The sequence below is a fragment of the Diuraphis noxia genome, unplaced genomic scaffold (genome assembly GCF_037042655.1).
Source record: "Diuraphis noxia isolate RWA-SAM2 unplaced genomic scaffold, SU_Dnox_SAM2 contig0001, whole genome shotgun sequence".
Taxonomy (NCBI): Eukaryota; Metazoa; Arthropoda; class Insecta; order Hemiptera; family Aphididae; genus Diuraphis; species Diuraphis noxia.
In genome coordinates, this window is record NW_028301711.1 from 42,840,242 (window position 1) to 42,912,330 (window position 72,089).

The following is a 72,089-nucleotide window of genomic DNA, read 5'->3' on the forward strand; positions in this document are numbered from 1 at the left end:
TGACTCAATTATCTAAATTTAATTTTCAATATTATGGAATATTATTAGTTATCATTTATTACACATAATTTTTAATAAGTATGGTTATGTGGGACCTTTTTTTTTTTTTTTTTAAATAATTGGCTTTATTTGAAAAATTACAATCTATAAAGTACCTATGTACAATAAGTAATATTAATAATTTACAAACAGTTGACAATGTATATTCACATTAGCAGGAAATCACACATTGCTGACACCTCTTACATTTATAAGTTTTAACTTAAGTTATCAAATCACGACACCATTTCCTCTTGAGGCGTCTGGTTGGGTTATGTTACCTGGAAGTATTAGTGAAGCTAACTCATTGATTAGTTGGTTAAGAATATCTTGAAGTTTGGCGTGTTAGCGTTTGCAGTAGATAGCAGCTGTTTTGTTGATGGAAGGTAATTTGAGGTCGGAGTTTAAGGTCTCGTTCAAAACGAACCCGGGTGCACCAGTGATTATGCGAAGAGTGATGTTTTGGAAAGCTTGTATAGTTCTCTTGTTCGAGTTCATAGTGGAACCCCAGATTACTATACCGTATGTCCATATTGGTTGAAGAAGAATTTTATAGAGAATGATTTTTATGGGTAAGGTAAGGTTCGAATGAAGCAGTGGCATTAACAGATATGGAACTTTAGAATTAATCTTAATATTTTGAAATGTTCACGATATGTTATATATCTATAGAAAATGATAATTAAAATAAAATTGATGGATAATAAAATTATGAATAATTTAACTTTCATCTTTTTTTTCATAGAACTTTTTTTATTATTCATGTACTATTACCATGTACAAAATATAATATAAGTTATTCAAAACTTTCAAACTTCACAATTTATTTTAAAAATTAAAATTAAATAGTTAAATCTAGGACTACTAACTACACTTTCACAATATATTTGGATTGTAACTTTTTTTTGCGTTAGAAATTCAAATTGTTGTCAAAATTGGACATTCAAATATAAAAAAACAATACCCTTAAGCGATTTTGTCAATTATTTGTGATTCAAAATCAAGTTATTATTTATTATTTTTTGACATTTTTATGTTATTTTTAAGTCATTTTTAAATAGGAATTAATAAAATTCGATAAAAATGTAGATTAACATTCGTCCTAAAAAATAAAAATGAATGTATATCATATTTACCGTCAGTAAATTAAACTTAGACTCCAGACGAAATTATTATTGACACGTGTAGACACACGTTAATACAAGTTACAACATATTATATGTATACATATGCAATTAGGTAAAAGGTAAAGATAAGCTATTTATCTAAATTGTAAATTTGTTTTGCACTGTTAAGTTAAATTAATGTGTTTTATATAGGCGTTAAGTTCATATTGTGTTTTTATTGAATTTATAAACAATTTTAAAGTTTTTTAGTGAATTTTGTTGATACTGAAGTATTTTTTTAAGGCATTAAGTTGTACATTTTTAGTACATTTTTCTTATTTATTATGGCATTAAAATCTGTTTTCCATTAATAAATAATAGTCTCTACACTATAATAGACTCTATAATCGGTAGTTGCCTAGGTTCAGTCGTACATATCACGTTCTGACGGTACTGTACTACAAGAGGGGTGGACATACTTAAGAACATATAAATTGTACACCACTTAAAAAAATATTTTATCTTTCATAAATCGAAAAGAACTTAAAAGTGGAATATGTTAAATAGCACAATAATGCCAAAATATTTTGAAAATTATATCATGCCTATAAAATATGTTGTTATAAACATTTGGTTAAAATGTAATTGTCTACAAATATTTGCTTATGAATTTTTGAATATAGTTGAATAACAAGAAAGTCGAGTTTGTCAAAAACTGCAGGTTTTTAGTAGAACTACCATTTTTACAAACATTTTTATTATTTTTACATTTATTGCGATTTAAATCTATTGTAAAATTAAAACGTTTACATAATATCGGATTTCCAGACATTTCACTGTCATAAGTTTTTTCAAAATATTTTAAGAACGGTGTACATATTAAAGTAAAATGGTATAATTGTATAGTTGTCGTTGTATATCAATAAATCATTCCATCAATTATTTAATTGTGTAATTGTGTATGGAAAAAAATATTATAAATGTGTATTAATTCTGCCTAAGCAACATGATATTGTATGTATTACAATATCATATATTTATATTACTATAAAAGTTTAGATTTTTGAGACGTAGATTAATAGTATAGATGAAAATAAATACCCTTTATATTTTTTACTTTACTAAGCACTGAAATACGTAGTTTTTTGCATTCACGACACTACGACAGTAATATATAATAATAGCATAGTTATAGTGTGTTCGACGTTTGTGATGATTTTCTTCAGTTAAGTGGTCGGTGATGTGTCTTAAAATATTATTATTATTTTCATAAAATTATATAGGAAGTACGTGATTTTTCGATTCAATATTTTTTTTTTATTTTGCTTAAAAATATAGATAGGCATATTATGTGGTATTTATCTAAAATACTTTAGAAAAATTCCAAAATACGCTCAAGGTTACAATATCTATATTATCGGCAACTAAAATATTGTTTTAACATTAATAATTTTCATAAAAAGTATAGTACTATTGTAATAATAATAATAATAAAAATAGTATCAGTCAACGGCCTTATTTCACAAAATTTTAATATGTTGGTGTTAAAATAAAATTTAATATACATGGATAACATATATAAGTACCATATATGCAATCTCTGAGATGTAACACTGTGATTTGTGATCCAATGAGATCCCATTATATGTATTGAGTTATGAGAGTTTTTCAACTTACGAAGTCACTGCATGCCTGCATATATATGATATCACAAAATAATGATTAATATTATGTCACACATTGAAGCATCCATATCTATATGCAAGCATGTTGTGCTACATGGGACTTTCCATTTTTGTTGCACAGAATTTTCATGAAGTACACATGCAAAGTTATTGTCTAGGAAAAAAAATTATAAGTTAAGTTATCGTGTATACTATCAGCTACGGATTTTGACTTGCTACCTCTCAAAATAAAGCTCTAACTCAGATAAACCTACGCCCAACTACTGAAACACACTATTAAGATATCTTACGACCAATATAGACAATATAGTATATTTAGACTAGTGTTATAGGTAATCACTAATCGTGTATTAAGTACAATTTAATTTTATAGAATGGTTGAAAAAGAACTTTTTAAACAACTTTTATGAGCATCTGAGGCTCTATTTTCGATCTATTCGTGGTCTTTGTTTGTCTTGACATATACCTATTAATCTGTAACTTATTGACAGTATATAATTAAGTATAGGTGCTTTAATTACAATAATTAACTAGAACCAGTTTAATTTTACTCAATGTTTAAGACCTGATTGGATATCGATTTTTATATTTATATTTATTTATGTTTTTATACTTAGAGGATTTATGTTAGTTGATTAATATGTGTTAAGTGATAAGTTATGATAATCAATCGATCATAAAATATAATATTTACGTTTAATGATGGATGATGTCTTACGTGTTTGTAAAATTATGGTTAATATATAGGTAGTCTGTATCACTGTTATAATGAAGTATAGCGGATAAATATTGTTTAATATTTTACAATAAATTATATTGTGTTAATACACGCATGATTCATCAAATGCATTTTTACACATAATAAACTGCAGGTAAACTAGGGTGGTTTTAGGGTTAAAACATACAGTACAAAACCGGAAACTCAACAGTTTCCGTTTTTTCCATACCCTTTGAATTTTGAATCATCGAGAATCAATTTAATATACAGAGTGTTTGGTGAGAATATACCCATTAGGGCATTAGCCGTAAAGGGGGACTCGCTGCCCGGATAAAAACCAGTTTTTGCCGTTTAATCGATAAACTAAAAAATTATTAAAAATCGTGAAATTAATGAGAATAAAATGCTGATACGTCAAAATTTTTAGAAAAATAAACTTTATTAAATAGGTATCTTTATTTTTTAACTTTTTTACCAAAAAATTTAATTAAAAAATAAAATACATGTAGTCCTTGTCTATGTGAGTCTAATAAAAAAAAAAAAAAACATACATTTTAGTATTTTACAACTATTTACAGTAGGTATCAATGGTATTCAATGTTCATACTTCGTATTGTGTCATACTAATATAACATAGTCGTTGTTACTCAACTCGTGTTGCGGTATAGCACCAACGTGATACATATACCTAATATATAAAATATGATAACGATAGACATTTGAAATTTTCCGGTTTTTTAGTTTTTATTCTATAAATGTCGATAAAATTGTATCCATTGCCCCATTGGGTCAAAACATTTGAACATTTAATATAGGGTTCGCTATAAGTCTATATAATGGCAATTATTAGAAAGTATTAAAAATACAAAGGCACGTTTTTTTTAAAATATATATAACCATTTGAATTCAAATTTTGATAAAATGTATTTAATTGAAAATTTAAATCAAGACTCCGCGTAAGTAGTTAATTCTGCTGAAAAAAATCTAAAACTATTCAAACACAGTTTTTTAAATATTTATTTTAAGTTCAAATTTGGATGAAATTACATATTAAATAATAAATAATCAATAATAATAATTTTTATTATATTTTTGGAATTTAAAAATATTATTTGAGGGTACCGGTACTTGACTATAATAAATTAGGGAATACGTTTATTATATACCTACACAATTTGGTAACTATATATATTATATATATATATAATATATGCAAATAATAAATCGGCAATAGCGATATCTAAGTAACATGGTTTTAGTTTCTTATAAAGGGTGATATATTATAGCGTACACATTCACGTAGTATGTCTGTTGTCTCCTAACTATTATTATTAATATAAATTATTAGTTAGGTATCTATCTGTTTTCCCTTGTATTTTTCGATCACTCCATCACTGGATTCTCTTCACCGTTGTCGTTGTTTCCGGTATTAATTTTGACCCCTCACCCTGGCAGGTGGTATATTGTACGGATATACTCTACGACCACTAAAAAACCACTGTGACACTGCGGTTGTGTATAGCTATATATATACATATCATGTAAGTATATACTCACTGATGATATTCGTCATCGGTTGTGTATCATGATTTATTGTACTGAATCATATAACCATCATTATTCAGAATAATTATCTTAATGTGTTTGAATTATATCATAGGGACATTATATTATAGTAGTAAACAGTACCTAATGCATATTTACTTGAACGAAACTACATAAAAGTTAGGTATTTCTTCAAGTGCATTAGAACCTGTACAATTCGTAGTTAACACATTTTATTAATACATACTAACCTATTTACAATTAGACAATTTTTAGATACAATTTTCAATCATTTATTAATGTTAAAAAATTTGTTGAATTACACTGAACAAATATTTCAAGTCTACAAAATTACTTTTTAGAACAACATTGAGTAATACTGGTGAGCTTAACTTTCCACAATTTAATCCTACTGTTGAATCCTTGGAACTCACTAAAGAAGTATATAACGCTGATAAATTTTGAAAAGATTCTAGTTCTTCTTTTGATATTGAGGAATTAATAGAAAATCCCCTAGGAAATATGACCCTACAGACCCCACAATACCATCTGTAATTAATACTTTATCGGTGGAGACATAGATTTGAGTGGATGAGCGATGAATATGTACGAGTATAATAAAATTTACAATCAGATTATGACAAAATCATCTTCTTATTTCGTTGTAAAGTCTTGATCCTCTTTATAAAAATTATTTGGTTCTTTTTTTTGTTATTTATTATGTAACATTTGTTATTTTTTTTAACTGAAATTTAAATTAATGAATATTACGAAAAGTCATTACACATTTTATGAGTGATTGAATTCCAAATTTTGATGCGTTCATGCGTTTGAAATTAACATTTTCGAAATTATACAAATCATTTTTTATTTAAAAATAAAAATTCATTTAATTTAAACCTTAATTTATAAAAATTATATATTATGCGAAATTAGTTTTATAGAGTGTCTATAATATAGACATTTCATCGTGTTTTAATTTTGACTTGACATTATATTACGTATAGTATATTATTATTATAATATTTGTTATTTGTTTTCAATCAATTTAATTATTACTTATATGAAAATAAGTTACAAATAGCAATATAAAATAAAATATCATTAGAAATATAGACGTCAAGTATTTACTATCCATTCGCTCTAAATTATGTATAAACGTATACTGCATATTATATAAGTACCTATAAGATATTATTATAGCAGAACTACTGATATAATAATATAATCTATATTATAACAGCAGAACTGATTAGTTTCAGTTATGTGCTATAACATTGTGAAGTAATCAAAGTTTTATTAAAATTTTACAAGCCAGTAATGTGTTTGTAAGTGCCTGCTATAAAACATTTATTTTGATGTGAATTAGGAATTTAAAATAAATTATAAACATTAAGAACATTTCTATAATAATAGATACCTATATTTTCTATTTTTTTGTTGACAACTACAACCGAACTCGACCAGTTTTCACTAATTAAAACATATTTTGTATATTATGTTTGTTTCTATTTATCAAAGGAGTTTCTTTGTGTTATAGGTATATGAAGTTATAATATATGTGTTTATTTTGAAAATATAATGTAATACAATCAGCAGTAGCTTCATCCATCAGTTATCAGTTTATTAATTTGCATTAATAGCAGAAAATATAATTTCACAATTGTATGTTGATTTAAATGTAAGTTAGGTATCTTTTTATAATGATTAATGAGCCACTTATTTCAAATCAAAAATAATGTTTGGAAGTGGGGGTTTCAAACTTTTAAAAGTTTATAGTTAGCATATACTGTATAACTATATATTTAGAAATAATAAATATTTTTTTTCATTATTATTTTTCATTAATAAATGCAATATTTGAAGAAAAAATAAACTTCATGTGCCGTTAAAGTTTTGCCCACCTTTAGTATGCGTTCCATTAGTTTGCACCCTTGGTAAATAATATATTGATGTAAAAATATATATTACTTTATAGCAACGACGACAATACTTCCGTCATCGTAGGTATTCACCGGCGTCATTAAAAACTTGGACTTAATTTTGATGGTCGTGTTGGTAATTATATTTTATTGCCCTACATTTTTAGAATTAATGTATAATAGGTATACCGGTACGAGGTACCACTATTAGCGTTATATATAGCTGATATTCAATATCAATTAGGAGGACACTAGTAACGAGTTATTAATTTGTTTTCTTTGATATTGTGCCACGACAATGGCCAATTTTTTTCTGGTACACTGATATACATATTTTTAGTTTTACAAGAAAGACGAAAGTATTATTTGTAATAAAAACGATGATATAAATTATGGTTTTCTTTTAATATTCACTCAATTGAAATATTTCTGTATTTTAGTTTCTGAGCTAGCGAGATATATCGTAATTGATGATTGCATAAATTTTTAACGTGAAGTATAAACTTTAGGGATAGTATTTTCTTTATAAAAAATTTTCAACCTACCTTTCAATACTGCCTATGTATTTTTTATCTATTTATAATTGAAAAATAATTTTTATATTTTCCTTATTTTGATAAATTTCGTAAAAATTTGAATTTTTAACACTTATATATAAAAAAAATCTGACAGTATTTTTAAGTGTTGTACACAAATAGCTTAATTTATACAATTTAACTATGATAAATTATGAGCAACCATGTATGTGATAAATTTGTAAACTTAAAAAAAATTGATTTTGTCAAAAAAGTTGGTGTGTTATGTATAAATATTCTTGTTTTAACTCCAAAATAAATTATTGCAAACGTGTGCTTGTTAGGCTTGTCTCGATTCATTATTAATTAAGTTGATATTTAGTTATACGTAATGTATTTTTATTTTTTTTTGCTCGTTTTCATTAATAGATAATAATATTATAATTCTACCTTAATGCTAAATATACAACTTTAATAATAAAATTAACCGATTCACCTGCAAGCGATAAATATAAATAAATATACCTACATAATATTAAAATGAACAATGATGATGTGTGTATGCTTTTGTGACCTTTCACACTGTTGATGACAATAACAATGAGAAGTGGTTTCTGGTAGAAAATCGGATCTAATTCATAATTCTCAGTAAATTCATACAAAATTATAAAATTAAATTATGAAAAACTGGAATATTTACACAATTGAAAACATATTATAGTTTTGTTGTTGTTTTAATTTGAAACAGTTTGACTTAAAAATTCAACTATTTGAAATTCCGAACACAATTAATGCATATAATTTCAGTTTTATGAACAGTATTAGCATATTTAAGCAGTTTATCTAACTGGTATAGAATAATATTGATAAAATAAATTTATTAACACTAATATAAAACACAAGTATGTAACATATATAGTTAGATTTGGATTATTCAATGTTATTCATTGATTTATGATATGAATTATAATCAATCATTAAAAATAAAATGAATTATTCAATGGATTTTTTTTCAAAAATATTTTATTGTTATTTATAAATGATGTAATATATAGGTACATACTTAATACGAAAAAATCTAATATTAAAAAGCTATATGACGTGATTGTCGTGATTATTTTCTTCTCTATTTTATAAAAAGTGCGTTGATCCACATGGGTGCATATAAAAAGAAAGCGGTAGTTCGGTTGATGCATTATTTTTTAATTTAGTTTTTAATGTATTAATTCTTAAAGATATTTCCTCCATCACCCCACCAGTCGTCCAAATGCCAATGCTTCGCGGGCTTATTTTGAGAGCTCATAAAGGACACATTATTTACTGAAAATGAGTCAATGAGTAAGGAATTATATTAATTATTAAAAATATAGCTTCTTGATTAAAAGTGATAGTACTTAGCTATGTATAAGAGTATTTCATTTAAATCTATTTAAGAAAAGTCCTTAATAATTTTAACCCTATAGTGAATGTAAAATAATATTTTAAATTGAATTCAATGTAAAATTTGTAGGCTATAATATGACTTAAGCAGTTGGAATTTTTATTCCTAAAAAAATCTTGTTCCTGTCCTAAGTGTATAATATGAAGAAATTGGCTGAAGGAGGCTAAAACATGCAAATACAACAACTTCTGTGCCCAAAATTAATGTGTGCGTAAAACGTTTCGTGCGATTTATCATATATATATAAAAAAAAAATGATATTATGTGTAGATATCTAATTACAATATTATTATATTTATAATATCATTTATTGAATTGCATCATATATCATCGTACTATATTATGATTCGTGCATAAAATCGCAACAATAACGACTCACGCGCGTGTGTAATATATATCGTGACGCTCCCATACATACAGACTGCGATTGACCGTTAGATTTTGAAAAAAAAAAATCATCATGTGTTCCAATACATACCCTTTGCGTCGCACAGCCGTACCAAAAAACGGTGCACCGGTCGCAGTGCAGCACACGCACTCGTCGGGCATCAATCCGTTGGCGATGCGGGGGGGCAGAAGGATTGCCGGTATACAAAAGGAGACAGCTGATGGGATTTTTTTTTCCACTCGTTTAGCCCCCTCCCCACCCCCGTCATAGTAACTCGTCGAATCTAGTCGCTCGCGCCCCTCTGCGGTTCTGCCCACGCCGTTAAAAATATAAAATAATCGCGTTTGCGGACGTCGTCGTCGCTGCGCACAACAATAATGTGTATATATATATGTTATGTGTACTTATGCATACACATATATGTATAATTTTATGTGCGTACGGTATTTTTTCGCCGCCACTAACAGCTGCAGCTGCACGCACCCTACGGCGTGTTCGCATACACATATACACACTGCAGTAACGCGTCGTATATATAATACGCGCACGGCGTACATCTATATATTATATATATACAGCACCGTACAGTTAGAGTATTGTAGTTGTACGACTATTGTACAGGGTGATTAAATAATAGTTTCATCAAATCTGAAAAAAATTAAATTTAAAGAAATAAATCAATAGGTACACGCTCTGCTGCAGGGAAATCAACCAACGTAAGGACTAAGGATATAATATATAGTTTAATGCCGCTGTAACAGAGTTATATTCTCAGCAGAAGACATGCGTCACGTTCGCTGCTGCAGATGTCATTCTTGAGACATTCGATGACGAGTGACGTCGACCCAAGAATAATAATATATGATGACTTATGAGCAATCATCGCCGTCGTCTTGTATCATAAATAATATTATAATGTAACATCGAACGTACAAGCCAGAGGACATATCCCGGCAAAAAGGATCTCGACGCGGCACGCTCCTTAGTGGTGTGTGTATGTTTGAGTGGGGGGGGGGACATCAGCTCTCAAAAACCGCTTGTAAGTAGAACTTCGTGGAAAGTCGACGATGACTGCAGACGTGACCATTAGCTCTCTAGCTGTTTCTTCTACGCAAAGATCTCGATTTTCAAATACAATGTATATACAGTGCAGGAGGCATTATTTTTCAAATCACCCTGTATGTATGTATGTATTATTATTATTATTAATTTTGCGAGTGCGGCGGCGGCGGAGCGATATGGGCACGCGACCGGTATATTATAATATATTGTCTACACCCCACCACACCCGCCCATCCTACAACTACTGTACGCGGGCGAATAGATGACGACGACGACGACGACGACTATGTGTGATGTGTCATAACAGTAGTCGGGCGCGGGTGGGTAGGGTGGACGTGTGTGCACCTGGCCCTGGTGGTGTCGGCGCGCGCGTGACGGGGGCACCCCTGCAGCGTGTAGTAGTAGTAGTACGTAGTAATAATAGTAATAGTAGTAGTAGTAGTAGTAGTAGTAGTAGTAGTAGTAGTAGTAGTGATAGTAATTGTAATTGTAGTAGTGGTGGTAGTATAGTTATACACGGTAAACATTATTAGGGTGCCGACGGTATGTGTAAGTGTGTGTGTGTGTGTGTGTGTGTGTGTGTGTACGTACATTTCTGCAGCGGGAGGAACAAACACCCGGCTCGCTTATATGTGCACGCTGACTTGTACTGCACCACCCGCCGGGCGTTGTACGCGTAGGTTAGGTACACTTCTACAGCGTTCAGCCGTTGACGGTCGCGCGTGCGTAAAAACACACCCGGCCGCCACCGGTTAACCGATAAAAATGAAAAAAAAAAAATTGAATAATAATAATATATTATATACGTCCGAGCCGGTTTTGTCGTATGAAACTTTAATGATAAAATACATTGCATTACCATAATGTATTATAATACCTAGTACCTACTCGTATACCTATTTTAATAATAATAATAACGTTATAACTAGTTATAAGTCATAGCGATATCGTCGATCAGTTCGACATTAAATAACCGTCTACGTCGAGGGCCACTGAGCAGCTAATAGTTGTTAATACATTTTATTTAGTGTGCTTATGCCTACATGGGTGTTGTATTTTAAATATTTAAATTGTTACATGTCTACACGTCACATTAGGTTATTGTGTAACGTTGCAGCATAAATTGACAAATTTTTGTTCTCGTGTCGAAAATTTATGACCGCATGCTACGTAAATAATATAATCATTTTTGCAGACAGCAAATAAGAAATAGGTGCCGTTTGATAACCATTTAAGTTATATGATATATTGATATTTAAACATTTTACTAACCTATATTGGTAACTCATCAATGTATTACGTGTGTTGAAATAATTTAATTTATGCGCAGCATGGCTATGTAGGTAGTTAGGTACCTAAGGGCTAAGACTAACAAACGACACATAAAAATTTAAAATTAACTTATAGTACTATTATAAAATAGCACCTTTCAAGTTATATGTTTCGTTGACATGGATGCAAATTAATTATTGTTTTTGATGCCAAAATATATTACATTTATTATTATAAGCATTTTTAATTAAAGACATTGTAGACATACATTAAAAAAAAAAAAATATTTATATAAAAATCGTAGTCTGTAACCCATTCGAAACCTATTCGAGAAATTGGACTTGTTGCAAAATACAAATAACTGCAATCAGAAATTTTCTATAGGCTCTTTGTTTTAGAGACTAATGGACTTTTAGAAATTCTTTTTTAAAATTGAAAAATTATGAAATGCACTTTTTAAGATAAGATTTTATTTTATTACGTGTTATTATAATACATCATGTATAGTTATATCTTTAAGTAATACTATTATAATAACAATACTAAATAACATTTAACTTATTGTTATTAGTCGTTTTCCGCCATGACATCTTTAGACTCGAATTACAAAGAACATTATTTTTAAAGGTATCAATGTACTAGTAATACAGTATAATTTGTTAATTATAAATTATAATAGTAGAATATCTAATTTTTCATAATTTTAAAAAAGTTTCTCATTATTCTTTCTAAGGGGCCTATAACTGATGTTGATTTCTAAACAAAGAGCCCAAAAAATTGCAGGTTAGTTAATAGGTAATTTGAAACGGCCTAACACTTTGCAAATAGAGCCTAGGGGTTTTGCGAAAAGTCCGATTTCTCGAATGGCCTACAGTCAATGCTTGAAAACAATTATGGACACCAATATTAAGTACTGATTATAATCGTTAAAAACCAAAATGTATATCTCGAAATTAGAAGTGGAATCTAAAAACGTCAATATCGGTAATTAAAGCCGAAGTTTAAATAGGAAAAAATAAATACATGTATAATAAAATAAATAATTAAAGTTATCGACTTATATCGTGAAAAAAATGGTAATAGTAAATAAAATATTGTTAATTTTTATTAATTATGTTGTATCATGCATAATATATAATACAATTAGAACTATTAACTAGGTTAAGTAAACAATCATATTATGTAACTGGTAAAATACCAAAACAATTAATTAATAGCGTAATACAATAACAATTAGTATAATTTTAAGCTTAGTCAGTATGTATAATGTAACTAGGTTAAACTCAATATCAATATTAACGATAGTGTTTCGATTGTACAATTTATATTTAAAGAATATGTGAAGACAGAAAAGGGGTCAGTTGGCGGTAGTCGTGTGACTCGATCGCCACTGGACGTCAAAGTGTTCAATAAAAGTGTTTATAATTAATTTGTTCGTTTATTTTTGTGTACGTCAGTGATCGGCGTATACGACAATTATTATAACATTATTATTTTTTAGGATTTACATCTTGACCGCAGGCTAACTTGAGTAACCAATATAGGTACCTATACCAAAAGACTTACCTTAAATAACCGCTCTGGCCAACTACGTTATATCTATTCATATCACAACACGTCAACTTAAAAAAAAAAAATGTTTCTTTTATAAACTCATTCTATTCAAACCGATCTGGTCGAATGGTATTTTTAACTATGGGATGCAGCCAAACCATCCAACAATGAACAAAATCCAAATCTTCGAATCGAAATGTTTCCGCCAAATAACCAAAGTCCCATACACTATGTATCTAACGATAATCTATACATATAGAGACCTATATAGCCATCCCAACTGTCCAAATCGTTGCAAAAACCTTCTACAAACGCTTTCACTCAGAATTTTACAACCATCATCTTATTCATCGCAATCCCTTGATTTCCGATCTATCCACGTTTATACCGGGAGTTGACTTAAACGTACCTTGTGTCGTGATCTGTTAAGTTAGAACGATTGTACTTCCCTCCCTCTTCTTCGTCTTCAATATCATAATTTTATAAAAACAAACTAATAATTATTAATATCGCATCTTACTGCAGTGATGTGTAATATGTGTATTTCATGATTTTTCCTAATTTAAAAAAAAAGTATACCTATTTAAAGGGCTTATAGATATAAATACATTTATTTATATACAGAGTGTAACAGAAATATCTGACAAATAAAAAAATAAATATTCTAATTAAGCGTATGACAAAAATTGTTAATACTATATGATGAGTAAATAATTTAAGAAATATAACCATTTCAGTATTAAAAATAAACATAAAAAAATGTATTATATATGTAGCGCTAGGGTCACTTAATGAAAAAAATGAAAATGAATAAATATTTGTTTGAACAAGTTATTCCAAAACTCAGTTCTATCTGTTACGCCTTGTATATATCTATTAATAGCCCTTATTGGGGTTAAATCTTTATGATCTTCAAAATTTGAAAAATGCATGCAAGTATGTCAGAAAAATATCAAAATATGTTCTTAAATCAATTAAATATGATATTAATAAATCAGTTAACTTATTAAATTTTTTCATACAAATGTGAAAATAATAGGGATTTAGGTGTTCTACCAGTTATGTTCCTCTATAAAAAAATAGCAATCATGTTTATTTTCAAACAATTAATAAAGGTGAAAAATAACACATTTTCTGAAAATAAAAGAGAAAATATGGTTTATAATATTCCTGTTAAATATCCCAAAAAATCTTTCGGTCAATCATTTGTGGACTACTTGGGGCCTACGTACTTCAACTTAATGCCATATGAGTATAAAAAAAAACATCCATCAGCATCAAAGTAGTTTTAAACAATGTGTTTATAAGTATTTATTCTTGGAGTTAGTTTAATTATTATTTGTTTTTATGAATATATTAATAGTTAGTTATATTCAAGTAATTTAACTTGACTTTGATTATGTCAAAATAATATTCTGTTATTTTTGGTATTACCTTATTATTATTATGAATCTTAATTCTAAATTTTTAATGTGTTTAAAACAAGTATATTGTTTTCTATTGTAATTATTGATTTTTCTAATCTAAATAACTGGTGAAATTTTCAAGTATCTACGACTTATACTTTTTGAATAATAACAAATATTTAAAATCGTTTCAGGATAAATCGTTATCGTTTCGTTATTTCGTAAAAATTTAAAATTCAAACGCACTTAAAATTTTTCCTATTATGATGCTTCGAGTTTTCTCTATAAGCTACTTGAAGGAAAACTTATGGAAAACTACTTAGTGTTGTATTTTTAATCCTTAGTTATAAACTCAAAAAATGTTATGATTTTTCAACTTCAAAATTACTTGCAAATTTTCGCATTTTCGACAGTTTCGTAAAAATTTTAAATATAAACGCTTATAAAAAAAAATTGTGCATATGTATTCTTATAATTTTTTAATCACTATAAGAATAACTTATGAGGAATTTTGTATTAAATTTTCAAGTATTTTAATAGGGCCAAAAAATTTTTATCGGCACTTTAAAAATAAATTTTCAGATAAATTGAAAATTTCAGTCGTCTATAAACATCTCAAAAAAAGTAAAAAATTTTTGAAAATTAAACTGTATATAGATAACACTAACATAAACATTTGGTGAAAATTTCAAGTATTTACAGTGATTATTTTTTGAATTATAACCATATAGAAAAATCGATTTGGTCGAAAACTGATTTTGCGTAAAAATTCCCGTTTTTCTGTCATTTTTTTTTTTGTTTTTCTCAATTATTTTGAAAACTGTTGGAAAATGTTTACTTTTGACCTCTATAATGCACCAAGGATCTTCAATTTTACATCGGAAACCACTCCCAAAGTTTGTAATCGAAGCATTATTTCAACTAGTTATGCTGTACACAGATACAAAAAAAAAAAACACACATCATTGTAAAATCAATACATTCATCACTTCGTTCAGAATCTAAAATAAAATCCAAAAATGTAGCGTAAGTGTCTATGAATTATAAATAAAAGAAATTTTTAAAAAATATTGATTAGAACAAAAGTTATTTTATTTGTCAGATCTCCGTGGGACACCCTAACCCTATATTATATAGTATAATATATAATATATATATATATATATAATTTGGTTTATAATGTGTGCGAGTCAAAGAAAAAAATATGAGAAAATCATAAACACCCTAACCCTAGTTATTATTGTTGTACAAATAGTACCACCTGCACGCTATATACTGTTCGCATCTTTGGTATAGTGTGCGAGTTTCTTACTATGCCGAGGTAACCCTGAAGGTCGAACGAAGAAGTCCTTACCCGTAGACGGTGACTCCGCTCACACTTAGCACATTCACCCCCCCCACCATTCATTCATTCATACATTCATTCATTCATTCTTAATATATTCATTCTTATTATATTCATTCTTATATTATATTCATTCATATATTCCTTCATTCATATTCTAAAACAATAGTAATGCCAACGTCTCAAAGACATATTTTCCCCCGGAATGCACGTAAGAAGGTTCAAGAATTTTTTTTACCTTTCAGTTTTCCCCAATAATTATATAAACTATATATTTAATAAATTATATTCATTCAAATTAAAAATTGAATTTATAATTCCAATAGAAAAATGCTTATGCTCCAAATTTTGTATAATGCTGCATTGTGTTCGACTTATGATTCAACTCAAGTGTATTTCTTTAATGCTAACAAAAACATTGAAATATATATGCTGATATATTTTACTTTGATCAGGTTGTACTACATTGCACCTACCTTGTTAGTGCAGTGTTATTGTCTAGCAATATTTATGTTAATCATAAATAATGATAGACAAAATTATATTATAATCAATCAATCAATGGTTGTAGCTATACCTACCATTGTGCTCTGTGTATAATTATTTAATTTTTTTGAAGAATTTTAGTGTAGGAATGTTAAAAGAATAAAAGATTCCATGTATATTATTTAATATTTAACATATTATGTAGGTATATTGTAGTTTTTACCTACTACATATACCATACTATTCAATATATACATTTACGCTGTAAATATTATTTTAAGATTCAAAAATACTAGAATTTTTTAAAAGAGACCCGCGAGATATATTGAAATTTCTTTTATAATTTTTACAAAAAAAAAAAATGTTTAATTATATATTGTAGATTATAGCACACATATCCAATACTTATTTAATCAAAACATCAAAATTATTATGTTGGTTGATAATTTATTAAATAGGTATTTAATTCAATTTAATTAAGATCAAGATAGTTTTTGGTTTCTTCTAAAAAAGTAATTGAAAAAATAAAAAAGGCAAGTTACCTTTTAGATTTAATGAAAACCAATATTCGCTTATTTAATTATTTAAGCATCATAAATATTAAAACATAATATTATATTATAGTATAAATAATACATTTTATAGTAATGTTGTTCGTGTAACTGTTATGTAAGAATACCTATACCTATACTTAATATCAATAATATAAATATATACTTGATTATAATTATTTTATGATTATGTTTCTAGAACCTACATCATTAACATTACCTATTCAGTATATGCATTTTTATGTAGTATCTACCTATCTAATATTTTTAAAATTAAAACTCAAAATATCTATCAAAAATCTGTGTTTATACATATTTAGATTTTTTGATATAGTATTAACTATTTTACGAGAAACCTCGTTTTAAATTATCAATCCTTGGTTATACAAATTAAAAATCTTATACGTTTTTAATTTCAAAATAATTTGTAAAATATCGTGGTTTTGATTATTTTTTTCAAAATTTTAACTTTATAAGTGTTTATTTTTTGATTTCTATTTCAACAACTTATGAGGAACATATTGAATTATATTTCAAGCTTTTTACCCAACGTTACAATCAATATTTTAGAAAAATTAAAAATGGCCTAATGTAAATTAAACAGCTCGAAAAAGGTTAAGCTATTTTGACAATGTTATAATGAAGCTATAGAAAATAATAAAATAAACATTTGATGAAACTGTCAAGTAGCAATGGTTATTTGTTTTTGAATTATAAATTTATAACTAAGTAAGAAAATCATTTGATGAAGTTGTTGAAGAAATCCACGTTGTAAAAACTGAAAATATGAACTTTAAGCCTTCCATCACTCTTAAAAAAAATAGTGTTGTTAAAAACAATTTGCATGCACATTATATAAAAGTTTATAGTTATTATAATATTATTTAATTTGCATATAATATTATTCTATCATCTATCAGTGTATAAGTAATATACTATATAATATATATCACAATAAGAGTGGTTCTTGGGAAGCCATAAGAGGGGATGGTGAAAATATTTTGCATAATATATTTACAATTCACATACATACCCCCATTTATTTTTTCCTATTGCTTTCATATTTTTACACGACCTAAGGGGAGGCAATCCTCCTATCCACCCTCTAGTAAGACTCCCACTGATATATCATTAACTTTTAATTTATAAGTATTAAATTACTTTTTAAAATTAATTATATGTGTACAACTATACGATTATAAATTATTAGATTTCACGTATATTTTTTTTCTTGTTACTCAAATATGAATAACTGAATACTTGAAATTTTAGATTCTGAACGGAGCGATGAATGTATTGATTTTACAATGTGTGTTGATTTATTTATTTTTTATTTTAGTTTTTTTTTTATCTGTGTACACGATAAGTTGTCGAAATAATGTTTAGATCTTCAACTTAACAGTAGCTTTTCCAGTACTCTGGTTAAAATGTGAATTTATTCGTTGCAATGTGGAGGTCAAAATTTGAAATTCCCAGTAGTTTTTAAAAGCCCCGGGAAAAAATAACAAAAAAAAAAATTATGGAAAAACGGAATTTTTACGCAAAATCGGTTTTTGAGAAAATCGATTTTAGATATAGGTATAACTTTATGAGGTGTCACATTCACATGTGTTGTCTCCGTCTTACAGTGCGTAACATACCAAATTTTACGCTCAGTAGCTCTTATTTAGCTCCGTTAGTTTAAAATGTAGAGTAAATTGACCTCTTAAAGGTAACATTATTATTTAGGTTTTTTCCTAGTCTTTTTATTATATTCTAATTTTAAAGCGAGTTATGAGTATTTTTAAAATTGTAAATTGTTTGTATATCTTAAAATATTCATAAATGACTTTAAAACTATTAGAATATAATAAAAAGACTCAGTGATAACCTAGATAATAATATTACCTTTAATTTTTATAAGAGGCCAATTCACTCTAAATTTTAAAATAACAGAACTAAATTGAAACGGCTGAGCGTAAAATTAGCTATGTAAAACGGTGACAACACATGCAGACAGGGGTGAATGCAGGGGGGGGGGGGTTAGGGGTTTAAACACCCCCCGAAATAGTAGGTACAAAAAATAAATTATCTGACCTACAAATGTATTAGTGTATTACTAATAACATTTCAAAAAAATTAAAATAAATTACTAGTTATTAAAAAGTTTCCCTTCTCCCGTGGTTTGTAAATTAATGGATACAGTAAAATCACCAATAAAATGTATGATAATGGAGTTTCGAAGTGAGTATGACAGTATGTTATAACTTATTAATAACTGATCGACATCGAAGGCCGCCAATCCGATGATGTACGTAATGTATACAGACGACGAGTGTAAATTGCCGTCTACCGGAAATTCCTACAACTATCCTACACTTGCCTACAAATTGTAATAATTAGTTATTAATTATTATCTATGATATTATATTATATATGTATTATGTATTTATGTATATAGTATAAGTGACTAAAATAAAATATAGAAAAGTGTAATCAGGGCTGTATTTAGGGGGGGGGGGGGCAATGGGGACATTTGCCCCGGGCGGCCAAATATTGATATATTTAGGGGGGGGGGGCGGCCGGGCACCACTGTAACTCGATGTAATATTGTATCAATAAATATATTTTTTTTAAAGAATTTGTATTATGATACGGCCATAATTGTATGTATGGCGTATTGGCGTCTAGTAATTTTATTTGTCAACACACATATAAATAATAAACCGGATATCTAACTCGTGATAACAATAATTGAAGTTTAATAAAGGCAATACAGAACAATCACAGAATACATGAAATCGTACGATGATTAATATTATTTTAGCATAACCACGGTTGTAAATAGACCATAGAATGACATAACCACAATTATTATCATCTATCACGGTCTTAGAAGATAAGAGCGGACAACTTAAAATGTTCCGTTTATTTGTGCGAAAACATTGTGGTCCATTTATATTCTATATTTCTATGCATTATTGCATTATGTAATGACGCAATATTATTTTTATTAACTACAATATCTGAAGATAAAAGTGAAAATGTTTCAACTTGCTGCGAAGCAAAAGGTATTTTAAAAAGTATAAAAACCTTAAAAACATCATTTATGTCAATATTTTGGGGAGATATATTAGAACGGTTTAATGCATGTAGTAAGAAACTACAATCAATTCAAATTGATTTGGGTATTGTAGTAGAAATTTACCAGTCATTGATAGGTTTTGTTCATGATATTCGGTGTGATGACATGTTTCATGATTACAAAGCTCGAGCAATTGAAAAATGTGGCATTTCAAGTTTAAATACAAAAGCTAATCGTAAAAAAAAACGTAAGCGGTTTGTTGATGAAGGCAACAGTGAAGAAAATGTCTTTGAAGATGAATTTGAAAATTTTAAAGTAAATACTTATTTTATGATATTAGATCAGATTAAATCTGATTTAGAAAAAAGGAAAATTGCCTATGACAATTTAACTTCAAAGTATAATTTTTTTATCACATGTCAGAACTAACACCTGCTGAAGTAAAAAAAAATTCTGATTCATAGCAAAATATATACAAAAACGATTTAGGATCCTCATTCTCTATAGAATGTGTTCATTTCCAAAGCCATATTAAAAGTTTAAAAAAACAAAAATGTGTTAAAAAAATTATAATTATTGTACCTATCTACCATTTATATTCATTTTTGTAAATTTTTTGTTTTGCAATGTATATGTTGTTAAACCTAGATTTTAGTAATAGTAATAAAAACATGATAGATTGAAAAATTAAAGCTTAATACAGAATTATAACAAAAAAAAATTTATTAAGAAAAATCAAAATAGTGAATTTTTTTTTGGAGGGGGGAGGGCGTTAAAATATGGTTGACCCAGGGTGCAAAAATTGTAAATACGGCCCTGAGTGTAATACAGTATGAATAATATGATATTTATGAATACCTAGTTTAAATTTTTTCAAAACCCCCCGAAATTTTTTCCTGCGTTCGCCCCTGCATGCAGATGTGGCGTCCTTTTAAGACAAATTACTGTATATACATGACATTTTTACTGAATGTTTATATTTATATTTTCTATATTGATAAAATTTTCAAAATATTTAAAAGTTATTTATAGACATTTTCAGTTTTTTTTTCGTTTATTTTTTCTATACATGTCTATAAAATTCTATTCATTGGGTAAAAAAACTTTAAAATTTAATACAAAACTCCTAATATATTGTTTCAATGGAAGTTAACAATTAATATAAAAATACAATCACAATTTTTTTCATTAATCATTGAAATTTTGAATTTTAATAAAATAAGTAAAAATCACGAAAATTCGCAAATTATTTTGAGTTAGAAATTTATAATGATTTATTTTTTTTAATCTAAGATTTGAAAATTCAATACAAGATTCTTCATGAGTTTGCCTATTTTCAAATAAAAATGTCAACCGGAAAGTCAAATAAAATTTTTATGATTATTTGAATTTTAAATTTTTACAACATTGGTTATTCACTAATTTTTGTATTGAGAAAAGTTATTTAAATTATTTTCTTATAATTTATAAATACGATTCGAGGCGGCAGGGGCGTATACGGGGTGGGGCGATAGGGGCGATCGCCCCCCCCCCTGGACATTGTTGAATGTGTTTCATGTATAGGTGCTTACATATTTTATTATAATATTATATTAAAAAATTAAAAATACAGTGCATGATTTTTCTTAATGGAAATGGAATAAATGGATAATGGTTATCAAAAACATGTTATCAATTAAGAATGAAAATAAGACTGAATAAAATAAAAAGATTAGAGATATCGTGGCTATAATCACAGATATATACAATAATTATTATTTTTGTTGTATCTGTGGCAGTGTGTCTATAATAATTATTAATTGTGATCGTCTTCAACTTACAAGATTATAAGATTATACTATTTTTTTTTTTTTAATGGTCCACACTCTGCAACCTTATTAGACATTAGTATAAAGTATAATTTTTATGACATTAATTTTTAGCTTACTAGGCAATAAATCTAATTAACTAAAAAAAACTGCCTTATGAAGAAATAATTTGCATTAATGTATATTTTAGTCTTTACTTACCCATGTTGAGCAAAATCAGTTTAGATTTTTTTTACAACTAGTTATTATTTATGACATAACTTAACTAGTTAAAAATGCTATCATATTTATTTAATTTCCGCTATTCAGTATTACTTTACTCAGATAGTCTGATTTAGATATTTAATTGATTAATTAATTTAATTATGTGATTATTTTTATAAATTTGTCCACCTTTTTTCCTTTGCATTAATCATAACTCCTTTGGCTTTTAGCTGTTTGCTTATTGCTTTCTGAAATATGCTTAATGTTACATCAGGTTAAAAACATGACTGAGAAGCCAAATGTCTCAGAAAAAACTGACAGGTTTGGCTTTGATGAACATTCATAGAAACATAACTATTGACACATCAAAAGTTGTAGAAATATTTTCAAAGACCAAAAGAAAATTAGATTTTGTTATTTAAATATTATTTTACTATTATATATTTAATATAACTATTATTATATTATGTGGTTATTATAATATGCTTTTATATTTATATGTACCTAAGTCCTATGTCAAATTATTTTATTTGGTATATTGTTGATGTTGTTTACAATAATTAATGTTATGGGTTATGAAAGTGGGTAGAAATCAATTATTGAAGTTTAAGCAAGCGAAACAATCGAAAAATTTTGATCCGCCAATTTAGTTATAATCTGTACACTGTCGTTTATGTACACATTTTTTTATAAGAACCTATGATTTGAGTTCAAATTTCGCCCTCCCCTGGAAGAAGAACTGAATACGCCCCTGCGAGTTGGTGGGTATTTGAAAGTATTATGTACCTATTATGTTTTAACACACAATGTAATTTTGGATGTTTTTACGACGTTTTGTTTTAGTATATTCACACTGAATAATTATTTATTATTTATTGTACCTACTGTGATAGTTATAAGCTTTATTTGGATAATAAAAGTTGCTGAATAGTCGCGTAATGTTATTTGTACTTAGTTGGGACATGTGTCGTTGTAACATTGTGGGAACGTTGTGGAAACGTTGTAGTGGCGTCTGATTAGAATACATATACCAGGAACGTATGCTATGACGCTGTGTTCGTGGTGGCTGTTGAACGAGTAGCTGCCGTTGCAATCTCGCAACTACTGGCACCGACGCCGAAACACAAAGTGAAGAGTACAGACTGGCATCTGTGACCCTAGTACACGGACTCCTTAACGTCTGGTGTTTTGCAGTATTTGTTTTTATATTTAAATTTTGTAAATACTGAAAATACTATTAAATACATTTTTCTGTTATATTATATTGTAATATTTTATGCCGTGTAAAATTCATATTCTTGTATTAAAAATAACATAATAATGCAAATTATAAATAATATACAAAAATTATTAATTAGATATTACTCAACAATCATTATTTGTTTGAAAAATGAATTAATAAAAAGTCAATGGACCTGCAGTAATGAAGTAATTAATAATAATTTTTAACGATTTTTTTAAATTTAAAAAAAATTTAAGCCATTAGTCCACATTATTATACAAAGTGTAGTATAGTACTATAAAGGCCTTGATGGCTTGAAAATATGAAAAATTAGTAATTACCTTATCAAAAGTTTCAATGTATTCACCGACTAAATACCAAGATCCGTCACTCCAGCACCCCAAGTTTAAAATTTTTACACCAAAATTTCACAAAATTATGTAATCATTTTGTAACGAAATGTAACCATGATAACTTTTTTTTGTAACTTACAAGAAAGTCCAGAATTTCGAACTTAAATTCCGGGTGCTGGGATGATGTCACCTCAGCACCCGGGTACTTTCAAAATGGTCCGATTGATTTGAAATTTTCAGGAGATTATGTAACCATTTTGTAACCAAATGTAATCCAAAGTTCGAGATATAATTGGTTTGAAAGGTACTTATTACAATTATTAATGGTGCACTTAATATTAAGTTGTTTAATTATAGAAGCTGTGATAAACATAAAGTAAAATGTAATTGCACTCTAAACATGTTTGGTCTTAGCCTGCTCAACTGGAGCAAAAGTTTTTGCACAGATAGTGAGATTAGCTGATTGTTACTACCATAATATTCATTAAGTTTTTAAATTGTTATAATTTGATTATCAGACAGTTAATCTAGTTTATAATGACGCAATGGTATTTATTTTTGTAAATTTAATTCTCTGAAGAAATTATATTACCTACCTATCATAAATCATAATATATTAGTATTCAAATTATTTAAAACATTAGATGGTATAAATCATTACAATAGGTAATAATAAATGAAAAAACTAATATATAAGAATTATATTTATTCAGATTATTTAAATTTTGACATTCGCTATTACTCTGTTCTAATAATTTTCAACATTTCTAACTATAAAAATCTACATTACATCAGGGGTAGTACCACCTGGGGCCCGTGGTAGATTTTGATGCAGCACTCAATTAAATTTAAAAACCATTAATTAACTTTATGTAGTATATTAATATGACGAGAAAAAAATGTATATATAAAAATATATATGCTTATTATTCGTTATTATAAAAAAATGTATTGTTTTATTACAGAATAAAATTTAATCATTAATTTGAATTTATTACAATTTAAAAAAAAGTATATGGCCCACAACAATTTCTACCCATAATATTATGTCACCCAGTCTTCACAAAAGGTTGGACATCCCTTCATGACATGATTATAATATTATATTTTATTAATAACTTGGATAAAACCTAACAGCTAAAATTAAAACAATAACAGATATGTCATTGTCATATTACAATAGTTAATATTTTTGTGTAAAAACTTGAATACCTATTGTAGAATTTAATATGCATATTTAGTGATAGATGCTAGGTTATGCCATAAAAATAATAGTAAACTAGTCAACAGATTTAATTTAATTGTATAGACAAGAGGTATTCAAACTTTTTCAGCGCGCGGCTCCTTTGGGTTTTCACAATATTTTTACGGCTCTCAAATTATTATGAAAAAATTGAAACAACACACGGATACAATATGAGAAATATTCTATACGGGTGATAATAATAGTGACTAGAAATAAGACTTAAAATGGTCGAATCGTAAGGTGTGTCGTTTTCATTTCCATAATGATTTCAAATAATATTTATAATAATTATACAAGACCTAGGTATGATGTTGGTTTTCGGTGCTTTGACATGACTCCCTTTGCAAACTCTCGCGACGCCCTTGGGAGCCGCGACGCACAGTTTGAATACCTCTGGTATATAGACTATAGAATGGTTGGTGCAGGCAATCATTTAAAATATAATTAGTGATCAAACTTATTATTGTTTCCAATAAACTTTTAAAAGAAACAAATATTCAGTAGGACATTAGAAACAAATGATATTTCAAGTATAAAGTAATTTTTCTTCTTTTATGGTTTTCAGCATGAATAAATTGTAAAATCTTCATAGTTAAATTGTAACCATTCATCCATAAACAGCAACATAAAACAAACAAATACAAAAGATATTAAAAGTAAGTTATGTATAACATATTTAAATTAGGATACTGCTTATTTTCACACATAACACATTTATTGAATATAACAGGACGATACACTTTCATGTGTTGATTCCATTTTAAAAACGTACAACATCAAACATAGCATCATAAACTATTTTTTGAGATAGACCATTCAAGCTGTAGTGATAGTCAAGACTTCAAATTGATAATATAAAATATAATCGAGAACATTATCTGTGAAATACTGTTTTAATTTTTCGATATCGCTTATAAGAAGAAAGTTTTTATTGCTTCAAAATTCATTATTTTTTTTTGTTTTTCGAATTTGAATAGGTAACACTTTTTTTAGTTCAATTTCAAAAAAATAAAAATGTTATTTATCAGCCTTAGTTTTTCTTTTTATGTGGTAAAAATGTTGATTCTTAGTTTAGAGTTTATAAGTTTATAACTTTATGATCTTGGTTCTTTCTTGTGCAAAATAGTTTTTGATATGTTGTACACTTGTAAGACGTAGACAACATATGCAGATGTAGTGTCCCCTTAATAACTCAATCATCAATTTAAATTAATTTTTATGAGTGATGTTCAATTTTGACCATTTTATTCTATATTTAATAATACATACATTTTTAGAGTTTCTATACAGTAAGTTCTTGTTAATCCAAATGAAATTGGGGAAAGTGGTTATTTAAATTACCAATTATTTTGGATTACATATGACATAAAATTTTGTAAATTCTCTTGCAATTTAAATTTTGAAATTTATATTTATTTTTACCTATACATACTGTATTAATTTGTACATAAATTAATATTTTATAAATACAGCCAGTTAATAAACATTATATAATATTATGTACCTAATACTTTCTCTATTTTTTCCTTGTTCTTTTTATTTTACTAATGGTAAATATGCCTAGCTTGAATTTTTTTGGGATGGCATTATAGCAAGCTCCTTTATTAATTAACTTTATCACTTTAGCTTGTCCTGTAAGTTTAACGTCACATACTTATGTGGGGCCATTTTAAGAAATTATTTTCAAATATGCAGTTTGAAACAAACAATATGAAACTTATCATCACTAAAGTTAAGATATTTAAAATAAATGTTTAGATAATTTAGTTTCATTAATAAAAATATCTAATTTTATCCAGTGCTCAATAAACCAAATAAAAATTCAATTTTACTCCAACAGTTCCTTTAGGTTTCATTTATTTGCCTTAAAATTTATTTTAAATATTACCCCAGAACATCAATAAATAACAAACAAATTTCACTGTAATATGAATGATGCTCGTTGTAGGTACATACATACAGCATATAACAATACCTAATAAATAAAATACATAATATGCTTACCAGCGGTAATACAAAACCATTAATTAAATAAAATACTTCAGAAAAATACTAGAAATAATTTTCAATTAAGAGGACGCTACACAGACATTTGTTATCTACATCTTACAAAACGTAAAACATGGCAAATTTAACGTTCAGAATAATACATTTTACTCTGTCATCTATCAAACTATCTAGGGCAGGGATGGGCAACTCAAAGTAACTAGCGGGCCACTTTTAAGTACTTTAAAATCTATCGGCCCGCAGTGCATAGGAGAAAGCAAAAAAAAAAAGGTCCTTCAAATTTACTAACATTTATTTTTTATCTTTATAGTTTATTTATTTATATTTGTAGCGCAGGCCAGATAAAAAGGTACGTGGGCCGCCAGTTGCCCATCCCTGATCTAGGGCATCTAGGAGGACTTTATTGATATTATTATTTTTAAGTAAGTAATGATTGTTTAAAAATGAATAGTAAAAATAAAACAGTTTAAAAATGGTCACAACTTCTTTAAAAATAATATCAAAAAAAAATTTCCGAGATAATATAGATAATTCCTGCCTTTAAATTTTATAAGAGGTAAATTCACTCTAATTTTAAAGATTAAAAGGTAATTCAGTAGAACTCCAATTATTCGGACTAATTAATGTCAAGGGTGGTCCGGATAAGCAAATATCCAGATGATTGACGTGTGATATATCAAAAGTTATTTAATTGTATGAATATATTTATGTATGCATTTATTATTTATTATTAATATTTATGTAATATAATTTAAAATTCGTAACCATAAAAAAATAATTTTATTATATATCTAACTTAAACAAAATAAGCCTTAATTATAATATGTGACATATTTTAAAACCATAAAAAAGTTGACTTGGCACATTATTTATTTTATTTTGAAAAATTATAATATATTAGTTTGCTTCATAGTTGACTTACTCTTTAGAGCAGCTATGTCTCTCAATCTTCTTAATTGCAGCAATTGAGTGGTGTACAATTCTTCTTGCCTCTCAAACCATTTAAACGCCAAATCAAATGTATCAAAAGCTTCAGAATGAGACGGTCCATTTTCACCTTCAGTCAAATCACCAGTTTCATTTTCCTCTTCTTCAAATAAGCTACGAACAATTTCATCATCTGAAAGTATTTGATATTCAGGATCATTTTTATCCATAAGCAACCACAATCCCCAGAAGCCCAGGAACTTGGCTTATACACTTTCTTGTATTTCAGCTATTTCAATATTTAATTCTACATTTTGGGTATTTTCAACTTGCTTCAGTAACTTATTCCATGACTTTTCCAAAATTTAATTTTATATACATTTCTACGTGGATGAATGACGGCACGTGCCATTTTTTCTCCTCCGGTTAATTGGACATCCGGATGATTGGCGTTCGGATAATTGGAGTTCTACTTTAAGTATTATTGTTAACTTAAAATCGCCATTGTTGTATGATTGTAAGACGGAAGAAACGAATGTATTTTTAGCATTCTTTTGGATTAAGTAAATTAAAGATATTTATCAATAAAACCTTTAGGTACTGCATAAATTATCCCCAAAATATTTTAAATATTTTTTCTGCACGTAGAATTGACATGGTATAAATTACTTTTACTTTAATTGATTCGTCATGTTGGTCAGAATATAATTAACCTGAAAAAAAATCTAATATAAATAAAAAAAAAATAATAATGTTATAAGTAATTAATCAATATACCATAAGTGATAATATTATTGTGCTGTTGAATGTTGACTAGTTGACTGTTGTAATTCATAATGCAATGTAAATGTTACCTACACATTACTTACACCCGTTGTACCTTTTTTTTGATTTTCAGCTTTAAATTAGTGACATAAATGATTTGGGTAATATAAACTCTAGTCCATCACGTCCAATTCTAAAGGTAGATATATGAATTGAGATTAATATTACTTAGCTTATTTTTTATTACTTTATTACTTGACACGTCTTACAAATTACAATTAATTTTAAATTATATTATATTCCAGTCTTATCCAATGACAAAATTTAGTAAACAAAACCGTAGTTTTAATTCATCATATACCTAATTAACTGATTACTTGACTATGTATTTTTAAGTATAATTGCTGTAATAATTATATTTAATTTAAAATTAAGGAAATAAAAGAAAAAGAAAAGAACCTAATGAACTTCAAAATTTCATTGTCACTGCTAGTACTAGTGCACAGTACACAGAACCTACACAAAGCAATGAGCAAACAACTGAGGATTTCTATAGAATAAATGCGTACTATGTGATTCTTGGCACACTGGTAACAAAGTTAAGAGAAAGATTTTCGAATAATAGTTTACAAATGGGCATATTTATTGATAATTTTTTTTCAACTAAAATTTGAAGAAAGTCAATTTCTTATTGATCATTATCAAATAAATCTTCAGTTTTTAAATTTATGATAAAATTCATTAGTACATTTTAACCTCAATTTTAACTGTTTTCAGGGATTATTGAATTTATCGAAATTCAATATTCAGTCGGAGATGACTGTTGCAAAAAACAGCATCTTGCAATTGGGAAATGAAATAAATTATGAAACAATAAAGCTTAATATTTCTAAAAGTGTGTTTCCTAATTTGTAAAAACTATTGCAAGTAGCAATATCTATACCAAACAGCTCGGCTACATGTGAACGAAGCTTTTCTGCAATGTGCAAAATTAAGACATGGCTACGTACAAGTATGCTGCAAGAAAAATTTAATAACTCTTCAATACTATACATTGAAAAAGATATCAATATCAATATTGAGAACGTTATTGATGTATTTGCTGACCAAAATAGATTATTGTATTAAAATAATAAAATATTTATTGTATTAAAAATTAATGATTTCAAAGTGCACTAGTAATGTGTTAATAGTTTTCCTTTTTAGCTGGTATTAAGTAGTTGATGTCTATTAAAGGTAAAATTGTTACTAGTGAGGTGGTGTGGGGGCAAAGCCCTCACGGCTTATTTTGCATAGAAAAATTTAAGCCCCCCTAAAATTCAATCAAATCTCCGCCTATGCACTGGATAATAACATTGTTCTTGAGTAGGAATTCAGTGGTTTTCTGATAATAAACTTAACCTACTTTATTGTAACGTATTCAGTTTTTGCTACGTGTAGACATTATTTTTTTCTTCATCGTTTATTTCTAACCACGAATTAAGATATACCTATATATATCTTAATTCGTGTTTCTGACAGATTTCGAGTTTTGGCACTGTCGCCTAGCAAGTAGCAACCAAAAAAACATTTAGAACTTTGTCAGCACTACAACACTTACACGGCTAAATTCTAATATAATATTTAAAATGAATTGTCATAATATGTATAAATCACCAAATCGTTGTTCACCAAAGAATGCTCATAAAATTAAACAAACAATTTAAGAAAATATTAGTCCTTAGGAATTAAACTTGAATTTAAACTGTCTTAAAATGACTTATTGTACAATGCTTAGATTATAATATTATTATTTTACTATTGGAATAATAATAAAATTATGATCTAAGGCACCAACTATTTGTTACTTATATTTTGTAATAATATTTAAAAATACAGATAGTAAAAGTGATAATAATCGATATTAATTTTCTCGTTCATTTGATTTTCTATCATTTCAAATAATAAATATAATGTATTAAATTATTACTAATTTTTTGTTGAACAATCTAACTTTATGACATAGACTCAATAAATGTCATTTACAAAAATCTTCAGACTGACAGCAACAAACTGCATGTCTGCGAAGAAGATCGCCGTAGTTAGTTCCTATGCCGGTAATACCATTGATAAGAAGCGGTTGATATCAGCTTATTAAGCTGCATTTTCTACATTTATAAGGGGTAATTTTGTAAAATTGTTTAAAAAAAAATTGATTAAACATTTAAAATTTGATTATTAATTTGATAGGTAAAAGAACTATTACAATAATATAGTAACTATTAATTTAATACATAATTAATATAAAACATATAGTTAATTTAAAGAAAATTATTTTATAACTATGACTATACTATTGTCTATTATTTTGGTATGTAAATTATTATTCTATTTGGTTATTAAAATTATTAGTAATACTTTGTTTTATAGATTGTTAAATTTTAGTAATAAAATTATTGTCTACTAGAAAAATTTAACAATGTAATTACTAAAATTATTAAAATACTCTTTAATAACTAAATGTATTAAAATTGATAGAATGAACTAATTTTTTTAAATTTTATTTTTCACAGGTAGAAATATTTTTTTAATTATATCTAAATACAATCATTAATCTCGGTATCTAGTTTTGTCCATATTCAAAAATTAAAACATCTATGAAAAATCTTTTTTTTTTAATTTTTAGATTTTTCAATAATAACATAAAATATACTTATAACCTTATAAGAAACCATGTTTTAAACTTTCAATATTTAGCCAAAAAGTTTAATTATTTAATATAATAAAATAATTTTTAACTACATATTATTTTGATGAATTTTTTAAAATTTTAAAATTAGGCTCTAGTAATCTCATAGTAGCTTAAATTAATTTTCGTCATAAAAAGTTGATCTATATTTAATGAAAAAAACATGGAAAGTCAAATTAAATTTTTATGGGGGTTTGATTTTTACAACATTATAATATATTCACTCAATTTATCATGAAATTAACTTACAAATTTGTTGTAATTCAAAAACGAATACTAACGAATAAAACGAATATTTATAGATACTATAAATTCACATCAAATGTTTATTTTATCATTTACTATACTTAATAAAATTTTCAAAATATTTTGACTTACTTTTAGTTATTAACTGACAATTTCAGTTTTTTTTTTTTTTTTTTGAATAAATGGTGAATAAAATTTTATTCGTTATATAAAAAAGGTTAAACAATGTTTTGTTTGCATTAAAATTTATTTAATTAAAAGTATGCAAATTATTTTGTAGTCAAATAGTTATAAAACATTGAAATTTTATAGCCAAGGTGTCTGATAAGTGATAATTGAAGATGTTAGGTAAAGGACCAGTCGTCTTAGGTCGACGATGAGTATTTCTGGGTGTCCCTATATTTACGATCTATAGGCAACTCAATGTGCTCCAGTGAATCACGGTGTATAGGCAACACGACGAATCCACGCGGCGGTGGCAACCAATAAACGGAGAACGCGTGGAGAAAAGTACAACGGGATAAAAGACGGTGCAATTTAAGTATGCGTCCGGGGTCCCTGTAATCTGATCGGTCTGGTGCAATTACCACAGGGCGCAATTACAATTTAGGGTGAACATAAAACTACTTAATTCTACGGAAGGTGAAGGTCTGGTCCACTGCAATCCGATGACCTGGGGCGGCCACGCACACGATGCTATGGGTTGCTGGCGGACTTCGCTGTTGAATCGGGCTTCGGTCCGGAACTCGGGTAGAAAGATGAAGTCCACATGAAAGCTGGCAGGAATGACGTATTAATGTGACATGTACTCATCCACTTGAATGCGGATGTCTTGACGACAAACACTATAAATGTGCCAAGACGTTGGAGTTGGACGGAAGACGCAATGTCAACGAAGGGCGATGTTTAAGTAATAGAAAATGAATATGATTTCGATTTGCCGCAATGTCGGTTGTTTCATCTTCCATAATTGAAAAAACACTTTGTTTATTTATTCCATTGACTATTTTTTCAAAATTTAATTTCCACAAATCGAAATGAAATCATTTTGTATATCCGGGCTAGTATAAAGTGCATTACATGGAGCATTTTCAATATGATTTTTTTAATTCAGAATCTCCAGATTTAACACGCATTCGTAAAATTTCACGAAAATTACCGTCATTTATTATAAATTCAGTATCGTTTACCGTCAATCGTCCAAAATCCGTAGTAGCTCGAAATGGAATTTCTTGCCAACCCATCATTATTATAGTATTAACTATAGGACGAAGTTTTTTTAAACCAACATCAATTTGTTGAACAATATTTAGTTGTAAGCCCCGTTGTACAGATAGAAAGTGTTAAGCAGATTCTACAGATTTTTTATGGTACAAATTAATTGAATGTGATTGAAAAGTTTCCAACGCATTTTTCTATTTTCAAAAACTGTTTAAAACCAGAGCCCCCAATTTAACATGATTTCCTTTTCCTGCACATTCTCTGGCAAAAACTACACAGTATTTGCCCAAAATGCCATTTAACAGATCTGAGTAGGTTAGCCATGATAACTGATCCATCCAATGACGTTGGAATCACAAATTTCGTTTCCACTTACAGGAAACTTATAACCGTTTGGAGGACACCAATGGTTGTTTAATAATTGTTCTTTGATACTCAACTCACTAATACTAGCATTTACAAATTTTCCATTATCAAGCATACTCACAGATTTAATCACTAGGTACTAATTTATTGCTCTGACCTTCAACTTCATCGTGATTGTTAGAACTTTACATTTCTAAGCTATCAATTTTAAATTTTTTTGATTTTAGTTCTGTGGAAATCCAAGATGATAACTTAGTTTGTGAAGATTTATTCATTTTTTAACATCCACATATTTAAATGAAAAATTCATGAATTCTATGAAACAGCTATACACCAAACAAATTAACGTCGTGCACTCGTGTGTACGATTTAATGCGCTCGCCGCTCCGTGATTACCGACCATTGATTACCAAAATAATTAAGATTAGATACTGTAGGTATTGTGTGAGCCACGATGTAGAGAAGATAAGGTGACACCACTCTCGTATCTTTCAATGTTACAATATTGACGCAAAAAATCGTGGCAGTTTGTTAGTTCAGAATTGATCACCAGAGTACGCTACCATTCGCACGAAGGCCGACTTTTCTACGAGGCGTAATGTAGATTATTTATATTTAAATTTTATTTATTTTAATTGTTGTTCAAATGTCAATAATGTGCATGCCAATATAATATATTTTATGTTATATTGTATAGATTATTAAAATACACAATTGTTTTGGAATCGTGCACCAATTATTATGTAAAAATTGTAATAATATATGGTACCTATTCACTATTCAGCCATACCGTACAAATATATTGATTTAAATAAAATGTATGATATTTATATATTCATTTATTAATTGATACATATATGTACAAAAATGGTATTAGTAAATAGGTACAATTTAGTACAATAGGTAAAAGGTACTGGTACTAGATTAAACTGCTAATAAAAGCTCAAATATACTGCTACTACCTACTAACCCAAGTCCCAAGTTACTTGTGCCAATTAGGTACACCCAAGTCCCGGGAGATTGTAAATTCCGCCCGAAGTGAACAGGTAAGAACAAGGTCTATGGTAAATTCCGCCCGGGAAAATATCCAAGCAAAAAAAGGTACATGTAAATTCCACCCGAAAAAATATAGGTACAGGTACAAAAATAGTTCCACCCGGAAAAATAAATTTTTTTTTAATCTAAGTGTTCCGTGAATGTACGACGCGACCGTACTTTTCGCTACGCGGTGCGTGTTATAACTTTTAGTATTGGGAAGTCACAACATTTTCGAATACGTATCTCAAACGATAATCGTCAATCATGTCATATCTTATCAGCTTTGACTGCAATATTGTGGATCTAATAATTATTAGAAATTTCAGATAGAAATATTATAAATTGTGTTCAGTACACGTCCTAGAGTCTTATACGCTTATACCTAGTACCTACGCTATAATGGCTCAATTTATCGAATCAGAACGTAGAAATATAGTTTTAGTATTAGACAATTTTAAATTTTCTAAAGTAAATAGACCTTTAGCTTCTGGATTAACAAAATGGCGATGTATGGTCAAAACTTGCAAAGCTTTTGTGAAAACCTTTGGTGAAACTACGAACATCGCTGAACAAAATGTTAATCATGATAAACATAGTGCAAATAGGCAAGTAAAATATTATACATAACTTAATTTAATAATATATTTTAAAATTATTAATTATTTAAAACCTGAAATTGTAATTATGTTTTTAGTGATAAAAATATACAACGGCAAATTGTGTCAGTATCGGCAAAACGTAAAGCTGTTGAAGATAGTAATGAGAAACCTAGTAAAATAGTGTGTACTGTTATTAAAAGCATTCCTCGATCTGCGTTGCAAGTAAGTGACTTGCATAATATCAAGCGAAATCTTTACAATGCAAAGCGAAAGAAATTCCCTCCTTTGCCAAAATCTGGGAAGAAGTTCAAAATATGTTGGATGATATACAGGTGGTAACCAATCGAGATGAAAATTTTATTCTTAGTAATGACAAAGTAAATGGTATTATAATTTTTGGGTGCAAAACAAATCTAAAAATGTTATCAACAGCAGAATGGGTTTACATGGATGGTACATTTGAATATAGTTCTAAATTTTTTTTGCAACTATTTACTATACATGGCTATTTTAATGGTCATTATATACCTTTAGTGTTTTGTTTATTAAAAGCAAAAACTCAAAATATTTATTTGCAATGTTTTAAATTAATAGTTGATCTTTGTATTCATGATAATTACTTATTTGAGCCAAAGTATGTTGTTATTGACTTCGAAAAAGCTATACACAACGCATGTAAATCCATCTGGCCGAATATTCAAATTTATGGTTGTCGTTTTCATTTTTTACAATCGTGGTAGAGGTATGTTCAAACAATATAGGATTAAGTGAAGAGTATAAAACCGAAGCCTCGACTATTAGAAATTGGATAGTTAAATGTTTTGGATTAGTTTTTTTAAAGCCCGAGATGGTTTTTAATTACTTTGAAATTTTTTTAATGAGTTCTAAGCCAAATGATTATAGATTAAAACAATTTTCTGATTATTTATTAAATAATTATATAAGTAATGACGCTGCTTTTCCTCCAAATATATGGGCTGCTGCTACAGCAGATTTGAACAGAACGACTAATGCTTGTGAGTCGTTTCATTCCAATTTTAATAAAAGTTTTAATTCTAGTCATCCTCATATTTTTATATTTTTAGACAAACTTAAACAAATTCAAGTAGAAAATTACATAAAAATAAATAGTATAAATGAACCACATAAATATAAAAATTCCAAATCAAAAAAAAAAATATATATACATGCAAATTATAATTAGAAAATATAAAAATAATGAAATATCTATAGATGATTATGTAGGCAACGTGGCTCATTATTTTGGGGATTTTAACAAAAAAAAAAAAAAAAATAGTATGGAAGTGATATTTTGACTTGTATTTATTATTATAATTATTACTATTTTAACAATTTTATATGCTATACAATATACACGACTCATAATAATATGTGCTAATTATTAATGATGATTTTATTTTGACTTGTTTTTATTATTATAAATATTAATATTTTTACTATTATATTTTTATTTTGTTATATGCACATGACATGTTGTAATATTATTGTTTATGATTATATTTTGATTCGTTTTTACCTATTATTATAAATATTACTACTTTTTAATATTATATTCTTATTTTCGGGCGGAATTTACATGTACCTTTTTTTACCTGTATTTTTTTTCGGACGGAATTTACATGTACCTTATTTTACCTGTAGTTCATTTTGGGCGGAATTTACCATTTTCGGGCGGAATTTACATGCGCCCCCAAGTCCCAAATACCCAAACAAAATATCTTAATTATATTTATAGGTACCCATATTATAATATATAAGAAAGAAAAATTAAATATTAAGTGTGATGTAGAGAAGATAGATCTACAATAGAGAATTGAATGTATTATCAATTAAAATAATTATATAATATACATAATAATAATTAATAATACTTATAAATTGATAATATTCTATTTTTAATTCTCATTTAGGTACCTAATTGGTTATTTACTTGTACCATCTAAAGAACTGTATGAAATTATTTACCAAGTAATATAATAATATATAAATATATAATAAATATAAATATGCAAACAATTTACATAGGTTATGTATTATGTATTTGTATATTAATTAATAATAATTATTATTAGTTTTAGCTCGAAGATGCCATTTGCTCAATTATTGCAAAAACTAAAATACAAAAAAAAATTATTATTTTTAATATTAGATGAGCTAAAGACACTGTCCTTAGAATAGACAAATTTAATATAAAATACTCGGGTGTGAATGTGTGATGAACATGTAAATGCATTAACCAAAAATATAATAACATTTTATTTACATTCCAGAATGTATTTTGTATGTGAGAAAAAAATAAAAAACAAAAAAACTTAGCTAAGCACTAAGCAGTCTAAACTCGTATTATAACAATGTAACATATTATAATTGTTAAAAAATAACACTTTTAAAATAAAACTTCCTTCATAAAATCTATATTAAATTGTACATAATTGAATAGAATAATTACTTACAAATAATTCTTACTTGGTTAATATTCTAAATTCTTAATTAATAGTATCGAAAACGACAAAAATATGTATAATTTTTATTAATTTACATTAAAAACAATATACCTTATCACAATATAAAAACCGGCCTTCAGCCTTCAGGCGAATAGTGGCGCTACCTACCAGGGGAATTATCGATTCCGCCGAAACTACCTGCTTAGGAAAAAGGTTTATATTGATTCCGCCGGCTATTAATTCCGCCGGCTACTGATTATAAAATCTACATATTGATTCCGCCGGCTATTAATTCCGCCGGCTACTGTTTATAAAATCTACATATTGATTCCGCCGGCTACTGATAGGTTAGGTTACTGATACGTTTTGAAGGTATAAAATAAAAATGTATAAATGTAAATAATTTTGATAATATTTGGTCACATGTCTTTGAATAAAATGAATAAAATGATAAAAATATTATATAAGTATAAAATAAAAATATAGGTATAAATCAAACTACTTTTGATAATATTCGGACACATGTTTTAAATAAGTGAACCTAGAAATTGTATTATCGTTCAAATCATTTGATAAATTTTTAATACTTTGTTGTTTTTTTTTAAAAGCGCTATTCTTACTATTTTTTTCGGTGTTTATTCCGTTTATATGTATGTAAGTGTCAGTTTGTATTTTTTTATTTAAAACATGGGTGAATATGAAAATGTTGGGATGAGCTTTTGTGAATTGAGAATTTAATTTTGAGTGGAAAGACTCACAGCTATTTGTAGTACGTTCCGATGTTATTTCTCTCGATGCCCAAATACGTGGATTGAATTTTGCGGCTTCATCAATATAATATTCAACTAAATAATCGCAGAACTTAATTATCCTTTCATCATCTGGAGAAACTGACATCAAATCGGTCGTAAAGCAATCGCTTACTTCTTCTGGATTTAGTAATGGTAAGCCAAATACCCATTTTAGCCAATTACCTATTTCACTTGATGCATCTTTATATTCTTTTGATAAGCCTAAAAAATAAAAATTATAATTTAATAAATAAATAAATATTAATGATGCATAATACGACAATAATAGTATTGTATGTGTATTTGAATTTATATATTTACCAAGACTTTGAATGTGTTTCCACCAATTTTGGGTTAAATGAAATCTACAACCAACAATCTGTATTTCTGGCCATATTGTTTTTGCACCAATATGTATAGCTTCTTCAAAATCGGAAACTATTTTCGATGGAGTGAATAATAAATTAATTTCCGAACATTTTTCAACCACATATCTGAACGACAGTGCATATGTGTCTTTACATTTGTCTGGTAGTAAGAAGTACACGAGTGGAATATAATGTCCGTTCTTGAAGATGTGAATAGTAAAAAGCTGAAGAAAATATTTTGGACAGTAGGTAAAAGTACCATCCACAAATATTTTTTCTACTGAACATAGTAGTTTCAAATTCGATTCAGTTGAAAAACATATAATTTTGTTTACTGCATCAACAACAAGAATAAAGTTTTCGTCCGTAATGATTTTTTTATAATACTTGATTCAGTTTCTTGGTGATGGTTGACATTATGTGTACTTTCATCTTTCAAAATGTTCTTAACTGCATGATCTACATATATTTTCGCAGTACACTTTTTATGTATGCACTGCCATTTAAATGCATCTAAATATTTCACGTAATCTTTTTTATAATATTTACTATTGTTATACAAAATCAAATCTTTTTTTCGTTCACTTGATATAATAGTTAAGTTCATTGTAATTAAAAATGTAAAAAAATGTAATTAAGATCCTAATACAAATGTGCGAGTGTGTGATACTGTATACTCGTGGAGCAATTTCGATAACTAGATCAATACTGTCGAATGTCGATACTGATTAGCAACTATGCGAGAAGTAACAAGGGAAGTCCATATTTTAACAAGCGGAACCGAGCCAACATAAATATACTATTATAGTCTTATACTTAATCTTAAAGATAAGATTTCAGTCATAGGTAGGTAATCAATATAATAGATACGTTATTATAGCAATACGTACGGTTTGAAATAAAATGTTTTCAACACGCATAATATTATAAGAAACCCGATGGTTGTAAAAACATTAATTTTGCACGATATCAAAAATAGATTTATAGATTTATAAAATTTATAAATTCACTTATTAACTGTTTCCAAATATTACCAAAAGTAGTTATACACTTTAATTTTGAACTATATAGGTACAATTGTAATATTTTTATACAATTTATACTATATACAATTAACAATATGATATATTCAAATGTACATATTAATTAAATACTAATATTTTAATTTATAGTTGTATAATAATATATTAATATAATTATACTAAATAGACTATAAATTTTAAAATACATATACAAAGGGGGGATGAACAGTGTCCGGCGGAATCGATGTGTAAATATTGTAAACGGTAGCCGGCGGAATTAATAGCCGGCGGAATCGATATGCAGATATTATAAACGGTAGCCGGCGGAGTCAATAGCCGGCGGAATCGATATGCAGATATTATAAACGGTAGCCGGCGGAGTCAATAGCCGGCGGAATCGATGTAAAATCGGCGGAATCGATATACGCCCACCTACCATACTGCCGAGAAAATTTGCGACCGGAATATGTACAAGTGTTGTCACCTTATTCTCTACATCGTGGTGTGAGCTATACATTGAGGTTTACGAAAGTACATTAAGATTAGTTATCGCTTATCTAACGCAATATAAACATAAAATACTTATACCGTTTTATTTAATTATACGAGTATATGTGTTGTAATCACAGTGACACGTGTACGTGCTACGGCCTTGTGCAGTCGTGGACCTTTGGTTGCGGCGACGTGGATGATAATATATTTATGATGTTTCGTAACATAAGGATTGTAAATTTAAAACATTTCTCGTAAGTAGTAATGTAATAATAGTAATTTCTGTAACCAAAATATCTAAAAAAATATATAAACACAGTTCGGTTTTTACAATTATTTTAAGTTATATTTAGATGTAATTACTTATTTAAATTAATAATGTTTTATTAATTAAGGATACAGTACTTTCTATTGTAGAAAGAAAATAAGACAGTTTAAATTTAGAAAATTAAATTTAAAAATAACAATTTTTATTAACAGGTAACACATATTATTGAATAATGATAACAGTGATAACTTATATTATGTTATATATAGTTTATGAAACATGATTAAAGATAAGTAGTTAAATTATAATAATAATCATTATTATTATTAGATCCATTTTATGAAAAATTATGATGTTATCACTAGCATTTTGATAAAAATGCAGAATAATGCAGCGGCTCATGCGTTTCCCTTCAAAATTAAAGTAGGAGTACGCTAAAATTAGTTGGGATACTGTAGATGAAAACTAAAATACTCTTTTTTGAGTTTGGGAAAAAAGGTGTCATTAAGGCGTCGGCAAATGCCAAAAAACTAATATTGGGACAAAACAAGTAGGAAAACCCGGGTAGGACCTGGACTCTGGTAGAAATTTTCATGATGGCATACGCATACACCTGTCAGTCTATCACAGCGTGACTAATAAATTAACAAAATTATTTGCCCATATAATTGTGTGAAATGATATTTATGATTTACCTTTTAAAATTTAATGATATTTGGTCATGTTATATTTGAGAATGGAAATGATAAATGAAAGTGCTCATCTTAGTATAGGAAAACCGCCTAAATTAGCCCTTCAGCGCCTCACGTAACCATATGGTTATAGTACACATGTGTTGTCCCGACGCCCGTATTTTTTATCTACAAAGTTATTTTTAGTCCATATACACAAATATCAATTGGGAAAACAAAATAACACTGTTAGCGCTGTTATCACTATGGGTGGCGATTTCTCCTCTAGACCGATGTGGGACTCTTATTTTGATAACACCGATTTTGAATTCTGATTTAACAATATTGAAATTTCTTATTTTATAGTCGTTGTAATTTCGTTAATTATTATTTATTTCTCGTTAAATTTTGAATTATAGCAATGTATTTATCTTTGAAAAGTATATTTGATTTTGTACAATGCACCACGAGTTCAAGAAATGCTGTTGAAGGTGAGAAGTTTTGAGAGCCAAACAAATTATTTTATGTGGTAAAGTTCAGCAGGTAAATTTAATTTTTATTAGTCAACTAGAATGTAAACGATTCAAAATTGTAATATAAAATTGTTTTAATAGGTATGCAAAATTCGCTTAATCACTCTTGCTTATGATTAATTTATTAACTATAGAAGAACGGTTTATTGATAAAAGCTTCAGTTATAGTTACAAAGTTCTCATATTCGAGATAAACCTCATGAAATTTTTGGAACATTGAATGTAGATTCAACAGAAATTAAAATTGAATCATTTGTCTGTTCTTGTGCTGCTGGTGCTTCTAAAAGATGCAAACATGTCATTGCTGTATTGCTATTCTTAAATAGGTATCATGATATGTACTTCATAGCATAATAATTAAGTATACTTACAATTGTTTAGTCGGGTTATAGATTAATCCACTGCATAATAGTATTTATATTTAGTTATTCATACAAATAATTTATTTTATATGTGGGTCATATATGAGTTGCTTTATGCTGCAGAGCTAACTTGCTATATTACTTAGTTTTTAATTTTTATTTGCTATAATATTAATTAATTATTTGCATTATTAACTATAATTATTTTATTAATAGAAATAATTTAAGTGATATTGATACTCTATCCTCTACTGATGTACAATGCCAGTGGTCAAAGTTAAAAGAGCCATCTCTAGAACAGTTCAAACCAGTCTCTATAGAACATGTTTGTTGTGTGAAGTCTACTGAAAAAGTTTCATTGACATTTTCTCCATCAGAACTAAGGTCACTATAGTATGTTGATTAATATTGTCAAAATTAATTATTTAATAAACATTTATTTTTGTAATTTCAGATCTGCTCTTATATCTGCTGCACCAAATTCTGCAATAGCTCTGCACAGTGTAGGACGTAATCCTGAAGAAATATCTTCAAATAAAAATGATACAGTATTAGTTAAGCCATTTGTTTTCGATAGTCATCCAATTTTATTATCACTAAATATGTACGGTGTTCTAAATCTTAGTGGCTGCTGTCAAACCGTTTATGATAGTAAAATTAAACTTAAAGATAGTCCTATTAATATTAGGACAAAATCTTCGATAGACAAGTCTTATTGGCATCAAATACGACAATTTATTTACTTACTACGCAGCTTCAAAAAAAAACTGATGCACAGTGGGCTCGTAAAGCCAGCAAATATTTTTGGCCTACTACTTTTTCTAATAAGTTTGTAAAACATGGAATAAAATATGAGAGTGTAGCAATAGAGTTATTTGCAAGGGATAGTAAGCAAAAAATTGTTCCTTGTGGTTTCGTTACTAGTTACGATTACCCCTGGTTTGGTTATTCACCTGATGGTATAATTGTTAGTAATTTTAATGAACCAACTAAACTAGTTGAAATAAAATACCCATAGTACAGTCGGGTTACAAGATGTTATTGAAAAAGTGAAGTTTATTTCAAAAAATGCTGATGGGTCATTATCATTAAATAAAAAAGATACATATTATGCTCAAGTCCACTTTGTAGTTTATAGTAGTTTAGAACATAAATATGTAGTTATAAATGTTGAATTTGATTTTAATTATTGCAAAACAATATTACAAGTTTTAAAAATTGTTTATTTTGAAAAATTATTCCATACAATTTGTGAATTACAAATTTAAAATAAATATACTTTGGACTTTTTTTAGTTAAAATCTTATACACTAAATTTATCATTTGCAAAAATGGGAGAGCTTAAGTTACGCATTCCACAAATTATGATCATTATGTCATATGCTAAATAATTATGAGACCATGAAAATTTATTTTGGAAAATCTTAAACGACTTAATACGCTGGTTCACTCTCTCAATATATACACGTGCACTAGCTATGTCTTTATTTAAAAGTGCCTCAGTTTTAGAAAATATTGTTTTTTTTTTTTAAAAAGGAGGTCGGATCAATTCAATTTGTTTTTCTAAACATAAGTCGTCAATTAAAATTCCCTTATCTACCATAATCCAATCAAATCTTTACGTCATTCCTATCAATCCCACTTTGCTCGAATATTGCTTTGTCTGAAGCTCTACCTCCACATGGTTTGCTTACATATGTTTTAAGTCCACCAGGTGATATACCTATTAAGAATTTTAAGGTAAACGTTGATTTATAGTTGCTATAGGTTTTAATACGGCATGTTAAGCATTTGGGTTTTTGGGTTGCAATCTCTGTGCAGTCTATAATTACTCTGGTGTTACTAAACTTTTCAAAACAATAAGGTATATTTGATAAAATTTCTTGTTTTGATGGTCAATATACGACACTATTGAAAATCATAGCTAGTGACGGTATAATTGTGGTATAAATTAATCTATAAGATTCAGGTGAAACATTTTTGAACAATATTGATAATGCTACAAAAGGTAAATCTTGTTTAAATTTCATAAATACCATAACAATTCGTTCTTTATAAGTCAAATTATGAGAACGTTTATCTGGAAACTGCAAGCGATACACTTCTTCAATCTTATTTAATAACTCAAATGAAGGTATTCCTGTCAAAGTATATACATTTTTAGATGAGTTAATTATTGAAATAAATGGAACCATTAAATCACCACTAGTGACTTGAGTGGACACATTAGTCGTTGTGCCTTTATAAACAATTTGATCATACAATTGTTTGATCATTTCAGCAGTATCATCTTCATCAACATCAGAAATGTTTTCTGAACACGTTGATTGAAGTGGCTATAATTTAAATTGAAATACAATAACTTATTGAATATTTTTAAATCAAGAACAAATTCACCTTTTCTTGTATTTCAAAAGAAGTAGAAGTTTCACATGAATAATTTAAATTTGTAGATGTTGTGGGTAAATCTCTTTTCTTTGGAGAGCGTCTTTTTTTAGGAGATTCTAGTGAAACTGTAGACTTTAGCAAATTTAGACTCGGAATAGCAGTAGGCTTAAGTCGTTTTCGTTAAGTATTTACTCCTGTACCATATTTTTTAATAGAACCATTACAACCAAATAACTTAATTTTTTATATGGTATTGGTTGGAAAATATTACCTGAAGGTATAGAGTCGTTTTCAGTGAAGTGGAGTAAACACACACGAAGTTGTGTCTTTTTCAAAGTTTCTTTTCCAAACCTTAAGTTCTTTACCCATACACAACGCCTGTCAACTAATTCCTCTTTTCCCATTTTATTAATCCAAAGCACCTTTGGATCATTTTCTTTGGGAATTAAATGAAAACTTATATTTTCATTCGTAGAGTAAAAAGTTTTACAACCAAACACACCACAATAGATTCTACTGTTGCGAGAAACAGCCATTTTACCTATACTTTTTTTCAAAATAACAGAAATATAAAACACAACAAGTACACAACTACTGGATTAGCAGGTACTAGCACAGACTATATTATTTTGTCATATTATAGACTGTGGTACTAGATAGGTTAGTGTATATCAGCGGTTTGACAATTTTATTTGACCGGGTAAAGCCTAAAATATACCACACTGCACCCACTGCATAAATTATATTTTACTAAATAAAAAATCAGTTTGACTGAGTTATTAGCACTTATTAATTATTATGTATTAAATACTTAAGACATTGACTGAGCAGTGAGCGGCTGACCGTTTATTTTTAATTTTTATTATGTCCCACATAGGATAGTTATATTTTTGTCCACTAAGGAGCGATTATTAGTTTGTTATATCAATTACTTGAACAAACCCGTGTAATCATTAATCGGTATTTTGTCAAGTTCATTTCATTCTGAAAACGCCTACAGTAATTGTCGATATTCCGCGAACAAAAACTATGGATATACTCTATATGAACGTATTATTTTTTCGTAGTATTACAGTCATACTCATTACTAGTATTATAAGATGTTGAACATATTATTTGAACATTGGAAATTATTTTCTTTCATACAATCGTTTATAAACCTGAGTGTAACCGTATGGTTACACTAGGCGTTTATAGATATTGTTCGTTCAATGTGATACACGCTATTGGGTATTAGCAACATGTTCATGTGATGTATACGAAAAATACAATATATTTTAATTAGACTTATTGATGATTTAAACATTATATTGTTTTACAAAATAATATTTATAAATTATTTAGTACCTATATTTAGTATATTTTCGTATTTTATTTTATAATGCATAACATAGAAATATTTTTGCAAATTATTTTGAAAAAATAAATAAAATAAAACACGTGTAGTGTTGAAGAGACATATTATATATTTTTCAAAATAAAAAAAATATAAGTATTTTTTGTTAAAATGTTTAGGAATGATTTTGCTTTAGAAGAACTTTTTAATATATTAGACAATGAGCCCGAAATTAGCGAAGAATTTGGTACTCCAGATGTATACATTACGCCCTCTAATCCGAGTATACTTACTGACGAAGATTCTGGTGATGAGGAAGAAGGGGGAATATTAGATAATTTATCCGGTCCCCAACTAGTTTCAACTGCAGAACTTGTATTTTCTAATAACTCTTGAATCGGAGAATTTATAAATGATCATAAAAAAACAAATGATAAGTACCATAAAATTAGATTTAAAAAAAAAAACGCCAGATATTGGCTGAAAAATCAGCTCGTAGATCCAAACCAGGTGAATGGGTAAAAGGAGATCTTCAATGCAATAATTTTAAACCATTTCCTGCCACTGATTATTCAAAGTTTTCTTTAAACTCTTGTATTGAACTTTTTGAACTAATGTTTACTGATGACATTTTTGAATATTTGGTTTCTGAGTCAAACAAATATGCCATGTTTTGCAATAGTAAAGACCCTAATATCAAAGTAGAAGAATTAAAATGCTTTATTTCCATTCTCATTTTAATTGGTTATAATTCACTTCCGGGTAAGTGATATTATTGGGAAGACGGAAAAGATATGAAAAATAAAATGGTGAGTAATGCAATGCGCCGTGATCGGTTTCTTCAAATTTCACGGTTTTTACATTGTGCGGATAATATGAATATAAATACTACAGATAAAATGTACAAACTTAGACCTTTAATTGAAAAATTAAAAGTGAACTTTCTCAAAAGCTTTCAACCTTATCAATATTTATCGTATGATGAATCTATGATTAAATACTACGGTAGACATGGTCGTAAACAATTTTTAAGGGGTAAGCCTATTCGTTTCGGGTATAAAGCATGGTGTTTAACTACAGATTTTGGATATTTTCTAAACTTTGATATATATCAAGGGAAATCTCCGAATTTAAACACAGCTTACGAAGATGAATATGGTAAAGCTGCTACCCCATTAATGGTTATGCTTGATGATTTACCAGAAGAAAAAAAAACTATCATATTCTATTTATTTCGATAATTCATTCACCGGATTTAATCTCTTAGTTGACTTACGTGAACGTGGATACGGAGGAACAGGAACAATACGAGACAATCGTATTCCAAAAAGTTGTCCTATTACAAACAATAGTATATCTAAGAAACGAGGAGAGTATAAAAGTACTATTAGCCGAGAAGATGGATTGATTGTCGTTCGTTGGGTTGATAATTCAGTTGTTTCAATGTCATCTAATATTCATGGAACTGAACCCGTGTCAACAGTTAGACGATTTTTCACAAGAACCAAACAAATTTATTCAAGTTCCACGGCCAGCGCCCAGCAATAATTACTAATTATAACAAACACATGGTTGGAGTCGATCGAATGGATGAAGACATAGCCAGATATCGACATAGCCAGATATCGAGTAGGGATTCGTGGAAAAAAAATGGTGATGGCCTCTTTTTACTTGGCTCTTGGACGTGGCAATAACTAATGCAACAATAATTAAAAAAAAAAATAATAACTCCGGCTCTGAATGGTTAGTCATTTCAAAATATCATCCAATTATACAATGGAGTGCATTAATATATCATATTATGGAAAAGGCCTAAACACGTTAACAGACATGATAAAAATAGGGAGAAAAAATAACATAATAGTTTGTAATAGTCTTATAATTTTCTGATTACCATTGAATACTAAAAAATCGATTAAATAATGTATTTATATGTACCTAATAACCAGCAGTCGTTAATGGGTGGCCAACATTTTCGCCGAAATGGTCACGCGATGAAACGGACACCGTCGAATTGATACATCGCCGAAATGTCTGCGCCTAAAAGTCCTATTCTCTTTATTTTATTTATGTTATTCAGATTAAAAATTGATTAATTATTTTTTATACCTATGACCTAATTAATAAATTAAGTTAAATCTAAAAACATTTGAATAATTCTATAATTTTAAACCTACCAAAATGTAAAGTTACATTTACATTATTGGTTTTGGGGCGTCAAAATTGAATATAATCGTATTATATTCTTGTTGTATCATTAACAATGATAAAAATACCATGATATTTAATATAGGTAGATAACTAATGAGTATGTTACTTAATCTTTCGATATTACGAAAAATACGTATTATGTGACACTTTATACAAACACACAAGTTATTTTATCAAAAGGTTGTTAATTCACGGTGACAAGTAATCTGCATATGGAACAATAGTATTATTTTAAAATATTTTGAAACTAATAATATATTTTTTTATTAGATTTTCATTCACATTCATATAATAACACAATAACATAATATTATAAAAAAAATAAATACACATTAATATATCATTAGGTTGAAAAACAAATATCCGATCCGTTAAAATTATTAATGTAAATCATTAATCATACAGAAATAAAATTTGAAAATGAAAACATCATATTAAGATAAAATAATATTATAAAAATGTTATAAAGTTTTTTTTTAACATGAAAAATTATCAAAATAAAATAAACAGCTGTAGTAAAGCGGATGGATATGCGGTAAGCACCCTATTACTTAAACAAAAAAACAGTAAGCACAAATTTTTAAAAAAGAAGTTTTATTCCTGATATTTCTACTGCCTGGGGTATAGTTATAGAAGAATTAGAAGGTAAAATCCATCTCAAATCTATGATCGGTATCTTTTAATTTAGTAATTTACCAGTAGCAAAGTGCATAGAGACGATATAATCCATATTATAAGAATATAAATTGGAAAAATAACTTGATTGAATTAGATTTATTTAATTTTAAATATTTTAACTAATTATTTAAAAGAATATACATACATTATTTTTATTAAAAAACTGTTGTATTTTTAGATTATTTAGATTCTCAAAAACATATCCATGCGCACGCAGCAATACACTGTGGTTTCTGACGGGTTGGTGAGCAATAGCGGCAATTCAATTAACATTTTGTCATAAGTTATCATTTAAGTACAGAAAAAATATTAATGGCTATGGGATATTTTATTATTATTTTTATTTTTATACACCAAGTGCCAATTACATTGGCTCTAAAACTAAAAAATTTAAACAAGTACAAATATTTTGTAGTAAATAATGAACAAAATACAACGATGTGTTTATTTTTATTTTTGTGTAATTATTATTGTTTAAAGCAATAATAATGATTCAATTTCAGATATTTGGTAGCAAACTGTGTTTAGTTACTGCTTTTGGGGAGTCAAAAATAATTTTTATAGGAGAAAAATAATAGTTATAAGAAAACATATAAGTAATTTTCGATAAAAAAGATTTTTTGATTTCTTGTAGCTAGTATGTAACTAAAAAATAAATAACCATACACGTCTTGTAGTTTCACCGAATTTTTATACTATCATTTACACATTTATTTTATGTCCTAGCTGTTTCAGTCAGTGCAGACGAGTGTCGAGTGCGTGCAATTTTTATTTTAACAATGCTGTGTAGCATGAATATAATGTCATACGTATGCGGGCCTAAGATACAGTGTTTATAGATAAGGTATAATTTTGAAAATAACTTGGGATTTTGGCTGTTTCTTTTCATTCCAAGGAATGTTTTAAGAGCATATTCTATGAATTTGGATATTTAAAAAATTTAAACGCATCTATTATTCATTTCAAGCGATTTCTCAACAAATTATTTTTGTTGATAGGTATTCAAATATTTTTAGAAACGAAATATTTCATTACTACTTGACTTATCTTTATATATTTACAATTACATTTTTGAAATATATAGATTAATTTTAAGCTATTTGCCTATTTTAACAAACACGAAAATATTCAAACCGATTAAAACGTTAAATCACTACGTCAGTATTATATTAATAGTTATTAATAATATTCATAATAATAATTACTGAGTAATAAGTTAGAATAAAATATAAAATTATGCGAATTGATTTTTCAAAAGTTAGTTTACCTAATGTTGTTCAGTTAGGTACAAATAGGAAAATTAATTATTAATTAACTATAGCGATATAAATCAGTAATAAAATATAGGCTGATGGACTAGAATGGTTTTTAAAATTATGCGAATTGATTTTTCAAAAGTTAGTTTACCTAATCTTGTTCAGTTACCTACAAATAGGAAAATTAATTATTAATTAAATATAGCGATATAAATCAATAATAAAATATAGGTAAATAGAAATATAGGCTGATGGACCAGAATGGTTTTTATATGTATGTAATGATTTAATTCAGATTTAACATAGGTAATATACATATGAGTGACCTACTCAATGACGAGGTACCTATACTGAAGTGGCGTTGTCAGAAGGGCTTTGGGTGTTTAATCTCCAGTTATTGCCTTTCCTCCAAAATAAATGTAATATTTATACTATTTATAAACGAAAATTTAAAAAAACTTAGTTTCATTTATATTTAACCCCTCTCCTCTTCATAATTCTGGCTACGCTAATGGTACATTCGACACCTAAACTATACAGTAGCTGAGAAAGTCCTCCAATATTTTATTTATAATCCCACATTTTACTACATCTACAAGGATGCAACTATGCAAGTACATCATTCAGTTTAAATTCGATTTTAATACAATATTTAACAACAATTTTAATTAATTATATCGGAATATTGGTTTTTTTGTAGTATGTACGTTGTCTCCTTAAGATTAATTAATTTTTAAAGAAAATCATTTTTTATTACATAGGTAATAATTAATTAATTAATAATTATTTAAAATTGATACGAATTTTGTTTGTCAACTGTCACTAAAACCTAACCAACTATAACAACAGTTTTATTTGGTAACTCGCAGTGCCAATCCGGCGCTATCGTGCTCGTTTTTTGCAATGCACATAAATTAGAGCTTCGGTTCAGCAATACGCCAATACATAATTCTTCTTTTATTTGTTTAAAAAGTTTGATAATATAATTTTATTTTTAGTGGGTGTGTAGATTGACAATATACATATAGCTTTCATTTTTACAGGCTTAAGTAATAATTAAAATGTGTCAATAAAATATGATAAAAAAATGTGACATTTAAAGATACATTTTAAGGTAAGCCAATGGATATTTTGCATTTTAATACAATAAAGATCTTATTATAATTAACTTCGTGTATCCTACATTGATGACGAAATAGTTAATTTTTAACTTATTTAATAGTTTATTTCAAGTGATTAAAAAAACAAAAAATAAAAAACTTATGCTAAAATTAATATAGATAATTGAGTATATAAGAAAGCACGTTTTCAAGCATATTTTATGATCACACGACAACTAAATTAGTATTTACACGAAAACTACTCAAAATATTTTTAGCATACCTTTATTGAAAATTTAAACACATTTATGATTAGATTTTTTTTTTAAGTTTTGAAAACATATTTGAATTTCTTATTATCTTTCCTAGGTTTTTCAGAGAAATGGATTTTCCATTTTGTTGTATCGTTTAATTAGTATAGTATTTTTTTTTTTAAATGCACTTCTACTGCGGTGTTGCTAAAAAAAAAATCATTGCCTACAAAATACACAGACAAAAAGAAAACAATTATGTTACAATTAGTAGGCAATTAGCCTGTGCTATACTATTTATTCATAGTTTATAAAAAAAGTACAACATATACTCTCATACCTAACAAGTTATATATTTAAAGTAGGTAAGAATATCTGAAATTGATATTATTCTTGATAAAATGATAACAATCTTCATTATAATAAATGTCCAAGAGAAAAATCATCCAATGAAATAATAGCACTATAAGACTATAACAGTATAATATTGTATTGTAGCATACCTATAAACTATACAACGCATAATATTATATAGAAAATAAAACTGAATTATTTAGTAATTAACGATTGAGAAGCCAACTAACATTCTCTATACCAATTAAAAAGCAATAATAATTAATTATTAGTTAGGCTTAAAAAGTAGTCAATTGGTTATGTGAATTATTCATGATAATTTAAATCATTGTCTAATCCTATGAAAAACTTCAACGATTAAATTGAAAATCCAGTCAGTTTAAAAGCTTGTTGAGTTATATTTTATTTAATATTACTTACGAGTTCTAACGATTATTATTTTTAGTACATCTATTTCTTTTGTTTCATGCCTAAGACATTATGGTACTGTTCTATATAACAAAAAGAATTGTATTTAATATAAAAACTTTTTTAAATTTAGAATGAATTATCTATATATTAAATTGTGAAAAAAATAAAATAAAACGTACCTATGCTTGAATATTTTATGTAAATACCTACTATCAAATAGTATTATTTTGTATACCATAGGCTGGGCAAGTTAACTAATTATTTTAACTTATAGAAGTTACCTACCAACAAGTTAATCAGAAAATAGTAACCAAACCTAGTTGAAAATAAGTTACACTTTTTTTTGGAGATTGAATATTTACAATTTATGTCAAAATATGATAAGCACACAGATGTGTACTTTTATATATATATATATATATATATATATATTGTTCCCTATAATAAATATTGCATTAAAAATGTTGACAGCATAAATTTTAGTGTTTAAGATTCATATTATAACATAATAAATATTAAATGTTTTTAGTTACTTATTATTACTATTGACTTTTATTTACAAAATAATGATTTCTATTAACCAAAATACATTTTTAATTTATGGTTTGGGGTGTACCTAGAAGGAATAAATCCAACTTCACTTCTCTATATAACAATAAAATTAATTTACTTATTAGCATTTACATTTACTACATACCATGGGAAAAATTTAACTTATTATGTTTTAAGTTAGTTTTAAACTAAAAACTGATTATGTAACATAGTTAAAAGTAACTCTACTCTAACTTTTACTGTTTAATAAAACACATACCCCTGAAGCCTAATTTCTGTTTACATTGTTATCTCGTTACAATTCACAACTTGTATAATTTTATACATGTTTGAGTCGAACAAATGCATCATTATATGATTTTAAAAAAAAACGTAGAGAGTTAAATAATTATGTTACTTACTTCAGAAATGAGATTTTGTGTTTTTCAAATGGGGTCAAACAAATTAAATTACAATTTTATGAAACACAAATATACGACTGCTAAAATGTAATTGAAAATTTTTAAATACTTCCTATTAATTATTATAATGTTTTTTTAAGTAAAGGATACATTCATTAAGAGTAATAATTTTGATTATAAAATGTACATAGTATCAGAATACGACTATAATATATTTGAATAAAAATATTATTAATGCTGTTAGATTAGGTTAGGTTAGGTTATGTTACAATATTGTATTTCCTCAAATTAAGAAAAATTAAGAAAATTAGGCCGACTCTAAATAGTTGAGAGGAACGCAAAAGAGAAGAAGAAAAATTAATAAAATAAGTTATATTTTTTCATGAAGAACAGGTCTAACTATTGGGCTGCCTTTTCAATCAGACAGGTGTAGATGTCCACCTCGCCCCTTCCTCAAATTTTACCAGTGGTGAGAGAGAAGAAGAATCCCTAAAATTTTTAAAATATGTTACTTTGAGTTACCAATAGTCCACACATAATAACACGTATAGTAGGGGGTCCTTATTTGTAGGGAAATCAATACATAATAAAATATTTTTATTTCTTTCTTTTCCATTTTTATAAGAAACTAATTTTGGTTAAATTTGATCATGATTAATAAATTAATCCCTTCACATGCAACAAAGGGGTATTGAAATTGAAAAATCAGGATATTTTGTAATTATTTTTAGTGAAAAATATATTATAAATAAATTATGTAATTTATACTATATTATTAATTAAAAAATATGGACAGTTCAGTATCGTTCTGTAGGTACTGAACATAGCAATGTAAGGAATGTGTTATATTACTTATATTTGAATTCAATGATGAATAAATGCAATTAAAAAATAGTTTTTAAAGGAGAAGAGCAGACTTGAAGAAATAATCCAATTTATTATTTATTTAATTTGTTAAGAATCTTTCTATAAAATATTTAATATTATAGGTATAAAAACTTTTATAGATTCTTAACTGAAAAGTAATCAACAAGATTAAATAAAAATAGCTCAATAAGAGTCAAAATAATAAGGACATTTTACCATGAATGGAAAATAGTAATTTTTACATTTGGTGAAAAATTTAAGAGTCTACGGTTATTCGTTTTTGGATTACAATAAGACATTAAAAATCGATTGATGGAAATTCATTAATTTTCTTGTGAAAATCCAATATCGTGAAATTTTTTTATTTACACGCCCATAACATTTTTTTCTTTGATTAAGGTAGAATAAGTTTATCAATTCATGTACCTTGCACTAAACATGAACAGTGCAAATAGTATGCATGTTGAAATAAGGGATAGATTTAAAAGTGTTAACAAGTGGTATTTTAGTTTGTTAAAATTACTTAAATAAAAATTCTATCTTATGAATTAAAGAAAATCTTATACACAAGTTACATTAGAGCATTAGACCGATCCTAACATATCCATATGGGTGTGAGACATGAGCAACGACCAAGGGAAAACACCAGAGCCTAATTACCTTTGAAATAAAAATATTAATAACAATGAATGGCCTTCAATATAACAGAGAAACAAAACAATTTGAAAGAAGATATAATAACGAATTACAAGAGCTGTACAGAAGACCAAATATTTTTTCATATACCAGAAGCAAAAGGCTTGAATGGTTAGGACATGTCAAAAGACCTCTAAACATGCCCAGAATGTGATAGAGGGACTTAGTCGAGAAGGATCTAAGAATAATTCAAGAAAGGGCTCAGATAAACGTGGCGTACAATAGAGAAGAATGGAATATGTTTGTGGTGGCAGCGTTGGACCTCAAAGATCCCTTAAGCTGTTTATGATGCTGATGATTAAGTTAAGAAAAATATTCCATTAAAATTTCATAAGGTACAGAAAGAAAATTCTTAAGAATTTCTAACTGAAAAATAATTTGAAATTCTCTCAGAATTTAAGATCATCAATATTATATGTGGGCCTGAATTTTTATGCAATGTATATTCTTTTACATTTGACCCATAATAATACTTATCAAATATTGATGTTCCATAATAAATAGATTTCGATATTAATTTTTGTTTTGTATATTTTTACATATTTAATTCTTGCTTCAAAATGCATACTTTTGGATAATTACATAAAATGTGAATATTTTATAGATAATGAATAAAATATTTTAAATTTTACTTAAAGTTTGATATATTCGTACATGCCAATAGTCTGACAAATATAATTCGATCAAATAAAACAAAATATTTTACTACAGGGGATTCTGTCGACAGGAGTATGACGTCTAATAGAAGCGTTATCTTATAGATTTTGGTACATACCTAAATATTATTATTATCTGATTTTCCGGACCTAAGATTAAGTCAATATTATATTATTACGGTAGCATATTTATATTAGTTACTGACTGTTATTTGTCGTTTTAATGTATCCGAGGTTATTTTTTTTATATCAAAAATTTAAAAAATGGCAAAGGCAAATAAAGCACATTATTATGTAACTGAATATTCAGGTATCTTTACTAGTTATAACAATTATCTCAGCGTACGGCCGTATTTACATTTTAATATCTTTAACTAAGTGATGATTTTGACTCTTATTAATACAGTTATCAAAATTTCAGAATGAAATCCAAATTTATGTAGTTATTTATGCAGAATAATATGCAGGTTTTTTAAAATTTAAAAATACGTTCCTACAATTCCTACTTTCACTATAGTGACACATATTTTGAAATAGTTAAAATTTAAAAATATCTATCTTCATTTGCGCCCTATTTTATGATTTGTAACCCCTTAGGGCATATGAAGAGGTTGAGTGATAATGATCAAATTTAACTAATAATTTTTTCTTATATTAGTGAACAAAATGGATAAGAACTCAAAAATATTTTAGTTAAAAATTAAGGACCCCCTAATGTATAGAGTAGATATTATATATATATATATCATGCTTAAACATAAACAATTATATTTTTTATTTGACTTCTACAAATTGGACAAATCCATATTGTCAGTCTTTCCATGCAAGTCCCACATATATTGTAATGATTACATGGCTCTAATAAGACATTACCATTATCGTCTTCCAAACATATAGCACAGTTTGTCAATTCTTTAATGATACAACCTAGAAATTGTATAATATTTTTAGTAAGGATGCATAATATTTTAAAATAATAAATTATAAATACCATTTTGTATGCGGTTAATAATTATGACTGGTGGCATTTCAGATGTATTCTGAAGTAGAGTATAAGAAGATTGATCAATAGTAAGTGATCGAGGAATTGAAGCACTCATAAGGGATGAAATACTTGATGAATTGGAGTCTGTTGATAACATGGCACTTCTCAAAACTCGCATATAGTGATTGACTTGTTGATACAAATTTGAATTATTTGAAGAACTTGTATTCTCTGAACTCAAAATACGTCTTTGCAAAACCTTATGCATTCGAATAATATCAGGATTAGAGATAGAAAATCTATAATCAGCATTATTCCTGGAACGAATAATAACTTCAAGTGATTCAGGTTCATTGACTATCGATGAATTGGTTGGAGGATTTTTCGGAGTATTTTCTATCGCACGGGTTACTAAATTACGGTTGAATTCATAAGACGAACCAGCTTGATCTTCAGTATCAGTATCAATATCATCGAGGTCTATTAATACTTGTGCACGGTTTGAATTATTAGTCACATTTAAAGAAGAAACAAACGACGTATCTTGAGCAACACCACGTTCAGAACTTGAGGGAATTGATACAGCTGGTGATTGATTACTGTTGACGTTTTGAAGTTGACATTGTAAGGCTGAAGTAATAACATTATCAGATTGGCGACTTTCACTCTTGTTGGATGAAGTATTGGAGGCAATCGGTTCAGTTTGTGAATCAGCACGATGAGTAATATTCACTAAATTCTCACTCTGTTGACGAGAATTGTTTAAATGAGCTTGAAAAGACGACGTATGTGGTGTTGGATGTTGACTTTCACTCCTACGTTCGAGTCTTTTGGATCGCGATGACGAGAACGATTTCTGTGATTCAATAACGTCACGATTAACCTTACGATACCATTCCACATCCGATTGAGAATTAGTTACACCTGCAATATTTCGTCGACCATTTGTTGTGCGTTGAAATTTTTGAGGCCGCGGAGAGGAGAATGCTTCATTCGACTCAGCTGAATCGACATCAATTGACACTACACGATACCAAAGTGGACACATCTGAGTATATTCTATTAAGTTCGGATGTGCAATTCGAAAATGATTACTAGTGTTAGTGGTATGTCTAGTCTTCCATCGAGCCGATGATTCAGCTGTTACTTCAGATAAAGTTCTTTGTACAGCGTGTGACATATTTGAGCTAGAATCAATATTATTTCTCTGTAAACTGGTTTCACCAAATCCATGTGTATTAGATATATTGTCGTTTCTCGGTAAACTAGATCTAGTAGTATAACTCTGTGCATAAGAACGAGAAGAAGTGGTAGTTTCGTCAGTAATGTCAAGAGCATATTGATTAGTAGCTGAAAGACTACTTTGCCTTTCTTGAGTAGATTGGACTGGTTTTGTTGAATTTGATTTCACATTGTTATGAAAGTTAGAATTTTTTGACTGAGACATAATGGAAGATGTTTGGCTTCAATTTTGCAACTAAATGTTCACCTAATGACAAATAATAGTTTTAATCTTAAGTTTATATATTTAATTAATAATTTTTATACTACTGATTTATCATTTTCCAATCCTTGGGCATTGGATGAATAAAATATTCAATGATATTGAAATTAGCTTTTCAAATGTTTTTTAATATGGTATTATCTGGCTGACCAATGATATATAAATTGACATTTTCAATTCAGATGAATATGCTAAAAATACAAAAAAAAAATTAATTTAAAATTGGTTTCAATACTTAAATATACTATGGTATTTACTAAAATAATAATTTGAAGTACTTATAGAATAAAAAAAAAAAGCTATATAATATCTATGTCAGCACGTTTTACTCTTATCTTGGTAGGTTAGATATGTGTATTAGTGGTAGTATGTACTCGCTCTTTTTTTACATTCAGATTTGAAATATGGACTCTTTAACTTTGTATTAATTTATCCATTTACAAGTTTTTCACTCTAATGCTATGTATTTTTGTGTAATTAGAAATCAAACGTATCATAATATGTTGATTTATGCTTCTTACAGATTGTAGAGGAATGTGAAATTGCTGTCAGAATGAGTAAAAGTTTTTTAATATAATACAGCGAAACTTCTAAATACCGGACACTATCAGACGCCATAATTTTTCCCATTATTTACAGGTTTGTCAAATTGTCGAAATCAAAATCAAAAAATTAAATTGCCATAAGTGTCCGGTATTGAGGGATTTTCATGTATATAAATAGTGAAAATGTCCGCTATTTGGAGGTTCCACTACTTAGAGATGTCCGTTAAGGGAAGTTTTACTGTATAGTGATAAAAAATAATGTTTAATATAATAAACCTGCTAAATAACATCAAATTTGGGTTATGAATAATTTTTATTCAACTTTTTTGGCACAAAATAGAAGCAATACCTAGCTTTTAAAAACAGAATCACAGTAGACAAATAAATTATATTTTTCAGGCGAAATATTTTGTATATTAATAAGAAAATTTTTTTTTTTAAACTACATAGATAAGTTAGGTTTTTTGAGAATTTTATTATCTTATTTAAATACAAAGATATATACCTAACTAGTACTTAACCCCTTAATGCATAGTGTGCCATATGTGGCACAAATCAGTTTTTCGTGATTTGTTGCTGTGAAAATATAGCTATGACGTTACTGCATATACGGCCAGATTCGGCACAAAAAAACGAACAATTTTGATGCAAGGTACATTTATCTAGCGTTAAAATTGTGAAACAAATATGAAATTTAATCAGCTCCAAATATGTTTGTCACAAAAAGTCGTTATCACTTATTTTATGTTATCATAACAAAAAATGTATACTGTCGAATTAAAAAAAAAAATACCATTGTGTTTGTCAGTTTGTCAGCTTTATTTTAAAACTAAGTACTAGTTTCTAAGTATAATACTTTTTGAAATAAAACAAAAACTTAGTATGTGCCATATTTGGCACAACATGATGCATTAAAAACATAGAAACTGAAATTTTTTTTAGCTCTAAAAATAAAAAATACCATATCATAGAGCATATATTGAGTGCATGGTGACCGGAAATGGCAAAAATAAAAATTGTATACTTTAATGAATGATAGCCAATTATAGCACCAACAAACTTTTGGTGCATCTATATGCTATTATATAGGTCAAATTCACTATTGCCATATTTGACACAAATTAAACCTTGATCAACTATAAGGGGAAGTTTGACTCAAATATTTTTTTAACTATTTTTCTCGTGATCCTGACGTCTGTAACTATAACCTCATTTTTTCAGGGATAAATAAAAAGTTATGCATGAAGGGTTAGTGTAGCCTACAATACATAATTAAGCCATATGCATTTATAAATAAATATATCAATATCTTATGTTATGACTTACAATGATAAATAAAATTGTTGTTTTAGATTCTGAGCTAAACGATGAATGTATTAACTTTACAATGATGTGTGTTTTTTATTTTTTGTTGTGTCTGTGTACACGATATAAGTTGTCCAAGTCATACTTCGATTTTTAACTTCAGGAGTTTTTCCAAATGAAAATTGAATCTAGTTGGTACATTGGGTGGATCGAATTCCCAGTAGTTTTCAAAAGTGCCGAGAAAAATAAAAAATAAATTAAGGAAATACGAAAACTTTTACCCAAAATCAGTTTTTGAAAAAATCGATTTTATATATTGGTATAACTCTAAAACAGATTACCGCAGATAAATTTAATTTTCACTTCATGTTTGTATTTTGAAATTTTCTATAAATGTAAATAAAATGTATTTGTTTTGTAACAAAGCTTCAAGATTTAATACAAGACTCTTAATATATTGTTACAATGGAAGATAAAAAATAATAAAAATACATACGAGTAGTCACTATTAAATTAAATTCGTAAAAATCACGAAAATCAAAATTTTATTTTGTGTTAGAAATTCATAAAAATACATATTTTTAAATCTAAGATTTAAAAATTCTACACAAGATTCTCCATGAGTTTTTCTAATTTTATTAAATAAAAAATGTCTAGCGGAAAGTCAAATTTAATTTTTAAGAGCATTTGAATTACAACTTTGGATATTCACTAAACTTCTATTGTTCCGATATTCTTATTTTGTTGTCATTCAAAAACGAATAACTATAGAAAATTGAAATATACACCATAGGTTTATTTAATAAATTCCTATACTTGATAAATTTTCAAAATATTCTAAGTTATTTATAGGCATAAGAAATTTTCAGTTTTTTAGTTTTTATTTTTATAAATGCCAATGAAATTTGAAAATTCAATACAAAGTTTCCCAAAGTTAATATAATAGCAGCTGAAAAATATTAAAAATACATAGTAACGTTTTTTTGTACAACCGTTTTAAGTTCAAATTTTGATAAAATTTATTTAATAATTTACAAATAATTTAGTTGTTAAAAATTTATGTAACTTTTATAGCTAAGGATAGAAAATTTAAAACAAGGTTTCATGTAAGTAGTTAATTTTGCGAAAAAAAATCTAAAAACTATAGATACACCTTTTTAATTATTTTAAGTTCAAATTAGATGAAATTACATATTATTAAATAACCAAGGATAAAATTTTTAGTTATATTGTTGTAATTTAAAAATATTATTCATGGGTACTTCTAATCAAACTTACTGTTATATATTTATATTAATAGAATTCAATTCGTAATTCGGCATGTAACTGTACTTAAGCTAAACAAAAATTTAATTTGTATTTAATATCTATAAATAAAATAAATTTAACATTGAGGACGATCACTATTCACAATGTCATATATGCATACTAAACTCTGTACTAGATAATTTCTAAACGACTACTAGAGAGAGCACTCTAATGTACCCTTTGTAGTGACGTAGAGTCAGTAGTCGGTACTGCATAGAGTTAACGATCTAATGTTATTGCAACAATAACGAATCAATAGATGCGACACGAATCTAAATTTTGGGTAAATCCATTGATATTAAAGTTATGAATGTGGCTATGTATACAAATCTGCATGCCAACATTATTGATGCCAATTTTGACCATAAAATCATTGCATCTCTTTTCACTTTAGTCTTAATATTTCTATATAACTTAGAAGCGTATAATTAATGCAATGCATGATCAAAGAATCTGGACAAATCAGTTGACAAAACTCAAAATATTGATAACCGTGAGACAAAAAGTTTCTAGAAAATCCTGACCAACAGCGTACAATTTAACGTATACATATTGTTTACTATAGTCCAAGACAAAGGTACCTATCAAGAATGCCATTGTATAAATGACGATTGAAATATCATACAGGTCGGCAGCGCTATCGTCAAAAATACGCGTTCGTCCAGACTACCGTTGTGTAATGACATCTGATTCGCAATGGTAACGAAAAGAATTTGAGACTGGCAAAGTGGCAACTGAACTTAACGGCACAGTCAGAATATGTGACACAATAAAGTAATATTATAATGGTATCATATATCTATAACTAGACACATCGAGCATCGATCAATAGCAGCTAATGGGGTTTGGAAAACTTGTTGAGTGATAACTTAAAAAAAAAAAATAACAAATATTTAATAAAATATAACGTTGCAGTAAAAAAAATATTTATAAGACATTAAATCCATAATTTGAGTCTTTGGGTCCTTAATATATTGCTTACCTCAAATTTAAAAAAAATGTTCTTACGCTACAGATTCCGACAACAAAGAACTTCATACGTAATGCACGGAGGCATTACTGCGCTTTATGTGCACCGATGATAGTGGTGGGAGGAGTGACCACCATTGGCTTGTACGAATAACGATTGGGATGTTGTGGTAGGGGCGAGGCAACGTACTGGTACTAGGTGAAATGGAGCGGAGGGGTCAACGCTCAGTTACTAGACGAAATGAAGTGGAGGGGTCTAGTCGAGCGATTATGTTATCCCGGGAGGGGGACTCTAGAGTCTAGACAGTCTGTTCCCATTTTCCACAAAACACAAATCCATATTATATGGGACTTTTGTCTACCTTATCAAAATGTCACCACTCATTTCTTAAAACATTCAACTAGAAAACGGTGGTCGGTAATACTCAAAGACGGAGCGGCGTCGATAAGTATTTTGTTATAAAATAGCGAAAAGCTGGTATAGGTACGATGCTTACCACGAAATTGGATTTTCTTCTTCACTTCAGTATTTTGCTGGTTTTTGATTATAAAACCACGACGGAACAGATCTTATAAATCGTATACAGAAAATAGGTCACACGGCGTCTAACAGACGCAAATTATACGCTCTGGTTCTTGCGCAGTTGATGATCGACGTATATTTTATGAGTTTTCAAATCGCAGCCCGACTCGGCGCAACACACAACATTGTCGTATATCTTTTTTGAAGCAACTGATGGCTGACGAGCGAAGGCTTCTAGCGAAAAGTGGACGGTGGCGCATCGCGCTTGTGCAGACGAAACTTACTGTATGCACCGCGGATTCCTCTATCACGCTATGCACTTGCGGTTACAGCTGATGACATAACCTTACTCAAAACGATAAAATGTTGTCCTGCGCCTTGTCATTATCGATACGGCCCATCTGTCCGCAATAACACATAAGCGTAATTTTCAATATTTATCATAAATGCTTTCGGGTGCTTTCACGGCATAGTTTCCTCATTAACAATTCATGTTCAATTAAATATTTGAATTATCAGACTTTTCTCAATAAAACGAATAAATTTAATAATGATAAACTAAATTGAATATCGTTGTAATATTATTACATAATATATTTTAATCGTTATCTATCTCAAGTATAAAAATATACTGCTAGCATACTGCATAATCACAAGAAACGAATTTAACACACAGTTTGAAACATATAAGAGGTGGCATTTTTAACGGGCTACGAAGTGCTATATATATATATATATATATACTACATCAAATAGTATAATAACAACTAATAATAATAATAATATAATATAATCAACCATTTATAAACAAACTTTTCTATCGTACATCTAAAAATGTCTATTTAACCTCCCGGGGATGAACCTATCACTATTTAACTTGGCCTATGTTCTGCACAAAGGTCTAATATATCTCTGTACCAAATTTCGTAGCCATAGGTCCAGCCGTTGAGGAATGCATAAAGAACAGACAGACAGAAATCCATTTATATATAGAGAGAGATAGGTAGATAAGAGTATATAATCTATAGTCTGCAAACTAACCTTTAAAAATACAGCCAGTAGTTTAACTTTTAGACAAAAATACAAATTAATTTGAATTAATTATAACAATAAAATGTAATCTTAAGATTTTTATGAAATTATGAAACAATATATTCTAATTAATAATTCTAATTAAATAATAAATTATAGTTAACTCATAAGATAAAAAGTATATTTCAGTCATCAAAATATTATTATTTTATCTTTTTACCCATATAAATAGTGATTATTTGTCTAAATAAATATTCAGTTATCCTTGCGCAACACTGTATACAGTTGCATAAAAATTGCATACCGCTGCCACAATTCCGGATATTACTAGTTGCGTCACGGTTATTTTTTAAGATCGTATAAATGCGTCCCAAATTTTTTTTCAGAGTTCATAACATTTGTATCAGTTGTATCTCATATATTATAAAAACTATACAATATTTCTTTTCCCATTTTTATACAGAAATAGGCTTATCTGTGATAATAATAATAATAATAATAATAATAGAAATAATAATAATAAATATAAATGATAACAATTTCTATTAAAGTAGGTTAAACATTTTGTTTTTACTTTTTATATTATTATTGTATAGTTGCATTTGTAATTGCAACTGTATAAAAAATATTTTGATATGGTAAATAATTTTAAAGATAACTTTTTTATGAAGCTTTTAATTTGTTTCTATAGAAAACCCGACGTTGTATGTTTCAAAAAATTTTCTTTATTAATAATCGATGATCTATGCTTGTTCGAGTAAATGCTACCTGTTAAGTAGGGGCACAATAATTCTGTTTATCTACAGCAGTGCTTCTCAACTTTTTCTTGTTACAGGGCCCCTAAATTTAAAATAAAACTGTTGAGGCCCCATAACAATTTTATTATTATTTAATAACAGTAATTTAAAATTATAATTTATCGACAATGATTAATCATGTGGCCGGTTATCATATAACTAAATAACCAAAAATATTATAAATGAAATAAATATTTCATGGTTCTTCAGTCATTAGCCACGGGCCCCTGGTCTACAGGATGTAACTTACAAGAAAATTATCAAAGCTTTAACGTGATCTAAAATTCTAAAATATTTTATAACAATAACCAACAATTTTGCCTTTAAATATTTTATATATTACAGGTAATAGGGACGCAATTCAGGTGTAGTAAAAAGAACCCAGAACGAAATTAGTAGTATACCTTTTTATACGGGATTACTTCGTAAGCAGCGCTGTATATAGTAAACTGTAGGTATACATCGAGTAGGTATACTAGATAACTGTATACTTATTAGCATTTCATATTATAAACAAATTAAATAGTGCACCCATTTTTATCATACGACCAGTAGTTTAAGTGGTGGGGTAGCGGCGCCAAAGTTAATTTTTTTAGTACAATATAATGATACGACCACGTATACCTCTTATATGCATTTTTAAATAGATTGTAACATATAACGATAAGATTACTTCATAATCATATATTACTATATTAGTACTATATAGTGTACGTAATACATGCTATATCAAAGGCTCTGAACCTTTTTACCATCTACATAGTTTGATAATGTTTATGTATCTTGACCAATCACCTTTTTTGGTTATTATTGATATACGTTATTTTACATGTAGGTGTGGAATTTTATTTTATTAGGAACAAAAAATGATATAGGCGTTTAATGTACAAAAAGAAAATTAAATACTTATGTAAGTACAAAAGTACAACAATTATTATTTATATAATTGGTAATATAAAATAAACCTAATAATAAGTAATGTAAATAATGATCCTTTTCATTTTTTTTTTTTTTTTTTTTTTTGTAAAGGGAGAATTTCTTAATGCGACACCTATGAGCTTTCCCCGAACAACAGGTTGAGAAACTCTGTATTATATTATTATTTATATTTAGACTGTTAATGACAGTATAGTGAGTACCAGGTTCATGCTCCTGCTCCTAAGTATAACACTGACTGCCACCCATCCATATATATATAATCAGCTCAACTAGGTGGGTAGGGGAGGGAAGATGAGTTAGTTATTTGACTGCTTAAAAAATTTTTGTATTCATCGTGGCGAATGTTGAGAATAAATAAAATGTGAAAACTGTACTTACCAAATGGCTTTAATGAAAATTCGAAAACCGCTGAGAGTGATCTATACTTGACTCGGGAATTGGCAAGGGACGTACGTACAACTAATACTAAATTCAGTTTTTTTGTTGTACATGGCGTGTATTGATTAGTCGTTGGTGACCTAATAAAATCTATCAGATTTTTATGACATCGCCTCTCGAGAACAGCGCTCCATCGGCCACTTGAATAAACTTTGATCTGTCTGCGTCCGCACCAATAATCTAGCTGCACACTCCACCATAAAAATATCGACGTTCACACTCCCGGCCATCCCAAGTCATTCTCACCACTCCAAACTAGCACATGCTTGCCAATTAACCCATAGACCTGTATGTACTAAACATTTTAAACACTTATTAATAGCTTGAAATTAGTTTAAAAATTTCATCAGCATTCATAAATTTATGTAACAGTGAAATATTAACATAAATTAACACTTCATTGTAAAATCAATACATTCATCGCTCTGTTCAGAAACTAAAAGTAGTGAACAATAATATTTAAAACTATAGCCATTAATTGTTAGGAGTAGTGTATAATTATTAAGAATTACATACAAATCTGAACTTTAAAACATGGACACTAAAAGTCTGGACTCTCAAAACTTAAAAACTTACTTACTTCTAAACTACTTTCAAACTTTAATGTCCAGATTTATACTGTTTTAAAGTTTATATAGGTCACTCTACTTATTAACAAGATATCTACCATGGTGTTTTATCATAATATTTGAACCTGTCAATAATTTTTTTGAATCTTCGTGTACATAAAAAAAAGTTCTTGCTTTTGAGTTTCTAATCTAAAATTTAGATATGTGTAAAGCTATTTTTGTAGATAAATATAAAGTTGAATAAAATATCAAAAACATATTATACAGGGTGTCCCACGGAGATCTGACATTCTGACAAATGAAATAACTTTTGTTCTAATCAATATTTTTTAAAAATTTCTTTTAAATATAATCCATAGACACTTGCGCTACATTTTTAGAATACATTTTTTATTTTTTATTTTTTAATACTGAGAATAAAAAACTTAAAAATTGATAAAATATTTTTTCGAAATATTCAATATAGCCAATTTGTAGATTTGATTTTCAGAAAAATTTATATGGTAAAAACACTTATTTAAGTCAAAACGCTGATTTTTTACAATTTTATTAAATATCAATATTTTCGTTAGGTAAATTATAGTAATTTATAGTTTATACATCACATATTATTAAAATAAATACAATAAAAAAATAATTCAATTTTAACATACACTTATTTAAAAATGGTCTTATAAAATATTTTTAAAAAACTTTATTATTATTTGAAATTACAAGGTTTCTAACCAGTGGCACAACTAGCACAAAATCTTAGAGGGGGGGGCTATAGCCCCACCACAATATTATACCAAAAGTAACCCGTGGGGGGCTATGCCCCCAACGCCATTTTAAAATTTAAACGCCATTTTAAAATTTAAACACCATTAATACCAACATTTACTTTTAATTATATATTTTATATGCATCATGAAATAATTATTGACATTTGACATATTATATAAGATTCATTTTTCTTTTGTTGATGGCTGTGAATTGTTGTTGATGTCTTTTTCAATATTTAATATCGATAAATTACAAAATCTATCTTGTTCCATTGTAGATCTTAAGTACGTATTTATTCGCTATATACAGTGTACCCGTAAGTTGTAACAGATTTTCAGACTTTCAGTGATAATCGCCAATTAACCAGTGCGTACATAATACGAACGAAAAAAACTTGTATCATAGAAATGATGAAATATGTCGAGTATAGGACTCTGGTATATTAGCCACTATTTATAGAAAGGTAGGCAATATAAAATAATTTTAAACTTTAAAAACTTTCCAAAAAAAAATAAAAATAAATAAATACAGCTGAATTTTTAAAAGTTTATTAATTTAAGAATCGATTGATTAATTTTATTTTATTTTGGGGGGGGGGGGCTAAGCCCCCCCAGCCCCCCCTCCCTAGTTGCGCTTATGTTTCTAACATGAACTAGATCGTAATTTACTTAACGAAAATATTAATATTTAAAAAAACTGTAAAAATCAGCCATTTTACTTAAATAAGTGTTTTTACCATATAAATTTTTCTAAAAATCAGATTTACAAATTGGCTATATTGAATATTTCGAAAAAAAATTTTATTAATTTTTAAGTTTTTTATTTTCAGCATTAAAAAAAAAAAAAAAAAATGTATTCTAAAAATGTAGCGCAAATGTCTATTAATTAGATTTAAAAGAGTTTTTTTTTAAATATTGATTAGAACAAAAGTTATTTCATTTGTCAGAATGTCAGATCTCTAAATTTCAAACAATTTTTTTATTATATACCTAACATCATAAAATATATTACTCGATAATGTTATTGTACTTAGCACATGGATTATAATTATTATTTAAAAGTCAACCTTACATATTTATCTTGAGTTTTCATAAACTTTACATCTTAGTTATTTCAGTATTTACTTTAAAAATTGAGGCGGTGCGGCGTGCATGTTGTTTTATTTGCATTAGTGATCAAGAACAACCGAGATTCCCAATACCTTGTCTGTTATATAATATCGTATATATATATGTACATTAATATGATTTGGGAATAGAGTAATGTGTCGACAGCGAAATCTTTAAGTGGTATAAATAGCATACAAAACCAAACTAAGCATATTGTGGTCTTCCCTCAAAATTAGCTTGATTAAGCTAAATCAACAAAAAAACAAATATTATTACTCATCTGGATTCCAGAAAAAGTCGGTATCTAAGATAATGAAACCACGGAAAAATATTCAAAATTTGCTGTATCCAACACAAACGCAACCATACTACACCTAATACCTTACGATAAACTCAAAATGTATACCTAAACATCCATAACAAAATGACAAATCTTCTGATATAACCGAAGAACACAAAACTGAACTGGAACTGGAAAAACTCAAATCTCATTCGAAAGGATTGAGTAAATTAGAGTAAATTCGTGGAAAACTCGAGTAAGTCAAAAGTAGAAGCCCCCATATGCAAAGTTTGTGGTACCTACATAACTCACATTAAAATATTTCCTAATGGAATATCAGCGATACAAATATAGGATCAATTAAACTTTGGAAATGTCCAAAATTATCGACACCTCTCTTGAATCCACCCGGAACAAACAAAAAAAATCCATACATTTTTATAAATAACAATTATATATTGAATTATTATATTAACGTAACATGATATTTAAATATTTATATTTTTAGAATATATTAATACTTATACTTTCAATAATTGTGACTTGTAATTAAGATATTCTATCGAATTGTTATAAAAATCAATAAATAAATAATAATAACTAAATTGGTAATAAAATGATTAAAAAAAAAAAAAAATGTTTTTAAAATTATTTTTAAATGGTTAACATATAAATTATCTTTGTTAGAACATCTAAAAATGATTATGCAAAATTAAATTTAAAAAATAAAAATAAAATAATAATTTAAGGAGATTTTTTTATTTTGAATTTGAGATATTTAGAATAATCGCGTGGTGTCACTGAGTCTGTCAGCATAACCGTTTACGTTATTACGGGTGTAAAAAATTGGCCGCTTTACACTAAGATTTATCAAACTTGGAATTTTATTTTCTATATTTGATTAATGGTGAAATATGTGATTTTTTACTTAAGACGATAGAAGTAACAGAATTTCAATATAACGTTTTCGGTTTTTATTTTAAATAATAAAAATACAAAAAAATATTTTTTCATTCATTTCATTTGTTATTCATATCATTGTAGTTACAACTATGTAGTATGTCAGATTTATTTCCATACAAATTTTAAATAAAGCAACAAAAAAAACAAACAAACATTTAAGAAAAATCCTGGTTTCACCAAAGTTTTTCGTACTCACCAGTGGAAAACGAGTAACATATTACACGAATGAGATAGGAAATCGCCACCAAAAAAATGTTTATACAATAAATTATGACTTAACTACCAAAGAAGTGAAAACATAATTATTTCACAAATCAAAACGCAATCGGAATACAGTGAAACATGCTTATAACTTATAAGTATCCGTTATAATATGTTATAAGGGATATTCACGGGACCATCGAATGTACCTATTATAGACAGGTGTATTTTAGGTAATGTTCACACAGAAAATGTGCGCTTTATCAATATACATTTCTTGCGTTATGTATGCTACGTTGCCTTTAAATAGTAGGTACCCTAAATAAATTCATGGCACCAGATGTTGAAAGCCTCGTTATGAGCAAAGTTACCAATCACCATTAAGTTTGAAAATGATTCTAGTATATGCTATAATTTAAAGCTCCTTAAATTTGAAACTCAAGTAGATACAAATAAAGTGACCATAATTGGAACGAAAAAGGGACAAATCACAAATGTCCCAGAGTTCGAATTAATACTAATTATTTGGGATCCGGAATGTAGGTTGGACCTAACTTCGTGGGTCGAAAGAGTTTTTAGAATATAAGCCACAAATAATATTTTATTAAAAGTCCTGTGCATTTCAGTGTATTGTTGAATAGTATTGACTTATAGAATCTAAAAATACTCTACTGATTTTGACAAATCAAAGAAGATTTAAATAATAGATTCAAAATTTCAACCAATTATTTTAGGGAGGCTTACCACTATAAAAAATATTAAAACCTACCTTTTAAATGTGTATTTATCTCACTACAATTAAATGTACATTGAAATAGAATGTAAATATAATATATTTTACTTAACAGATTTACAGGAGCATGTGTGTAGCACAATATTATGTAGTAAACCGAAAGATTATTTTTATACATGATGTAAATCAATCAAGAATAGTTAAACCAATAAGGAGGAACTTTGTGAAATATAGAATGAATGTGGCACAGTAGCACATGTAAATGGGATATATAAATATAATTTAAGTACATTATAACTATAAAATATAAATACTGTAATCGTATATCACACTATAATACCAACCATACAATTTTTATTTTAAGTTTAAGTTTTTATGTTTTTATGTTTATTATTTATCATGAGATATCAGTGCAATATTTTTTTGTCAACTATTAAGTAAAAATCAATTTTGAATGTGACAAAATATTATTCATAATGCATACATGACATGATGTATATTTTTATATAAGATTTGCGTTTTTATTTTTTGTTCAGATAATTAATGCCTATTGATTCTTGATTTCAACCATAACAATTTACTCTATAATTTGCCTTCTTTTTTGTTTTTCTCTGTCCCTTCTAACTTGCTCACTGGTGATGAAATTCAGTTTTTTGTGTAGAAGTAGTGGAGCAGTTCATAATTTGATATGAATAAATTGAAAAAGTGTAGTTTATTTTTTGGTTTTTAACATTTGCTTATGATCAGTTTTATGAACTTATGATTAATGAAGAGACATATTTTATTAGAATTGGTAAAATTTAAAATTAGATACATTCATACAGGCATACTGCACCATTATTTTAACTTAATGTTTGCATTCATTGTACATTTTATACATTCATTGATTATTAGACTAATAAATATTTTGACTTTTTGAGTAATTATACTTGAAACATCATTCATATTATTTTATTAATTCTGATAGTTAATGATGTTATAAATGATGATATTAAATTATATAAGTAAAATTAGAAATGTAGTACATATTCAATGTGAACATTAATTTTTGTTTTGAAAAAATTGCCATTATAATGTTTACATTTATATCATAAATTATACCTACATATTTTATAAATATTTATTTAAAAGTGTTAATAATGGAAGTATAAAGTAGGTAATGTTAGTAGTTTTGAAATAAATCCATTTGAAAGTTTTCTATTACCTTCATTACAATAATTATCTATTCATTACTTTTTTTTTATGGACTTCAGCAATTTATGTGATGGTCAGATAATTTTTGTATTGATTTATTAATGCTGGTTCAAAATTATAGTACAATAACATCAAATATCTAATAATGCAAAAAACAAATAAATTATATTATTTTTAATTATACTCTGTATAACATACATAGTATATGTATAAATATAAATAACATACAATTCTTACGTTATTTTGAGTCATTATTTTTTGAGTGAAATGTGCTGCTTGAGGTAACTTAATGCATCATTCAATTAGTTTGTCTTTAAATGATTCACAAATGTATTTTGACAATAAGTCATCATGATGGACCTAAAACGAATATATAAACTCTGTTACAACAACAAATGCAATTGAAATATTTTGATGTTAAATTAATTTACAATTATTTGTAAGGTTATCTCAAACACTATACATAGAGACATGAAGTCGTTTTAACCTTCAAAAATATTCTAAAACATCATAAAATTATAGACATTGAAGAGTGAGCTGTGTTGATTTGGTACATTTAAAAAGTAAATTTAACCAACCATTTTCTAAAAATTACAACTTATAAAAATAACCAAAAGTTCACACCATTTTATAATTCACAATAAGTGAACAAAAAACAACGAATCAGGGAACTAATTAAATGAAAATTAACAAAATGCAACAATAGTATTAGAAACAACCAAAAAATAATTCTTTGATGAAAAAATGTAGGCATAAAAATAGTAAGAACACTAAACAGCAATTAAATCAAAGAAAATTCCATCAATATCATTTGATATATATTTAGATATTGTTAAATCATATACAATGGATAGTGCTACTATCAATAATTAAGTGTTTTATCTACAAGGTACCTATTTGATTTTATAAGCATATTATATTCTACTGCTGAAGCTATAAAAGTAAGATGAGTAATTTGAATTTAAGTTTGAATTA

General features: G+C 27.6%; 3 protein-coding genes and 2 pseudogenes across 3 annotated transcripts in view; 1 reads left to right on the plus strand and 4 right to left on the minus strand.

Moving 5' to 3' along the window:
• Positions 1 to 34,629: 34,629 nt before the first annotated feature.
• LOC149060715 (uncharacterized) lies at positions 34,630 to 37,374 on the plus strand (annotated as a pseudogene).
• A 414-nt stretch (positions 37,375 to 37,788) lies between these two features.
• Positions 37,789 to 39,060, minus strand: LOC149060716 (uncharacterized). Its single transcript, XM_089230390.1, has 3 exons — positions 38,841 to 39,060; positions 38,407 to 38,787; positions 37,789 to 38,307 (listed from the first exon to the last, which is right to left on the minus strand). Exons 1-3 carry the CDS (start codon positions 39,058 to 39,060, stop codon positions 37,793 to 37,795), a joined length of 1,116 nt encoding a protein of 371 aa, XP_089086516.1. The 3' UTR covers positions 37,789 to 37,792.
• Positions 39,061 to 43,104: 4,044 nt separating this feature from the next.
• Positions 43,105 to 44,725, minus strand: LOC149060717 (uncharacterized; annotated as a pseudogene).
• A 10,984-nt stretch (positions 44,726 to 55,709) lies between these two features.
• Positions 55,710 to 57,407, minus strand: LOC107168777 (uncharacterized). Its single transcript, XM_015518299.2, has 2 exons — positions 55,950 to 57,407; positions 55,710 to 55,885 (listed from the first exon to the last, which is right to left on the minus strand). Exons 1-2 carry the CDS (start codon positions 57,388 to 57,390, stop codon positions 55,710 to 55,712), a joined length of 1,617 nt encoding a protein of 538 aa, XP_015373785.2. The 5' UTR covers positions 57,391 to 57,407.
• A 13,664-nt stretch (positions 57,408 to 71,071) lies between these two features.
• The window catches only part of LOC149060718 (uncharacterized), a 2,199-nt gene continuing 1,181 nt past the window's right edge, over positions 71,072 to 72,089 (minus strand). Inside the window, exons 4-5 of the mRNA XM_089217222.1 lie at positions 71,343 to 71,474; positions 71,072 to 71,253 (exon numbers count right to left, since the gene is read on the minus strand). Of these exons, the coding sequence (XP_089073348.1) occupies positions 71,409 to 71,474 (66 nt within the window). The 3' untranslated portion in view covers positions 71,072 to 71,253; positions 71,343 to 71,408. The remainder of the gene's footprint in view (positions 71,254 to 71,342; positions 71,475 to 72,089) is intronic.

Coding starts and splice junctions, on each gene's coding strand:
- LOC149060716 (XM_089230390.1), bottom strand. CDS start 39,060: ATGAACTTAACTATTATATCAAGTGAACGAAAAAAAGATTTGATTTTG. Junction 38,788..38,840: donor TCACCAAGAAACTGAATCAA/GTATTATAAAAA, acceptor TTGTTGATGCAG/TAAACAAAATTATATGTTTT. Junction 38,308..38,406: donor GAAACACATTCAAAGTCTTG/GTAAATATATAA, acceptor TTTATTTTTTAG/GCTTATCAAAAGAATATAAA.
- LOC107168777 (XM_015518299.2), bottom strand. CDS start 57,390: ATGTCTCAGTCAAAAAATTCTAACTTTCATAACAATGTGAAATCAAAT. Junction 55,886..55,949: donor TATTAACCGCATACAAAATG/GTATTTATAATT, acceptor TACAATTTCTAG/GTTGTATCATTAAAGAATTG.